This window comes from Bufo gargarizans, chromosome 1 (assembly GCF_014858855.1).
Source record: "Bufo gargarizans isolate SCDJY-AF-19 chromosome 1, ASM1485885v1, whole genome shotgun sequence".
NCBI lineage: Eukaryota > Metazoa > Chordata > Amphibia > Anura > Bufonidae > Bufo > Bufo gargarizans.
In genome coordinates this window covers 276,407,497-276,479,585 of record NC_058080.1, presented here as the reverse complement: position 1 = coordinate 276,479,585, position 72,089 = coordinate 276,407,497, and the positions used below count along the sequence as shown (strand labels likewise).

Genomic DNA, 72,089 nt, shown 5'->3' with positions numbered 1-72,089 from the left:
TACAAATCGCGGCGCAAATTTCCTGGAAGAGACTTTTAAGGACAAATGTTTTGTGGACAACCAGACCTTCTCCCCAACCTTAAATTCAACCCCTTTGGAACACTTCCTATTAGCTTTAATTTTCTGAACCTCCTGAGCATTTTCCAGGTTTGATTGAACCCGAGCCCAAACTGTGCACAGTTCTGAAGTTACACTATCAGCTTCAGGGTTGGGTGAGGAAATAGAAGAACAATAATTAAATCGAGGATGAAAACCAAAATTACAAAATAACGGGGAGACTCCAGTGAAAAAGTTCACATGGTGTGGGGGTTAGCTCTTCTCCGGGGGTCATTCACACAAGTATCTTTGCCAGACACCAAGTTTAAGGTCCAAACATCGCTTTTATTTGGCACCTTAGCAAAACAAAACATAAATCATACAAAATAAACACCTGCCTGGCTGGGCTCTAACTAAACAAAGTATATCCCTGACTCACCTAAAGCATTGTTCACACATGGTTATAACATGCGACTTTCCCAGCCCAATGTCCATCAGCCTCCTGGCTGTACAGAGCACCCTTAATACACGGTCTCAAGTCCAGTACATTATGGGGGAGTGTGTCCCAGTAGTCCTCCTGACTCTGGCCTCGTGATCCTTGCGCCCAGGCGTCACGGCGTCCCCCAATGTTCCGGCTAGCACCTAGCCCCGTGACCCCTCAGCCACTCTGTTTCACACTCAGTCTCCTTACCCTAGACTGGGAGCCACACCCAAGTCCAGCAACAGGATTAAATAGCATCCCTGGACATGGGCATATTCCAAAATCCCAGACTGGAGCATGGGGAACAGGCACCCACTCAACACATTGCCTGTTCCCAGTAAAAGCCCACCCTGGACTAGCTGGAGCCAGCTAAGCTAACTATCTTGGTGTCCAGCAACTAACTTGGTGGCCACCTATATCTAGGGCCTTTACTCCACCAAGGCCGGGCCTGTTGGTGACACGCTCCTGGTGCAAACAACACCTCTTTTTCATGTTTCCAGGGACTATTCACATTGCCACAATGGTTATTTATTGCGAACTCTGCCAAAGGAAGATATTTCACCCATAAATGCTGATTATCAGAGATGTAAGATCTTAAAAATTGTTTCACAGCCTGATTCAATTGTTCAGTCTGTCCATTGGTCTCAGGATGAAAAGGACAATGATATCTCACACCTCTGACAAAAGGCTCTCCAAAACTTGGAAACAAACTGAGCACCCCTGTCAGATACAATGTTCTCCGGAACTCCATGCAATCGTACCAATTGCTCAACAAAAACAGAAGCTAGAGTCTTGGCATTAGGGAGCTTGGCCAGAGGAACAAAATGTACCATCTTACTGAACCTATCGACCACTACCCAAACCACAGATTTCCCCTTAGAGGGTGGCAAGTCAGTAATAAAATCCCTAGAAATATATGACCAGCGTTTATTAGGAATGGGTAATGGTCGTAATTCACCAGCAGGACGTGTTCTAGGAGTCTTGGATCTGGCACATACCTCGCAAGCAAAGACAAAAGAACTGACATCCCTAAATAACATGGGCCACCAATAAGACCTGGACCCCAGTTCTCTGGTGGCCTCAATACCAGGATGACCACATAAAACAGAATCATGGCACTCACCCAGCAGCCGGAGACAGAAATGACCAGGAACAAACAACTTATCTGTGGGTGTCTGCTCTGGAGCTACAGTTGTGTTCAAAATTATTCAACCCCCAATGCTCTAAAGGGTTTTAGGGAATTTAGTGTACATTTGTAATTGTGTTCCGAATGAAATCTTACAAGGACTTTTTAAAGAACCAAATGCAACTAAAATGACATCAATTGTTTTTGTAATACAGTATTAAATGTTTTTTTTTGTGATTTCTTCATTGACACAATTATTCAACCCCTTAAAGACTACCACTCTTAAGAACAGAGGTTCATTCAAGTGTTTTCGATCAGGTATTAAAAACACCTGTGGATGTCAAGGAGCAGCAATCAAGCATAATAAGCACCAATTAGGCAGATTTAAAATGACTGTGATACTCAGCTCCTTCTAGACATTTACTGGTGTGTTTACAAACATGGTGATGTCACGGATGGTGTTACAGAAAACTAGAAGACACAAATGAAGATCCGACTGACTTGATCCAAAACTAAGGAACAGGAGGGAAAGCCCTGTAAGAGCCCTAGCTCTCTCCCTTACTGCTCAGCCTATGCAAAAATCTCAATGGTAGAAAATTGCATATCCTCGTTCTTCGACTGTATGCACCTGAACACCCTATAATAGTGAGGGGACACGACCACCGGCTCCCTACACTTAATACGGAGGGAGTCAGGGTCACCTAGGATCAAGCCCACAGGCAAGCAGAAATAAAGAAAACAGACTTATCTTGTGGATGCAGTAGTAACAGCTTCTAGCATCAGCACACTCCAGGAAGTTGTATAAACCGCAAAGTGATGCAGTATAGGAAGGGATTTAAAGGGATGCAATCAGTGCAACTACATGACAGCTGAGAGAGGCTAACGAGATGAGAAAACGAAAGCAAAACAAAAGGAACCTCAAGCAGGAGGTTCTGGAGAACATCTGTCAGAGCTTCTCAGATGTCTGGTGGTGACAGGTGAAGTCAAGAGAATGGTCCAGGAAGACAAGAGAAGAGGTGATTTCTCTTCACAGGAAGGGCAATGGCTATAAAAAGATTGCAAAGATGTTAAACATACCAAGAGACACCATAGGAAGCATCATTCGCAAATTCAAGGCAAAGGGCACTGTTGAAACGCTACCTGGTCGTGGCAGAAAGAAGATGCTGACTTCGACTGCTGTGCGCTACCTGAAGCGCAAAGTGGAGAAAAGTCCCTGTGTGACTGCTGAGGAACTGAAAAAAGATTTGTCAGATGTGGGTACTGAAGTTTCAGCTCAGACAATAAGGCGCACACTGCGTAATTAAGGCCTCCATGCCAGAACTCCCAGGCGCACCCCCTTCCTGTCTCCAAGGAATAAGAAGAGTCGACTGCAGTATGCCAAAAGTCATGTGGACAAACCACAAAAGTTTTGGGATAGTGTTCTGATGAAACAAAATTAGAACTGTTTGGGCCCATGGATCAACGCTTTGTTTGGAGGAGGAAGAACAAGGCCTATGAAGAAAAGAACACCTTGCCTACTGTGAAGCATGGCGGGGGGTCAATCATGCTTTGGGGCTGTTTTGCTTCTACAGGTACAGGGAAGCTTCAGCGTGTGCAAGGTACCATGAATTCTCTTCAGTACCAGGAGATATTGGATGAAAATGTGATGCAGTCCGTCACAAACTGAGGCTTGAATGAAACTGATAATGATGTGAGCACAGAAAAGACATTTGTGGTTATTTCATTATAAATGTAATGTTATATTTCTCTGACTTACAAGTGCCTCTTTGATTTAATTGTAAACAAGATGACTGAAATGATCAAAATCAATGTCAAACTGGCCAAAACACTCAATTTCAGTGGGGGTTGAATAATTTTGAACACAACTGTAGGTGTTGAGCTGCCTCAATGTCAGAAGCAAGATCCACGGATAAAGATGCCACAATGATGTTAGCCGGCAAGATAGGTTCAGAAGGAGTGTCAGGAGGTTGAAATGCACAATAACTTTGAGACAAAGCATCAGCTTTCACATTTTTACTTCCTGGCCTGAAAGTAATAGAGAAGTTAAAATGCGTAAAGAACAATGCCCATCTGGCCTGATGAGAATTCAGGCGTTTCGCGGATTCGAGAAATAATACATTTTTATGATCAGTAAGAACGATGATGTAATGTTTGGCCCCCTCCAAAAAATGTCTCCACTTTTCAAATGCCCATTTAATGGCTAACAATTCACGATTGCCAATATCATAATTCCTCTCAGTAGAAGAGAATTTTCATGGAAAAAAAGCACAAGGTTTTAGATTAGTGAGGTTAGAGGGACCCTGAGAAAGAATCGCCCCCACCCCATCCTCAGAAGCATCGACCTCCACCATGGCTGAATCAAGACTGGGGCATTCCCAAAAGATTTCTTAAGAGTTTCGAAGGCTTCTATGGCAGGGATGGGCAAACTGCGGCTCTCCAGCTGTTGAAAAAATACAAATCCCAGTACGCCCAGTCTGCCTACAGCTATCAGCCTACAGCAGGGCATGAAGGGATTTGCAGTTTTACAACAGCTAGAGAGCCGCAGTTTGCCCATCCCTGTTCTGTGGCCTCAACAGACCAGTTAACAAGATCCGCCCCCTTCTTGGTTAAGTCGGTTAAGGGTCTAGCAATTACTGAAACATTTTTGATAAATTTACAATCATAATTAGAGAACCCAAGGAAGCGCTGTAATGCTTTAACCCCTTAGGGACTTAGGGCGTACCAGAGTCCATAAGGACCCAGGGCATACCGGTACGTCCTGTGTAGTTTTGATCACTGCCGCACGGCCGGCAGTGATCGGAACAGGGTGCCTGTTGAAATCATTCAGCAGGCACCCTGTGACAATGCCCCCCCTTGCATTGCCGAGCGCTACAAACCGCAGGTCAATAGCGCTTATGCAAGTTTCTGATCCCTGCGGTCCGTTACCACAGGGATCAGAAACCTCAAAGTGCCCATATTTTTGAAAGTTAACCCCCCCTTCAGCCCTCTGTGTTTTTGTGCCTGCGGGTGCAGCGGGGGGGAGGATTGCGGGCGGTGAGGGAGGCGGGCGGGAGGTGTGCGGTAGTGTGGGGGGCGGGTGCGCGATCTTCCGCCCGCCCCCCGTTTATTTTCAGGATGGCCGAGCGGTTGAATCAGAGTGTCAGCTCATTGCTGACACTCCGATTCAAACGGCAAACATCTGTGCAGATGTCCGCCATTTTAACCTCTTCCATGCCGCGTAGGGACTGCTGTATGGAAGAGGTGAATAGGGAGGGAGCTCCCTCCCTCTTCCATCGGGGGGCTACTGTGCCTTTGCAGCCCCCGGACAGGATGGGGTGACAGAGGGAGGGAGCCCTCCTCCCTCCCCTTCCCCGTCTGCTCAGTTGTGGCAGACGGGGAACGTTCCCATGGCAACAGGACGCCTTCTCAGGCATACTGCTGTCCATGGTGCTGAACAGATCTGTGCTAAAGGCAGAGATCTGTTCAGACAAAGTGTGAGTGAAATACAGTGCAGTACACTATATAGTGTACTGTACTGTATTATACAGACATCAGACGCACTGGATCTTCAAAAACCAAGTGGGTCTGGGCAACAAAAAAAAGTGAAAAAAGTGAAAAAAGTAAAAGTAAAAATAAACACATTTATCCCTGATTAAAAATAAAAAAATAAAAATTCCCTACACATGTTATATATCACCGCGTCCGTAACGACCCGATCTATAAAACGGTCATGTTACATTCCCTGCACGGTGAACGCCATAAAAAATAAAAACTATGATGAAATTGAAATTTTGCTCACCTTACTTCCAAAAAAAGGTAATAAAAGGGATAAAAAAAAGTCATATGTATGCCAAAATAGTACTATTCAAACCGTCGTCTCATTCTGCAAAAAATTAGCCCCTACATGAGACAATGGCCCAAAAAATAATAAAACTATGGCTCTCAGACTATGGAGACACCAAAACAAGTTTTTTTGGTTTAAAAAATATTATTGTGTAAAACCTTAATAAATAAAAAAAAAGAAGGTACACATATTAGGTATTGCCGTGTCCGTAAGAACCTGCTCTATAAAAATATCACATGATCTAACCCCTCTAATTTTGTCACCTTACATCACAAAAATTTTTATAGCAAGCGATCAAAAAGGTATATGTCATCTCATCCTGCCAAAAATGAGACCCTGACTAGGACAATCGCCCAAAAAATAAAAATAAAACTATGGCTCTCAGACTATGGAGACACTAAAATGATTTTTTTTTGTTTCAAAAATGATATTATTGTGTAAAACTTAAATAAATGTACAAACCGGATTCCCAAAAAGTTGGGACACTATACAAATCGTGAATAAAAACTGAATGCAATGATGTGGAGGTGCCAACTTCTAATATTTTATTCAGAATAAAACATAAATCACAGAACAAAAGTTTAAACTGAGAAAATGTACCATTTTAAGGGAAAAATATGTTGAATCAGAATTTCATGGTGTCAACAAATCCCCAAAAAGTTGGGACAAGGCCATTTTCACCACTGTGTGGCATCTCCCCTTCTTCTTACAACACTCAACAGACGTCTGGGGACCGAGGAGACCAGTTTCTCAAGTTTAGAAATAGGAATCCTCTCCCATTCTTGTCTAATACAGGCCTCTAACTGTTCAATCGTCTTGGGCCTTCTTTGTTGCACCTTCCTCTTTATGATGCGCCAAATGTTCTCTACAGGTGAAAGATCTGGACTGCAGACTGGCCATTTCAGTACCCGGATCCTTCTCCTACGCAGCCATGATGTTGTGATTGATGCAGAATGTGGTCTGGCATTATCTTGTTGAAAAATGCAGGGTCTTCCCTGAAAGAGATGACGTCTGGATGGGAGCATATGTTGTTCTAGAACCTGAATATATTTTTCTGCATTGATGGTGCCTTTCCAGACATGCAAGCTGCCCATGCCACACGCACTCATGCAACCCCATACCATCAGAGATGCAGGCTTCTGAACTGAGCGTTGATAACAACTTGGGTTGTCCTTGTCCTCTTTGGTCTGGATGACATGGCGTCCCAGATTTCCAAAAAGAACTTCGAATCGTGACTCATCTGACCACAGAACAGTCTTCCATTTTGCCACACTCCATTTTAAATGATCCCTGGCCCAGTGAAAACGCCTGAGCTTGTGGATCTTGCTTAGAAATGGCTTCTTCTTTGCACTGTGGAGTTTCAGCTGGCAACGGCGGATGGCACGGTGGATTGTGTTCACTGACAATGGTTTCTGGAAGTATTCCTGAACCCATTCTGTGATTTCCTTTACAGTAGCATTCCTGTTTGTGGTGCAGTGTCGTTTAAGGGCCCAGAGATCACGGGCATCCAGTATGGATTTACAGCCTTGACCCTTACGCACAGAGATTGTTCCAGATTCTCTGAATCTTCGGATGATGTTATGCACAGTTGATGATGATAGATGCAAAGTCTTTTCAATTTTTCGCTGGGCAACACCTTTCTGATATTGCTCCACTATCTTTCTGCGCAACATTGTGGGAATTGGTGATCCTCTACCCATCTCGGCTTCTGAGAGACACTGCCACTCTGAGAAGCTCTTTTTATACCCAATCATGTTGCCAATTGACCTAATTAGTGTTAATTGGTCTTCCAGCTCTTCGTTATGCTCAAATTTACTTTTTCCAGCCTCTTATTGCTACTTGTCCCAACTTTTTGGGGATTTGTTGACACCGTGAAAATTTGAATCAACGTATTTTTCCTTTAAAATTATACATTTACTCGGATTAAACGTTTGATCTGTCATCTACGTTCTATTACAAATAAAATATTGACATTTGCCATCTCCACATAATTGCATTCAGTTTTTATTCACAATTTGTTTAGTGTCCCAACTTTTTTGGAATCCGGTTTGTAAAAAAGTAAACATATTAGGTATCCCTGCATCCGTAACAACCTGCTCTATAAAAATAGTACATGATCTAATCTGTCAGATGAACGTTGTAAATAAAAAATAAAAACGGTGCCAAAACAGGTATTTTTTGGCAAATTTTCGATTTTAATCAATTTTTTCCCGTAATAAAGCAAGGGTTAACAGCCAAAGAAAACTCAATATTTATTGCCCTGATTTTTTAGTTTACAGAAACACCCCATATGTGGTCGTAACAGCAGGGCGCAGAAGGAAAGGAATGCCATATTGATTTTGGAAGGCAGTTTTTACTGGACTTGTTTTTTGACACCATGTCCCATTTGAAGCCCTCCTAATGCACCCCTAGAGTAGAAACTCTAAAAAGTGACCCCATTTAAGAAACTACACCCCTCGAGGTATTCAAAACTGATTTTTACAAACTTTGTTAACCCTTTAAGTGTTCCACAAGAGTCAATGGCAAATGGAGATGAAATTTCAGAATTTCTATTTTTTGCTACTTTGCTTCACAAAAAGTGTAATATAGAGCAACCAAAAATCATATGTACCCTAAAATAGTACCAAAAAAACTGCCACCTTATCCCGTAGTTTCCAAAATGGGGTCACGTTTTTGGAGTTTCTACTCTAGGGGGGCATCAGGGGGCTTCAAATGGGACATGGTGTAAATAAACCAGTCCAGCAAAATCTGCCTTCCAAAAACCACACAGCGTTCCTTTCCCTCTACGCCCTGACATGGGGCTGTAGAGTGGTGTTTGACCACATATCGGGTGTTTCTGTAAACCGCAGTCCGAGTCAGGGCAATAAATATAGAGTTTTGTTTGGCTGTTAACCCTTGCTTTGTTAGTGGAAAAAATTGATTAAAATGGAAAATTTGGCAAAAAAATGTGAAATTCTAAAATGTAATCTCCATTTGCCATTAACTCTTGGGGAACACCTAAAGGGTTAATAATGTTTATAAAATCAGTTTTGAATACCTTGAGGGGTGTAGTTTCTAGAATGGGGTCACTTTTGGGTGGTTTCTATTATGTAAGCCTCACAAAGTGACTTCAGACCTGAACTGGTCCCTAAAATGTGGGTTTTTGAAAATTTTCAAGATTTGCATCTAAACTTCTAAGCCTTGTAACGTCCCAAAAAAATAAAATGGCATTCCCAAAATGATCCAAACATGAAGTAGACATATGGGGAATGTAAACTAATAGCTATTTTTGGAGGTATTACTATGTATTATAGAAGTAGAGAAATTGAAACTTGGAAATTTGCTAATTTTATAAAAAAAATTGGTAAATTTGGTATTTTTTTATAAATAAAAATGATTTTTTTAAACTCCATTTTACCAGTGTTATGAAGTACAATATGTGCCGAAAAGACAATCTCAGAATGGCCTGGATAAGTAAAAGCGTGGTCAGATTTGCAAAAAATGGCCTTAAGGTGAAATAGGGCTGAGTCCTTAAGGGCTTAAGAAAAGAAGGCCTCACCAAGTCTTGAATAGCCTGTACGTTACCAGGATCCATTTTAAACGAGTGTGAAGTAAGGATATAACCAAGATATAAGATTTCTTGTACCCCAAAAACCCATTTTTCTAATTTTACAGATAATTTATTTTTTCTTAGAATTTCAAGCACTTGTTTGATGTGAATAACATGAAAATGCCAAGTCAAGGAAAACAAAATCTTTATATTATCAAGATATACAATAATACATTTTACCGATAAATTCTCTAAATACCGTATTTTTCGCCCTATAAGACGCACCGGCCCATAAGACGCACCTAGGTTTTTGGGGAGGAAAGTAAGAAAAAAAATTTTTTTAACCAAAAGGTGTGCTGTTGTCACGAGGGTATCGAGAACCACGCCTGACTCCGTTATACCCGGGGTCAGGAAGTCGCAGCGGTTGGCTGCACGCTCTATTTAAGATAGGGCTGTTTTCCTTATGGTAGCTTTCTGGGTTTGCTTTGCAAACCCTTTTGGCTCACTCAGGGATCCGTAGCTCCTTCTCCTCAGCTGTTCCTTGTCCAGCACTCCCAAACCTCCTTATATTCCTCTCTCACACTTCTCTGGTTGCCAGAGATAGAGCTTCCTGCCTGGACATCTATCCTGACCCACTGGAGCTGTGTTGCTGCGTTCTCTGACTGTTGATTCAGAACGCTACCCTCCGGATCCCTGTTGGACCTTTGTGGACAGTTGTTGTCGTCCACCTGGGTGTTTGTGTTTGTCTGTGTTTGTCTGTCCTCTCCCTGGTGTTTCCCTCTTAGTGCAGTGGTGAGGACTAGCGATCCCACCGGCCCGTTCACTATCTAGGGCTCATTTCAGGGAAAGCCAGGGTTTAGGCACGTGATCGCCGCACGGGTGAGGAACCCGTCTAGGGACGTCAGGGCAGTCAGGTGCCAGCCGCAAGGTGAGTTAGGGGTCACCACCTTTCCCTCTCCCTTAGGCAGGGCTTTCCCTGTTTTCCTCCCTGTGCGTGACACCGGTCATTACATTATCTCTGGCCCTTATTTTGTGTAGGTAAAAAAAAAAAAAAAAAATATATATATTTATATTTTTTTTTTTTTACCTACTTAGAATCCAGTATGGATCAAATTGCTGCTCTGTCCAAACAATTTCATGGCCTGTCTTTGGAGGTGGTAGGATTGAAGGCGTCGGTCCTCCAGCAACAGCAGTTAGTCTGTACGGACTTAGACGAGCCTATGCAGCTAGGAGGAACTACTCGTCAGGTCCGTCCTCCTGAGGCTCGCCGTAGGCGTGGGGTTTGTTTTTTTTTGTGGGGAGAGGGGTCATTTCATTAATGTCTGTCCTTCTTTCCTCAGAAACAAAAGACCGTCGGAAAAACTACTAACCCCAGGCTGTGTGGAGGATGTCAGCCGGGGGGTATACGTCTCCTCCATACGTACATCGCAATTTGTGTTGCCAGCGGTTATTGTTTTTGGTGATAAGACGGAGACTATTTCTTTCTTTTTAGACAGTGGAGCAGGGGTAAATTTGATAGATGCCCATTTTGCCCGCACTTTGGGTTTGTCTCTCTGTACGTTACAGAGACCCATTCCCATATTTGCTATTGATTCTGCTCCCCTGTCTCAGAGAAACCTCACCCACATTGTTCATAATATACACCTTCGGGTAGGGGACCACCATAACGAGATTCTTTCAGGTTATGTTCTGGAGGGGCTTCCCACTCCGGTGGTGCTGGGTCTTCCCTGGTTGGTAGCGCACAATCCAGTAGTGGATTGGCAGGCCAGGGAGATATTGGAGTGGAGTGAGCAGTGCAGAGAAAATTGCTTAAATAGCAATTGCTTAGTTGCCTCCATAACTACCCTACCTACATTTATTTTGGATTTTGAGGATGTTTTTTCTGAAAAGGGTTGTCAGAAGTTACCACCTCATCGTCCTTATGATTGCCCGGTTAACCTTATTCCCGGCGCAAAATTACCCAAGACCAGGTTATATAATCTTTCGGGTCCAGAGAGACAAGCCATGAAAGATTATATCTCCGAGAGCTTGGCTAAGGGACACATCAGGCCCTCTTCTTCACCCGTGGCTGCAGGGTTTTTCTTCATTAAAAAGAAAGATGGGGGCCTGCGTCCTTGCTTAGATTTTCGCGAATTAAATCGGATAACCATCCGAGACCCATACCCTCTTCCTCTCATTCCTGACCTGTTTAATCAGATTGCGGGTGCTAGGTGGTTCTCCAAACTTGATCTTAGGGGGGCCTACAATCTGATTCGTATTAAGGAGGGGGATGAGTGGAAGACAGCGTTTAACACCCCTGAGGGGCATTATGAAAATCTAGTTATGCCTTTCGGTCTGACCAATGCTCCTGCCGTCTTTCAACATTTCGTTAATGACATTTTTAGTCATCTAATCGGCAGGTTTGTGGTAATATACCTAGATGATATTTTAATTTATTCGTCTGATCTGAGAACACATGAGGAGCATGTCAGACAAGTACTGCAGGTCCTACGGACAAATGAATTATATGCTAAGATTGAAAAATGTGTCTTCGCCGTTCAGGAAATACAATTCCTGGGTTATTTTTTATCTGCTTCAGGTTTCCGTATGGATCCTAGGAAGGTCCAGGCAATTTTAGATTGGGATCTTCCTGAGAACCTCAAAGCACTACAACGGTTCTTGGGCTTCGCGAATTTCTATAGGAAATTCATTAAAAATTATTCACTTATTGTAAAACCGCTTACTGACATGACTAGGAAGGGGACTGATTTTTCTAAATGGTCTGACGCCGCTAAAGTTGCTTTTTCCTCTCTAAAAGAGAGGTTTACCTCAGCACCTGTACTAGTCCAACCTGATGTCTCTCAGCCTTTTATTGTTGAAGTCGATGCGTCAGAGGTGGGAGTGGGGGCGGTGCTGTCTCAGGGTCCGTCTCCTGGCAAATGGCGTCCTTGTGCTTTCTTTTCGAAAAAACTATCTGCAGCAGAAAAGAACTACGATATTGGCAATAGGGAACTATTAGCTATTAAACTTGCGTTTGAGGAGTGGCGCCACTTCTTAGAGGGGGCAGTCCACCCCGTCACTGTGATTACGGACCACAAAAATCTCCTGTACCTCGAATCAGCTAAGCGTCTCACCCCTAGACAGGCTAGGTGGTCGCTATTTTTTACCAGGTTTAACTTTGTTATTACCTATCGTCCTGGGGCAAAGAACACCAAGGCTGATGCACTATCTCGTTGTTTCCCTGGAGGGGGTAATGTGAGTGATCCGGTGCCCATTCTACAAAGAGGAGTGGTTGTCTCTGCGGTACACTCTGTTTTGGAGGGGAAGGTGTTAGAGGCCCAGGGGGACGCCCCGGTCTCTTGCCCCTCAGAGAAATTGTTTGTACCGTTGAACCTACGTTTCGAATTATTAAAGGAACATCATAATTCGGCACTTGCTGGGCACCCGGGTAGTAAAGCAACCTTGGAGCTATTGTCTCGTCGTTTTTGGTGACCAAGGTTGCGTCAGGATGTATTGGATTTTGTGTCTTCTTGTTCTACCTGTGCGCACGCAAAAGTTTCACATACACGTCCTGCAGGGTCTCTACTCGTCATTCCCAATAGACCGTGGACACATCTGTCAATGGATTTTATCACTGACTTACCTTTGTCTGCGGGTAAAACAGTGATTTTGGTAGTAGTGGACAGGTTTAGCAAAATGGTACACTTCATTGCGTTACCCGCACTACCTAATGCTAAGACTCTTGCTCAGGTATTCGTCAGTGAAATCGTGAAGCTTCACGGGGTCCCCTCCGATGTTGTTTCGGATCAGGGTACCCAGTTTATTTCTAAATTTTGGAAAGCTTTTTGTTCCCGTTTGGGGGTACACTTGTCCTTTTCCTCAGCTTTCCATCCTCAGTCGAATGGACAGACTGAGCGAACCAACCAAAACCCTGAGACATATCTAAGATGTTTTGTGTCTGAAAACCAAGAGTTGTGGTCATCATATTTACCGTTAGCTGAGTTTGCCATAAATAATCGTCGTCAGGAATCCACTGGCAAGTCACCATTTCTTGGTGCATATGATTTTCATCCCCAATTCTGTACTTTCAAAGAGGGGGGGTCTTCTGGGGTTCCCGAAGAGGAACGTTTTTCGTCATCTCTTTCATCGGTATGGCAGAAGGTGCAAGCTAACTTGAAAAATATGGGAGGTAAATACAAATGCATGGCTGATAAGAGACGGTCGCCAGGTCCGGACCTAGGAGTGAATGACTATGTGTGGTTGTCTACTAGGAATATTAAATTGAAGGTTCCCTCTTGGAAACTGGGTCCTAGGTTTATTGGCCCTTACAAAATTGTAGCCATCATCAACCCCGTGGCTTTTCGCCTGGAGTTACCTCAGACTTTTAAAATTCATAATGTTTTTCATAAGTCGTTACTCAAAAAATATGTTCCACCTCTAGAACCATCACCGCTGCCACCCCCTCCTGTTGTCGTGGATGGTAATCTAGAATTTCAGATATCCAAAATTGTTAATTCTCGTCGGGTCTGCCGCTCTCTTCAATATCTGGTGCATTGGAGAGGTTACGGTCCCGAGGAAAGAATGTGGGTTCCTGCGTCTGAGGTAAACGCCGACAGGTTAGTTCGGGTTTTTCATGCCTCTCATCCTGAGAGACCTGGTCCTGAGTGTCCGGAGGCCCCTCGTAGAGAGGGGGGTACTGTCACGAGGGTATCGAGAACCACGCCTGACTCCGTTATACCCGGGGTCAGGAAGTCGCAGCGGTTGGCTGCACGCTCTATTTAAGATAGGGCTGTTTTCCTTATGGTAGCTTTCTGGGTTTGCTTTGCAAACCCTTTTGGCTCACTCAGGGATCCGTAGCTCCTTCTCCTCAGCTGTTCCTTGTCCAGCACTCCCAAACCTCCTTATATTCCTCTCTCACACTTCTCTGGTTGCCAGAGATAGAGCTTCCTGCCTGGACATCTATCCTGACCCACTGGAGCTGTGTTGCTGCGTTCTCTGACTGTTGATTCAGAACGCTACCCTCCGGATCCCTGTTGGACCTTTGTGGACAGTTGTTGTCGTCCACCTGGGTGTTTGTGTTTGTCTGTGTTTGTCTGTCCTCTCCCTGGTGTTTCCCTCTTAGTCAGTGGTGAGGACTAGCGATCCCACCGGCCCGTTCACTATCTAGGGCTCATTTCAGGGAAAGCCAGGGTTTAGGCACGTGATCGCCGCACGGGTGAGGAACCCGTCTAGGGACGTCAGGGCAGTCAGGTGCCAGCCGCAAGGTGAGTTAGGGGTCACCACCTTTCCCTCTCCCTTAGGCAGGGCTTTCCCTGTTTTCCTCCCTGTGCGTGACACCGGTCATTACAGCTGTGTGTTTGGTGTGTTTGGAACTAATGGTGGTCTGTGGATGGCACTATTACTGGGGATCTGTGGATGACTGACACTGTTATGGGGTGATCTGTGGATGACAGACACTGTTATGGGGGGATCTGTGGATGACGGACACTGTTATGGGGGGGATCTGTGGATGACAGACACTGTTATGGGGAGATCTGTGGATGACGGACACTGTTATGGGGGGATCTGTGGATGACGGACACTGTTATGGGGGGGATCTGTGGATGACGGACACTGTTATGGGGGAGATCTGTGGATGACGGACACTGATATGGGGGAGATCTGTGGATGACGGACACTGTTATGGGGGCGATCTGTGGATGACGGACACTGCTATGGGGGGGATCTGTGGATGACGGACACTGTTATGGGGGGCATCTGTGGCTTGCACTGTTACAGGGGGATCTGTGGCTGGCACTGTTACAGGGGGGGATCTGTGGCTGGCACTGTTACAGGGGGGGATCTGTGGCTGGCACTGTTACAGGGGGGGATCTGTGGATGGCACTGTTACAGGGGGGATCTGTGGATGGCACTGTTACAGGGGGGGATCTGTGGATGGCACTGTTACAGGGGGGGATCTATGGATGGCACTGTTACAGGGGGGGATCTGTGGATGGCACTGTTACAGGGGGGGATCTGTGGATGGCACTGTTACAGGGGGGGGGGGGATCTGTGGATGGCACTGTTATGGGCTGGGGGGATCTGTGGGTGGCACTGTTATATATGTGCCATCCACAGACCCCCCAGCCCATAACAGTGCCATCCACAGACCCCCCCAGCCCATAACAGTGCCATCCACAGACCCCCCAGCCCATAACAGTGCCATCCACAGACCTCCCAGCCCATAACTGTACCATCCACAGATCGCCCCCCCCCCCCCCGCCGCCACCGCCGAGAGTATACAAATATAAGATGTTATATTCAATTAATAGTTATTAAACATGCCCCCTCAGTCCTATTACTACCTTACATCCTAATCGCTTCGGTAGAATGCAGGCAGGCCGGCCGGGCGGCCGGCGCGTCTCTCACTGACGTCACTTGCCTGTGCCGCCTGCTTCATTCATAAAGTAGGCGGCGCAGGCACGTGACAAGAGTTACGCTGCCGCCCGCCTGGCCTGCCTGAATTCTACAGACGCGATTAGGATGTAATGTAGTAATAGGACTGAGGGGGCATGTTTAATAACCATTAATTGAATATGACATCTTATTTTAGTATACCGGAGCGGCGGGGCGGGGATACTACACTGACTGCACCGCCCCGCCGCTATTGCCAGCCCCCAGATCCTCCTCCCATTCCCTCCCCGAGTCCCCGCTCGCTCCTACATCGCAGCTTGCAATGTAAAACTGCAAGCATTCGCCCATAAGACGCAGGGGCATTTCTCCCCCATTTTGGGGGAAGAAAAAGTGCGTCTTATGGGGCGAAAAATACGGTATGTCATTCATAAAATTTTTAAAAACTGCAGGAGCATTAATGTGCCCAAAAGGCATGACAGTACATTCAAAGTGCCCCTCCGGAGTATTAAAAGCAGTCTTCCATTCGTCCCCTTCTTTGATACGGATCAAGTTATATGCCCATTTCAAATCAAGTTTGGAGAACCATGATGCCCCCAGAACCTGATTGGGGATCAATGGGAGAGATTTTTAATGGTGAGTTTGTTCAATTCACGATAATCAATACACGGTCTGAGATCTCCATCCTTTTTTTTAACAAAAAAGAACCCCGCCCCCATAGGAGACACATAGGGCCTGATGTGTCCTTTATTAAGACTCTCCTTAATATACTCCCTCATAGCATTGCACTCTGGCCCATATAAATTATATATCCTACCCTTAGGGAACTTGGAACCCAACACTAAATCAATAGCACAGTCATAAGATCTATGGGGGGGGGGGGGGGCAGAATCCCAGGGTCAGATGAGGAGAACACATTGGCAAATTCCTTACTATATGAAGGTAAAGTCTTAGATTCAGCAGAGATATCCGCCTGTATAATGGGTAAACAAGAATTGCATTTGGGACCCCATTTCTCAAGCTCACCTTTGGTCCAATTAAAGACAGGGTTGTATAATTGGAGCCAGGGCATGCCTAAAACCATTCCAGCGGGCAAATTTTCTAAGATCAACAAGGAGCAATTCTCAGCGTTGGTGACCCCTACAGTCAGGGTTATTTCGGGTGTACAATACTTAACCATGCCCCCCAGCAAGGGGGTAGAGTCAATGGCTACAATGTAAATAGGATTGGGAAGGGCTAACATAGGTATCCCCACCTGAAGAGCAAACTTAGGTATCCCCACCTGAAGGGCCGGCCTCTAACAATAAAGTTAGAGGCCGGCCCAGAATCAACAAAAGCACTACCTGACCCCTTGTTTAAACCAAATGAAATAGTAAAAAGTACCAATAACTTCTGCTTTACCACCCCAGGGAGTACCTTATTTTTAGATCCCTTAGGTTTAGGTGATCTTCCGGAGGGAGGGACCTTGGGACATTGCCGGATCCAATGATCGGAGTCACCACAGTAAAAACTTGTACCATGGCGACGACATTGATCTTTTCTGGTCAAACCGAGCTGCATCAGTTCATCTGTACAAGGCTCAGACTTGATCCCCATAGGACTGGTCTCTGGTTTGGACATAACCTGTGGAAAAAGCAAATGCTCCCGTTTTCTCTCCCTAATGCGTCTGTCCAGTCTCACAGCAAGAGTCATGGTTTGCTCTATGGTATCAGCAGAGGGATAACATACAAGCATGTCTTTGAGAGTCTCAGATAGGCCAGACCTAAACTAACTTTTAAGAGCTGGCTCATTCCAGCCAGAGGGAACGAACCATTTGTGAAATTGAGTACAGTAGTCCTCTACCAGTCGGTCACCCTGCACAAGAGATTTTAACTGACTTTCTGCTACAGATGCCCTGTCAGATTTATCATACAAAACCCAGAGGGCTTGAAAAAAACACATCGACTGAGACACTGAGAGTCGGGGGCGTAACGAAAATGTCCAGTGCTGGGGGTCGCCTTGTAATAAGGACATAATTATTCCCACTCTTTGCTGGGCAGAACCTGAAGAGTGAGGGCGCAACCAGAAATACAGTTTGCAACTCTCCCTAAAAGCCAAAAAACAATTGCGATCCCCGAGAATCGATCAGGAAGCTTAACATAAGGTTCCGCCTGTAGTGCGGATGACGAGGAAACAGAGGTTTCCTGAGCTTGAAACCTCTCCCCTTGCTCCTGGACAATCTGAGCCAGGTTTTGGACATGATCCGTGAGAGTTTGCAACGGATCCATGATATGGTAGTGGGGATAGGGAAGGTGCAAACTGACTCCACCCACTCTGTCCCTGCCTACTTGCACTTAACCATCCTAAGCAATGGAACGCAACTGGGCGGCGATCCCTAACCTGCGTAAGTGCGGAGAGAAACAGACAGACAGACAAACAAAGTGAGGTCGAACTAGCAAGGTTAAAACCAGGAGGTCAAGGTGGTACTAGGGAGCATGCAAGGACAAGTCAAAAGGTCAAGCTGAAGTCAAATACCAGGAGAAGCAAAAGTGCAAAGGATCAAGCAAGGGGCGTAGTCAAGTAAGCCGAGATACAAATACACAGAAAATCGCAAACTAAATATTCACAAGGAATAGGACCTTAATCACAGGCAACATGTGGCCAGCAGGCTGCCTGTTAAATAGGGGCGCGAAGGAGTCATGTGACGTGGACAGTGTCACATGAATCATCCCCCTGCACACTGCTGAGCGGCGAGTGACCAGTTCGGTGCTCAGACCTTTCGTAGAACTTACGGGAGTGGAGGAAGCTGGCCACGCTAAAGAGACATGCGCGGCCGGGTCCTCTCCGCCTGCCGTTGCCTTGGAGATGAGGACGCAGCGCATGTCCTCGCTCCAAAGTTATGTGACACATTCCTTCTGAAATAACTCACTCTCAGCGATTTTGTAGGTCTGGTTTTATCTGCACAGTCGTTTTGACAGCATGCAGCAGCCAGAGCATGAAAATTCCAGCCTAATGGTCCAGGGCTCTCGTTTTAATGGCAAACTGAATTCAACTAAATATTAGTTTTCCCAATTTTTGGGACTGACTGACCTTAATTTCTTAAAGTAATGATGGCCACTCGTTTTTCTTTACTTAGCTGCTTTTTTCTTGCCATAATACAAATTCTAACAGTCTATACAGTAGGACTATCAGCTGTGTATCCACCTGACTTCTCCACAACGCAACTGATGGTCCCAACCCCATTTATAAGGCAAGGAATCCCACTTATAAAACCTGACAGGGCACACCTGTGAAGTGAAAACCATTTCAGGTGACTACCTCTTGAAGCTCATCAAGAGAATGCCAAGAGTGTGCAAAGCAGTAATCAAAGCAAAAGGTGGCTACTTTGAAGAACCTAGAATATGACATATTTTTAGTTGTTTCACACTTTTTTGTTATGTATATAATTCCACATGTGTTAATTCATAGTTTTGATGCCTTCAGTGTGAATCTACAATTTTCATAGTCATGAAAATAAAGAAAACTCTTTGAATGAGAAGGTGCGTCCAAACTTTTGGTCTGTACTGTATAAAAAAAATAACCTACCCATAAGGCTTGCTCTAGTAGGTACAAAATACAACTATACGTAAATGTATAATAAAACAAAACAAAACAACAAAAAAAACACAATAGCAGGGAATAACAAGGGGATGTGGACAGTATCTTAAATATGGGGTACCGGTTTACCAGGGGGGAGACTGTTCCTAAGGAAACCCTGGTCAACCCTCAGCCCGGGGACGACCCCTAAAGGTGGAGTCTCCCCATCCCCGTACCAGTCCTGATTTGCCCTAAGAAGCCTTGCATGGTCGGACCTTTTACCGATTCATCCCGACGCGTTCCCCTTAAAGTGGGTTTATCAGGGGGTATGTAAGGGTAAAATGCGGTCCAGAAGCACAAGATAATAAAAGATATATACACAAAGATACACAAAAGACTCTACTAGGTGTGGTAAAACAAGGGAAAAAGATACATCCTACCACATGTAGTTCACCGTAAACAGAAGGCAGGAGATACCACATGGAGGGTTCCCTTGTTAATCCTGACACCCAGGGGGTGCAGAACCCAAACAAAATATAAAAGGAAAGAAAAAGACTTCAAAGGGGCTATGGAAGCACCAGGATCTCCGCCGAGATCCACACACCAGCTATCCACAACTGAAACTATTGTTAAAGATGTGTGAATTTTATTCTATATTTTTGTATATCTAGAATTGTAATGAGTTAACTTTTTCTACTTCCAAGTGCCCACCCACCCCCTCTTTGTTTCAAGACTGGAGAAGAGAGTGGGGGGGGGGGGGGGGGGCAAATAGCTGTGCTGTGAGAAGTGTCTGATTTCTCATCCTTGTACAGGTGTCCCAACAAGGGAGGTATATATAGAGAGTGAAGGAGTGCATAAGCCAATGATATGGCTCGATGAAATGTACTGTATATATTATTCACTGCCTATAGAGAAGCACCTCTTTGAAGTGTCACATATGACGTATGCAGTATTATTGTTAGAATAGAAGCCATTACAAAATGGCGATGGTAACCAGATGTTTACATTAGTTCACATTCCAAAGTAGGGCCCAGTGCGCAGATGCTGGTGTATTATCGCCTCTCTCTTATCTCTTCTTCCTTTTTGACCAATGAAACAATGTTTAAGCCTCAGTGAGGACTGCCCTCTTCTGAAGATGTATATACGCTTACCCCATGTAATAAAAGTTTGAGATTGCATTGACCATCTATGTGTCAACGTCTAGTCTCTCAGCCACGCGTGGATATTAACCCCTGGGGGGGGTACATTGATTTGGAACACCAGAGTGTATCTTAAATGCCCTAATTTAGGGCGTCTTTATCACTATAAACCGCTCAGCATTGTGGGACAATAAATAAGGAAGGTTAAATAACCACATTAGCAACACCTGAGGCAAGGGGTGTGGCCATTACCATTGATCCACAGGGAAAACCTGTCAGATCAAACCACGCGTTGCCAGTCTCACCGATCTCCTGCCACCTGTTGCGGGAACGTCCGTGACAGTGTGTCAGCGTGATTCCCCGTTATGGACATTGTTCGTTTCACAGGAGCGCACAGCATTATACTGGTTTAGACCCCTTTCACACAAGCGAGTTTTCCTTGCGGGTGCGATGTGTGATGTGAACGGATAGCACTCGCACTGAATCCTGACCCATTCATTTCAATGTGTCTGTGTACATGAGCGTTTTTTTCACGCATCATTTTTGCGTGAAAATCTCAGCATGTTCTATACTGTGTTTTTCACGCAGCCCTGGCCCCATAGAAGTGAATGGGGCTTCAGTGAAAAAAACGCATTATATCTGGATGCAGTCCGGATGCAATGCATTTGTCACTGATGGTTGCTAGGAGTTGTTGTTTGTAAATCTTTAGTTTTTTTCATGCGCTTAAAAAAATGCATCAAAACGATACACTGAACGCAAATGCAGACAAAACTGACTGAACTTGCTTGCAAAATGGTGCGAGTTTCAATGAACGCCTCATGACACAATCCGTATCGTTCGTGTGAAGGAGGCCTTATAATACTGGGTGTCTCTGAATGACTTGTATCTAGTGAATTGTACTGGTATAATGTTGTCAGTATAATTCAGTACAGGTAAAGCAAAGACACAGCATTAAAAATCAGTATAAGGCCTTATACAGACGGCCGTTGTTTTGGTCCGCATCCGAGCCGCAGTTTTGGCGGCTCGGATGCGGACCCATTCACTTGAATGGGGCTGCAAAAGATGCGGACAACACTCCGTGTGCTGTCAGCATCCGTTGCTCCGTTCCGTGGTCCGCAAAAAAATATATAACATGTCCTATTCTTGTCCACGCTTTGCGGACAAGAATAGGCAGTTATATTAAAGGCTGTCCGTGCCGTTCTGCAAATTGCGGAACGCACACGGGCGCCATCCGCGGTTTGCGGACCGCAAAACACACAACAGTCGTGTGCATGAGGCCTAATGCTGTGCGCTCCTGTAAAACGAGCAGGGTTGCCACCTGGCCAGTATCTCACCAGCCAAGCCGGTAATGCAGTGCCCCTGCTGGTGGCAGTAATTATTTTCTACCAGCTATAATAATTGCCGGTATTTTCCTATATGGACTGTTATTAATGAGCGCTTTCATTGTGGAGCGCTCATTAGTGCAGCCTTTAACTCCCCCCTCCCCCACTTGTGTTAAGAAAAAAAAAAGAACTCACCTCCTTCATTTGATCGCGCCGTGGTGAACACTCGCTGCTGACTGGATGTGCAGACGTCATCACGCTAGAGCGCAGGTCAACAGCGAGTGTTTACAGCGGTGTGAGCTAATGGATGAGGTGAATTTTTTTTCTTTTTTTTGCAGAGAAGAGAAGGGGGCATTGTTAATTCTGGGGCGCACTAATGGGGGCACTACTCTTACTGGGGTGCACTAATGGGGGCATTACTTTTAGAGATGAGTGAATTTCAGGTTATGAAATTCGTTCACACTTCATTTACTGGTAAAAGGTGAATTGCATTATGGATTCCGTTACCACGGGCCATAACTCAATTCTATTACGGAATGCATAATGGAATTGCTTTAGAGGCATTCCGTTATTCATTCCGTCATAATAGAAGTCTATGGGCTGCAAAATGGATCCGTCCCGTTATCGTTATGCAGGAGAGGACTCCCCTGAAATTCACCTTTTACCAGTAAACGAAGCATGAACGAATTTCAAAGTATGACATTTGCTAATCTCTAATTACTGGGGGAAACTAATGGGGAGCATTATTAATTCTGGGGAGCACTAATGGGGGCATTATTATTACTATTACTGGGCAAAACTAATGGAGGCATTATTAATTCTGGATGGCATCAACGGAGGCATTAATATTACTGGGAGCCATAGTATAACAGTGACTTAACAGCACCACAACAACCTCTCCCCCCCTTTGGGGTGTGGCTTAACTTGGCCCGTATTTTTTGTTGGGAAAGGTGGAAACTCTATCCATAACGGGAAATCAAGCTTACACACAGAGCGCGATTCACGTGTAGGACACGCTCGTTTGAAAGATTCCTTATTGAAACATTTGTCAGGAAAGGGTCATCCGAACTGAACTGAGCCATTGAACTCAATGTGTGATGCCAGAAAATCCAACATTTCTAGGTTACTTGAGATACTGGGGTAGCTCTGGGACCCCAGTCAGTATGATGAATGTACTGCCCCCCTACACAGGGTGTTTGGTAGTGCCATGGGTATAAACATCACTGTGCAGACCCAGTGCTGGTTTATAAAAAAAAAAAATCACGTCAACCAAACTTTATTCAATGTAAAAAGAACACTTTGTATTATTTGGGCAAACTTCCTCAGGGAAAGCAATAGCAGCTTAGAGTGTATGAGCCACAGGGAGGTATCGGTCACGTGAGGAGGTCATATGACCACGAGACAGGCCTAACCTACGCTACAGTATTTTGGACACGCTAGAAGGCGGGCCGTGGTGACGTCACGCAGGATGGAGGGTTCGCTGTGCATGCCGGGAGGTGGGTGTTGTTGTCGCAGGAGGCTGTGGTTTTGAGGCGCCATTTTGGGTGTAGAACGGGGTGAGGAGAAGAAAGAACACGGCGCTGTATTGCGCGCTGAAGGCTAGCGTAGCCCCCTGCACGGTCCGCAGGACTCCCTGCTAGACGGCTGCTTTCCCCCGTTGGTGCTTGGGACGGGTTGCTCCCCGACGGGAATTGCTTCGCCACGGCAGGAGAGCGGGGCGCCCGGCGGGGCGGGGGGGACACTGTGACATCCGCCGGCGGCCAACACTCCAAAGAGGCCCACCACCGGGGCAGGCGGCGGAGAAGGAGGAGGTCTGGGAGAAGAATGGAGGCTGAGAGAGGAGAGCAAGGCAAAGGTGAGGATGTAATTCTATGAGAGATGGCGCCCTGTGCGCTCCTCGTCTATACAGTATTGCGTTGTGTTTTCTGCCCAAACAATACATTATCTGACAACCAAAATCCGCCATGTCCCCGGCCGCATGTGGATTTCTCTGCTTTTCTAGCAAAACCTCTATTTGCTGCATCGTCTGTGTAAATCCGTTTTCATCCAGTGTCCGCCATAATGACCCATCACATTGAAATGATTGTCTGTGTCTGACTGCTTCCTGATACACAAGTGATGTGTGCTGTTGTCAGCTGAACCGTGCCCCTGATCTGCCAGACAGAGTCTTATCGATGGTCCGATTGTATGGTTAAGGGCCCATTAACACGGGTGTATGAACGGGTCCACACTAGGGCTGCACGATATGGGAATTTTGTGCGATTGCGATTAGGGCCCTAGAAATTGCGATAACAGTATGCAATATTTTAAGGGAATTGTGCCAGAGGTCTATTTGCTTGGATTTTCAAGGCAAAAGCACACACAAATTAGTAGTTATGCTTAACTCAAGAACTGAAATGCACAGTGTTTTTAAAAATAAAACATCTTTTACTAAATTAAATAATATATTTGCATTACTGCAAAAGTACAAAATACAAAACTTGCCATTTTCTTAATAGCACAGAACAGATAAATAGAAGAACATTTGTTCATTAAAATAACGACTTGCCTCCAGCCCCTCCTCCCTCCCCGCACAGTAACTGATGTATCGCCGGCCGCGCTGTGCAGCATAGCGGCCAGCGATACATCCGTGTCAACCACGTAAAAAGTCAACCATCGCTTTATAAGACTCACTGCCAAGTTTGTCTTATAAAGTGAAAAATATGGTAATACAATTGCAGCATTTTTGGCTCGGCCAATTGGCGATTGCGATTGCTTTGGCGATATATTGTGCCGGCCTAGTCCACACCCATTCTGCAATTTTGCAGAAAGGGTGTGGTCCCATTCAATGCATCCGTCGTTTTGCTACCCCATTGCAAAATTGACACTGGCAACTATCCATGTTTTGTGGTCTGCAAAACACATCCAGCCGTCTGAATGAGCCCTAATTGGCATCATAGTGGCCGTGCCTAATCTTTAAAGGGGTATTCTGGTAATTGGATAGCTTAGATAAGGGGGAGGGGTCCTTGCGGAATGAACAGGGCAGCAGGTGGAGTATGCGCACGGTCGCTACGTTTATCTCTGGGACCTGCCCGGAAATATGAGAGTTGTACGAGTGTCAGTGCGCATGCCTCACCTGCTGCTCTGTTCATTCCGGGTGGGCCCCCGTTCTTGCAGGGGGTGGCGCCCCTCTGATCTGATAGTTATCTCCTATGCTATGCATGGGGGGGGGGGAGAGAGTAACTTCAAATTCAAAGGCTGTGTGAACTGCTGCAATCCTCGACCACTGCATCGGTAGGGCGTAAGATGGCGGGAGTGATCCACCCCCACATCACCCCTTTCTGTGCCTACCCTGGATGGATACTCGTCTGCATGAACATGTGCGGCCCATGTGTAGAAGATTGTCCAATGAAAGCGTTAATAAGGGCCAATCACGCCGCTGCCGCTATCTTACGCCCTGTGACACCTAAATTACAAATAGAAAATAAAAATCATACCAAGCCCCAGTGCCCATGCATTCTGAAGGATGCATCAGGATGTCTTCTGTTCCGGCAGCATTCAGTTTTGTGTTCGGTCGAAAAAAAATGGATCCGTCACTAATTGACTTTCAGTGTATTTAGTGACCGATCCATTTTGTTCGGGTTTCGATTTCACAGAACCGCATCCTGATGTGTACAATCAAAACGGATCCAGATCCTCTGCTGGATCTCGATACCGGAATTAACAACGCAAGTGTGAAACAGGCCTTAAAGGGCATTTCAGCTGCAGAGTGAAAGTTACAACAATCCACATCTCCTGTCTATCCAGGGCAATGTGCCGCCAGCAGACTATTACAACGCCCAGCAAATCACACAGGATAGAGGATAACGTAAAGAGGACCTTTCATGGGTCCAGACATTATAAACTAAGTATCAGGATATGTAGGGCACAGTGCAGGGATCTCGCGGCACTTACTATTTTTTTTCTGGGCACCGCTCTGTTCGCCCGCTGTGACCCCCGTTGTATTCTCCCTCCTGGTATGCTACTTTTAGCTATAATGGATTGCCAGGTGATTGGTGACATCTTTACCAGGACAGAACTGGATTGAGCCCTTGGCCCATAAGTGTTTTCCAGGAATGAATCCTCAGGGTAGGTCTTCAGTATCAGATTGACTCCCACAAGCGCTGCAGCTCCTTCAGTATGCCGAGCACAGTGCTGTACTTCATATTGCAGCTCAGTCCCTTGTATGGAGCTTGATTTTCATCAAATCCGTGTAAGTGGCTTTAAAGGGGTTGTACAGCTTTCTAATCCTTTTTACGTTAGGTCAGTGCTGTGCTATACCTATATTATATTTGCCGGTTCCCTGAAAATCCATTTCAGCCCCAAGGGCCTGATCCATGCTCCTTCTGCTCCCTGGCTTGTAGACTTCCGGGCCGGGCACTTCCGCCACCGCAGCCAATCATTAGACTCAGTGGTGATGTGCTGGAGCTTCTGCTTCAGCGGGGGTCCGTGGTGTCAGAGGATAGCGCATCACCTGTAGAATCATGGTCAACCCCTTTTAAATTTCCCTCTGAATGCCCTGCTGTTATTTTTGACTCTGGTTCCCCCCACACCCCCTTGGTTTTTTGATGCCCTCTAAGTAAGTAGGACTGTGGTTGTCCAAGGGACACTTACAATGACTGCTCAGTCTAGTTCATCGCTCTGATGCTGTCAGAGGCGCATCTTTCTGGAGAATAGAGGAGCCTGTTGCTAAGGGGATTTGGAGTACTTACCTGGCAACATTCTCAGCCGTCAGTGCCAGATCCTCTTCTACTGGCCTCCGCTCCGTACTTCTGAGAAGTGTTGCTCCTTAAGACTAATGCAGGGTATTGTGTTTATGTGACATGGACTCGCAGGATTACAATTACTTATAATGTTGTGGGTTCCTGCCTGACCTCCACTGTAATGCAGAGTCGTAATCCTGTGAGTCCGTGTCACATAAACAGCATTCAGGCCGGGAAGTAACAATCACACACGGTTAGGGATCGACAGATTATCGGTTTTACCGATATAATCGGCCGATATTCAGGATTTTGAATGTTATCGGCATCTATTTTGCCGATATACCGATAACGTATTGGGAACAAGGATCGCACTGCTGTCAGCGCTCTGTGTTCCCTTAGCACAGGCATCCTCAAACTGCGGCCCTCCAGCTGTTGTAAAACTACAACTCCCACAATGCCCTGCTGTAGGCTGATACCTGCAGGTTGTTCGGGCATGCTGGGAGTTGTAGTTTTGCAACAGCTGGAGGGCCGCAGTTTGAGGATGCCTGCCTTAGCAGCACAGGGGAGAAGGAAGCAGTGTCCCCCTCCCCCCTGTGCTACTGCTGCTGCCACCAATGAGAGGAGGGAGGACAAGAGGAGGGGTGGGGCTGTGGCCACTGCACCACCAATGAAGATAACTCATTAATTATTATACAGGAGGCGGGAGCTGGCTGCAGAATCAGATAGCCGACTCCTGACCTCTATTACAGTAGCTGCAATCTGCGGTAGTTAACACCTCGGGTGCCGCACCTGAAGTGTTAACTGCTGCGGATTGCAGCTACCGCTCATAGAAGTCGGGAGTCGGCTATGTGATTCTGCAGCCAGCTCCTGCCTCCTGTATATTAATTAATGAGTTATCTTCATTGGTGGCGTAGTGCGCCCCACACCCAAGCACCGGCCCCCAGTATTTATTAATCATTGGTGGCAGTGGCCACAGGGCCCCCTCTCCCCTCCTCCTCACTGGCAGTTCTGATCGGAGCCCCAGCAGTGTACTGCTGGGGCTCCAATCTGTTACCATGGCAGCCAGGACGCTATTGAAGCCCTGGCTGCCATGGTAACATCCCTGATGCTGTGTGCACAGAGCAGCAGGGACAGTGTGAGGTCCTATTCACTCTGATAGAGCTCTATCAGAGTGAATAGGACAAGGGTTCGTTCTAGTACCTAAGGGGGCTAATAGTTAGTAAAAAATAAACACCAAAATATTAATTATAAATGAAAAATAAAGACTTGCAAAAAAACTACACGTTAAGAATAAACATTAATCTTCAGCAGATTTGTGTAGGAATTATTTTATTTTTTTCAAAAATGAAAATTCACAGATTATCGGTATCGGCCCTAAAAAAAAATTCAATATCGTTCGATCTCTACACACGGTATGCGTTTCCCAGAATGAATGCGCCTGTGCTCGGGGGACCAGAGTCCTAAAAATAACAGTGCATTCAGGGGAGCAGCAGCAAATAAAGTGATATTCTGGTTAGATCACGTTATCACCTATCAACATGGAATAACTATTAGATCTGTGGGGGTCCTGCCACAGGGACCCCCACCAATCATGAGAACGGGGGCCCTGCAGCCCCTGAATAGAGTGGCTGGTCAGGCATGCGTGTGGCCGCTCCATTCATTTTTATGGTAATTCTGGAGGTTATCTAGTGCTGTACTCGGCTATCTCTGGAACCCCTATGGAAAGGATATATATTATTATTATTTTTACCCCTCCATCCCTAATTTACTTTGCATTCTGTATTCAGAATGCTATTATTTTCCCTTATAACATGAAAATAATAAAATCTACCCAACACCTATCCCAAACCTGAACTTCAGTGATGAAGTTTGGGTCTGGGTACCAAACATGCCGATTTTACTCATGCGCTTGCAAAACGCATTAAAACGCTTTGTACTCGCGCAGAAAAATCGCATTTTACTGCAACGCGCCTACATCTTTTCGGCCCTAACACGCCATGCTCGTGTGAAAGAGGCCTTACTGTTTAAAGCAGGTGACTATTTAAAGCTCACATATCAGAGGTCCTGATATGTCTGGTTTACTAAAATATTTTATTCCTCGTGAAATAATGATTCTGGAGCATCTTTTCCCATCACTGCGGTTTAGTTCCTCAGTTATTGCTACTTGATGTTTATTACGAAGCTGTGGGTGTTACCAGTGGGGGGCGGGGCCTGCAGAGTCTGACACTGTCCAATCAGCACTGCAGGGACACACCCAACTTGTAACATCCGGTTTTCAATTTATTCCTAAACTTCTAGTAGCATTAACTGGAATGGAACAGATGCCCCACAATCGTTACTACATGAGGAATACAAGTTGTTACTTTATATGTCCGGAGAGGTGACGGGACCTCTAAATCGGTTTTCTGTTCTTTTTAGTGTTTGGAGAATAGGTGTGTGTTTCACTGGCTGATGTGGGCACATTCCGCTTGAGCAGCAGATTGCTGTTTGCTGCATTGTCATTGGACAACATTTGAGGGGGTCCTCATGTGAATTTTGTATTTCGCTTTTATTTGTAATATTTTCTTTTTCTGTCCTTCCCTTTTTAGATGGTGAAGTTAATGTTTTAGATGACATTTTAACTGAAGCTCCCGATCAAGATGATGAACTGTATAACCCTGAAAGTGAGCAAGATATGAATGAGAAAAAAGGTAAACATTTTTTGTGTGGCCTACAGAAATAATATAACCTTATAATCTGATGCAAAATGCCACTGATGTTAAAATCTGGCATTTATTTAACTCAATATATTTTGTATTTTTATTTTGTTTACATGTCAAGGGTCAAAACGAAAAAGTGATAGAGTTGAAATGTCTGAACCAAAGAGACAAAAACAGTCTTCTCATTTGGCAAGGCCTCCACCGCAAAGGGTTTCTGGAAGTGCGAAAAGGGTTGTCAGCTCCAGAGGAAAGCAGGGGTCTGACTACAAGAATGATGATTACCAGAGACACGACAGGAGCAGGCGGCCAGATCGGCCAGATGGTGAAAGAAGAATTCATTCCTCTAGCAGTGCCCCCAGAGATGGTTTTAAGGGACCACAAGATAAAGTGAGCTCCAGGAAAAGAGAATCCGAGAGAAGACCCAAATCCAGTACTCCTGATGTGGCTTCTGAGGTATTGCTTGAGTGACAGATGTGGCCATTCTCCTCATATTGATAGGTTGACTTTTTTTTTTTTTTACTGTCCTACTATAAGCTTTAAAGTGAACAGTGTTTTTTTTCTGCTGTCTGAGAGCATGATATGATGGGGAAGGAAGCAGAGCTCTATGATGTATCTGTTTTGTATGATTTAGAGTAAAAAGCAGAGTAAATCTTGACAGGACTCCTAGGAGACAGTAAGTCTAGATAATCCCACTCACAGACAGTGATTGACAGCTTCTTTGTACACGCATTGATACAGGGAGAGCTGTCAGTCACTGTGCCTTCTAGAAATTGTCAGAATTTACTGTGCTTTTTACTCAATCATATAAAACTGATATATCACAGCGCTCACCTTCTCTGCCGCATCCTGCTCTCGCATAAGGAGGCAAAAATTACCTGACGGTACGCTTTTAGAAATTACCCAACAAATTTGGCATTAGTTGTTTTGGCCATCTGACTACAGTGACTTGTTCAGCCCTGAAAGTATCATACAGATTAGTGTAAGAGCAGACACGCAGGTACTCTGTAAACTAGATACTTTATGAAGGAGCCCTGACATTTGTGATATGTGCTTGCAGTCCACGAGAAAAGACTTGCATAGTTAGCAGACTAAAAGTAAGTATTAGCTTCCATAGTTCTATGCAATAGTTCATTAGTTTTCTATCCACTTTTTGCTAGAAACTGCGGAATGACTCCAGCCAAAGACCAAGCCGGTCAAGTCGCTCCTCCGATGGCAACTCTGAAGATTATGGGTCAGAAAGGGATAGTGGCAGTGTTAGCGAATCATCTGATGAAGAACAGGCAAACAATAGTGAGAATGAAGAAGGCATGGAGGAAGATGAGGGAGAAGAAGCAGAAGATGAAGAGGGTGAGGAGGAAGAAGAGGAAGAGTATGACCACGAGGAGCGTGAGCGAGACCAGCGAGAGGGAAATGATTATGATACCCGTAGTGAAGCGAGTGACTCAGAATCTGATTCTGCTTCATTTTCTGACGGTGACTCCATTCGTTCTGGATCTGGCTCAGATATTTCAGGTTAGTTTACATTTGGTGTGGCATTCTTTTCCATGTTTTAATTTTGAGATTACATTTGACCAGATCTACTCTAAGATATATTCCCATACTTAAAGGGGTTTCTGAGATTTTCATACTGTCGTTTTGAGAAGACACTGGTGCTCCTGGGAGCTCCGCAGCCTTCTTGCAGCTTACCTCTAGCGCAGGGCCATACACTGTAATGGCTGTGCTTGGTATTGGTCTACAGCCCCTATAGAAGTGAATGGGGCTGAGCTGTGATACCAAGTACAGCTGCTATACAGTGTATTGTGCTGTGCTTGGTAAGCTGCGAGAAGGCTGCGGCACGCACAGGAGTGCTGCTGCCTTCTCAAAACAGCTCATCAGCAGAGGTCACATGTGTCAGATCCTCACCGATCTGATACTGATTACCTATCCTGAGGATATCAAAATGGGCTGATCTGGCAGGTGCAAGAGTTGCGCCAGCCCGATCAGCGACAGGGGTCCGGCAGTCACTGATGGCCAGGCCCCTGCTGTATGCCATTTTAGTCACCTCATTGAGCAAAAATGAGACCCTACCTAAGACAATCGCTCAAAAAAATAAAAAAAAACTATGGCTCTCAGAATATGGAGACACTAAAACGTTGTTTTTTTTTTGTTTTGTTTCAAAATGCTGTTAATGTGTAAAACTTAAAAAATATATATACATATTAGATATTGCTGCGTCCGTAAGAACCTGCTGTATGAAAACATCACATGAACTAACCCCTCATGAAAACAATAAAAACATAAGCCATTTTTGTCACCTTACATCACAAAGTCATGCGCACCCCAAAACCGTACCAATCAAACTGTCATCTCATCCCACAAGAAGAGACTCTTTTACATATTAAAGCTTTTTTTTTTTTTTTTTTTTAAACTGAAACAAACAACCCAAAAAAGTTGTATATTTGGTATTGTCGCATCTGTAACAACCTCCTGATCTATATAAATACCACATGATCTAACCTGTCAGATGAACGCTTGCCTCACTAAGTGTAATATAGGGCAACCAATCATATTTAACACTATCATGAAGTACAATATGTGATGAGAAAACAATCTCAGAAGGGCTTGGATAAGTAAGTGTTTTAAAGTTATTACCACATAAAGTGACACTTGTCAGATTTGCAAAAAATGGCAGGGTCCTGAAGGGGTTAATAGGAAATAAGATGCATACAAAATAGAATATTTTCATTAAACGGTCACTGTGCTTTCAACCTACTTTGCATGAATGTATACTACGGGTGATATGCTTATTGGAGAAAATTCATTTTTTTTTTTCCCCATCTGAAGTTTATCCTCCTCCTTCCTATCTACATAGACTTATATGGGTAGCTTGTGTCTGTGTCTCTGCACTTCCTCCTGTAATCTTGTCGTTTTCACTTTGGTCACTTCACATTATAATATGCTAACTCGCCTTATTCACCAGTCATATAACTATCAGTGTAGCCTCCTGTATATGCATCAGTGTCCTGCATTCACAGTAGGTGATGCCACAGCTTATCTACTAGTCAGTCTACCTTTCGTTTTTCACAGCTCATTTCAAAATGAAAGGTGGAATCGGGTTGGTTGCTATGGGCAACAAAGCCTGTTTTCCTTTACACTCGTTCTGATAAATTTCTTCCAAAGTAGTCTTCTATATCTATGTGTATATATTTTTTTTTTTCCCTGTGCTGCAGATGGCACACCGCAGATTATGATCAGTGCAGGTAGGAGTAGTTTTGTATAACAATCAGGGATGGATGGAGATTACAGGGCATAGCATGCAATCATTTAAAATTTTACCGTTCATTAAGAGCTCCTTTGGAAATTGAAAGGTGGGATCTGATTGGTTGCTATGGGTAACTAAGCCATTTTTTTGCGGACTATATGCGGAACAGGTTATTTCAATGGGTCCGCCAAAAATGGAAGTTGATCTGTGTGCATTCTGTTTCTGCATGTCTGTTCTGCAAAAAATAAAAAATAGAACATGTCCTACGATTGTCTGCATAGGACAAGGGTAGTACAGTTCTATTAGGGGCCGCACACTGACATCATCCGTATTTGCGGATCAGTTTTTTACACAGCACAAAATGCATACGGTCATGTGCATGAACCCTAAAAAAAACACACCAGGATCTGCCATGGCACTGTACCATATGCACTCTTCTTGTGCTATGTCGTCTTTGTTGTGGTATCTTCATTAAGAAAATGCTTGCAGCTACAGCGGACCAGACGGGAAAAGTTTTATTAAAGAGGACCTTTCATGGGTCCAGACATTATAAACTAACTTTTAGGACATAATGCAGAGAGAGATCTAACTGCACTTACTGTTTTTCCTGGGCACCGCTCCGTTCGCCCGCTGTGGCCCCGTTGTATTCTCCTGCCCGGTATGCTAATTAATGGCATCGGAGCAATGAGAAGGAGACTGAGTCTTTCTCAGTGGGCGTCTCCTTCTCCCCTGGCTGTGAGCTGTCCAATCGCAGCAGAGAATGTCACAGCCAGGGGAGAAGGAGACGCCCACTGAGAGACTCGGTCTCCTCATTGCTCCGATGCTATTAATTAGCATACAGGGCGGGAGAATACAACGGGGACCACAGCAGGCGAACGGAGCGGCGCCCAGAAATAATAAGTACGGTTAGATCCCTGCACTGTGCCCCACGTATCCTGATAGTTGGGTCTGTATGGTTGTATAAAAATACAACTGGATTATCTAAAACCTTTGTTTCCTTGAGATGGGACTTGAGGACTGTTATCCGATGTCAAAGTATAAAATACTGCATCTGGTCCTGGGGTCAGCAACCTCCAGCACATCGGCTGTTCTGAAACTACAACTCCCAGAATGCTCCCTTCAGTTCTATGGAAGTTACGAGAACATCCAAGCAAGTGTACATGCTGGGAGTTGTAGTTTCACAGCAGCTGGAGTGGCGGAGGTTGATCCCTGATCTAGTTTGTTACTTACATGACTCCAGGCCTGCTATTTGGTAACTTTTTTACCTGAGCAGGCTTGGTTTTTGTGTTTTTTGTTTTATTTGTGCAAGCTCAACAAAAAGTCCGTTGAGAGGGGAAGATTTTGCCTTTTGCAGACAAAATACATTGTTCTTTCAGCTGTTCCATAACCAAAGACTACTTATAAAAATTTTTTTGCTTCAGAATGATTTTTTTTTTTTTGCAAAGATATTTGCACTTCAAGATTTATTTTATTTATTTTTTGTCAATTATTTTAAGGTGGTTCTATGCCCTGAACGTTCATTTGGACACTAATGGGGTCATTTTTCAAACTGATGTAAGGTAGAACTGGCTTAGTTGCCCATAGCAACCAATCAGATTCCTCATTTCATTTTCCAAAGGAGCTGTCCAAAATGAAAGGTGGAATCTGGCTGCTATTGGCAACGAATCCAGTTCTGCTTTATGCCAGTTTGATAAATGACCCCCTAAATGGTTTTGCTATAAACAGTTGTATTGCAGGCGAGGACGAGCCTCCCTAGCATCCCCCGGAGAGCGTCACAAGCCAGGGAGGAGGTGAGCTTTTTTTTTTTTTTTCTTCCCCTCCCTGGCTTGTGACGCTCTCCGCTGTGATTGTATCGCGGCCCAGCCAGGGAGAAGGAGATGCCCATTGTACCAATGCTCAGTATTAACATACTGAGCAGGAAAACTGCAGGGGGCACAGGAGCGATATATGAAAAAAAAAAAAAAGGGGGTGGCAGCATCAGCGGTGGGACCCCGCAAGTAAAAGGTATTATCTAAACTAAAAAAAAAACATGAAAGGTCCTCTTTAAACAACTGATCAGCAGGGGTGTTGGGAGTCTGACCCCTGCCGAACTGATACTGATGACCTATCCTGAGGATAGATCCATCAGTATAGGAAACCGGACAACCCCTTCAAAGGGGTTTTCTCATTATGGACAATGGGGACATATCACTAGGATATACCCCCATTGTCTTATAGGTGGGACCTGCACCTACAGTGGATATAAAAAGTCTACCCTGTTAAAATGTCAGGTTTCTGTGCTGTAAAAAAAAAGAGACAAATAATTTCATAACTTTTTCCACCTTTTTAATGTGACCTATAAACTGTGCAACTCAATTGAAAAACAAACTAAAATCTTTTAGGTGGAGGGAAGAAAAAAATATAAAAATTTAAATATGGTTGCATAAGTGTGCAACTAATACTTTGTTGAAGCACCTTTTTGATTTTATTACAGCATTGTTTACCCACTCTTTGCAAAAACACTCCAAATCTGTCAGATTGCGAGGGCATCTCCTGTGCACAGCAGTCTTCAGATCACCCCACAGATTTTTAATCTGATTCAGGTTTTTCTTCGTAAGAAAAGGCTTTCGTCTTGCCACTCTACCCCATAGCCCAGACAGATGAAGAATACGGGAGATTGTTGTCAATGTACCACATAGCCAGTACTTGCCAGATATTCCTGCAGCTCTTGGCAGCCTCCTAGACGAGTTTTCTTCTCGTCTTTTCATCAATTTTGGAGGGACGTCCAGTTCTCGGTAATGTCACTGTTGTGCCATATTTTCTCCACTTGATGATGACTGTGTTCCATGGTATATCTAATGCCTTGTACATTCTTTTGTACCCTTCTCCTGACTGATACCTTTTAACAATAAGATCCCTCTGATGCTTTGGAAGCTCTCTGTGGACCATGGCTTTTGCTGTGGGATGCGACTAAGAAAATTTCTGTAAAGACCAACTAGAGCAGCTGAACTTTATTTGGGGTTAATCAGAGGCACTTTAAATGATGGCAGGTGTATGTTGACTCCTATCTAAGGCTAGGTCTACACTGCAACATTTGTCGCGCGACAATTTTTATAATGGCAGTCTATGGTGTCGCACTGCGACGAGACAGTCACAGAAAAATCCATCTCGAATGGATTTTCTGCGACTGTTGCGTCGCAGTGCAACACCATAGACTGCCATTATAAAAATTGTCGCGCAACATTTGTGCGACAAATGTCGTCGTGTAAACCTAGCCTAACATGATTTTTAATGTGATTGCTTAATTCTGCACACTTATGTTTCCCTCCACCTAAAAGAGGTGGGAAAAGTTCTGAAATGATTTATCTTTGTCTCAGTGTTTTACATCACAGAAACTTGACATTTTAACAGGGATGTGTAGACTTTTCATATCCACTGTATATCCGGAACGGAGCCCCGCAAGTGAAGGAGGGTGCCCTGTGCATGCGCAACCGCCTTACATTTATTTTCTATGGGGCCAGCGAAAATAGCCGAGCCAGTGCAGTCGGGCCCCATAGAAATGAATGGGAAAGGGGGGCCGCGCATGTGCGGTACGCTCCCACTTCTATGGGGAGCCGGCTTGGTGGTACCCGGAACGGTGTCCTCCAGGCCACTACCTTGCGGGGCTCCGTTCTCTATATAGGTGCAGGTCCCAGCGGTGGGACCCGCACCTATAAGACAATGGGGGTATATCCTAACGATATGCCCCCATTGTCTATGATGAGACAACCCCTTTCACCCAGGTTTAACATTTGTACCCCGTGTACCCCATAATTTTCTGACTCGTTTCATGCATTTTGTATCAAGTTTTGTAAAAGTGCATGAAAAAAATTTTCATTTTCAATTTTGTGGCTGAAAGTTTAACCAAATCACAGCCTGTGACACAAGGCATGTCCATAAACAGTTCAAGACGTGTAGGGCTAATGCATACATCTTCTGTCTTCACATATGCATCTCTGAATAACACTGAGCACTGCACATGCAGTAGTCTCTCATGCTGTGTCCCAGGCAGCTAATGGATGGGTCTGGTAACTTGTCCATCTATCCAGGAACATGTTTTAGCACCAACGTGCAGCGTTACCATGGCCAGCCCCTTGGTGATGCCCAGAGTGGTTCTTTACATTGCAGTTAGCCAAATCTGATGAGCAATTGGCAGTTAAATGATGTTTTGTGGATCCAACCTTCTAGGAAATTTACTATGAGACTTGTACATTTAAGGTCATGTGAATGACTGTTCAGAGGTCAGTAAATTATTCGAGCCACCATTAAAGGGCATCTGTCAGTAGGTTACCGCACCCTCTTTCCTGCCGCTTCGCTGTGACTGACAGCGCTTATGCAGAGAGTTTGGCTTGCTTTGCCGAACAGCCATCTGTCAGTCACAGCGAAGGGGCAGGGAAGGGGGCACGGTTACTGTGACTTGAAGCATTACTAGAAAATAGCGCGGGTAGGGGATAAAAGAGCGTTTTCAGAGCTTTTGCCGTATCTGCCTTCAGGAAGAAAATGATCTTCACAAACACACTGCTGGATACTCTCGGGTACTGCTGGCGGCTTGGGATGGTTGTTGGAGATTACAAGTTCCCTTTAATATATGCAAATGAGTCTCTAGAGGCTCAGCTCTCTCTACAACTGTTACATGTCTCCACTTTGACTTACAGGTCCAGGCAGGCGTGAGCACGTTTACACTGCCTGGTACTGTCAAGGTGCAGAGAACACAGCAGTTGCAGAGAAAGCGGAACATCTAGGTGTAATAGCAATGCTCCCGTTGCCCCTTGAGGCTCATTCGTATATATATTAAAACTTCACGTCTCAGCAATGCGGCCACGTATGTACATGGGACCAACACAGATGCCTTCACTTGCCAAGCACACATGTAACAGGTCAGCTAGTTTCATAGCTACAAACCCTGCTGACAGATGTCCTTTAAGAATTCCAGGTCATCCATGTTTTATGGAGAAAGTAATCTAGAGCAGAACATGATATACCATTGTAAAATGGTTTGTCTGGGCTCATATAGCGCTTTTTGGTGACAGTTACTCTATACAAGGTCGCTCATTGCAATATTGTGGAAGAAATAATGTTGAGTTTATTGATCTGTATGAAGGGTAGGTAAGGGACCAACATAAAAAATTACTGTCCTTTAGGAATAGGCCTATAACATTAGCCTTCAGTTTTGTTCCCATGTGAACGCGTTCTTGAGAGCTGGTGAACTGTAATTGTGGACGATCTGTGTGCCGTCTTATACTGGCGTACTGTTTAGTCTCTTGTGATGTAGACTACGTTCAGAAGGGAATCTGGGTTTTACGTAGCAGATCGTTAGTCTTCTGTGTTGTAGCGCGCCATACTATTTGACCAATAGAAAACCTGTAAGTTTGGAGCTTGGCTGTTGGAGCACGTAGACCCCTGCCATGCTTACATTATCTTTTCACATATTTTCTAGATCAGAAAAAGAAGGAAAGGAAAAGGGCTAGAGGTATTTCTCCAATTGTGTTTGATAGAAGTGGAAGTTCTGCATCAGACTCTTATGCAGGTATTCTCTCTTTCTCGGCTCATTTTCTGCTTTCTTCCACAATAATGCATTGCTCCAAGGGAAACCAGTGAAGCCCACTGTTGGCATGGGAATCTTTAGTGGGAGGTCAGTGGGTTTGTCGATGGCTCGTATTCGTTTTGTGAAGGATGGGGTGTTGCTTCCCTCCGATTTAGTTGTCTATGGTCTTTAGTTGAAATAAACCCACAGGACCACAAAACCTTTGAACTCGCTGTGTACAGGGTTTTGCGTCAAAAGCTTGTAGACAGTCGAAGCCTGCTGTTTTCTGCACCAGAGCTGCTCACACAGCTTAATTTCTTGAATTTGCAAGGAAAGAAAATTCTGTAAGTTTTTAAATAAAAAAACAAACAAAACGGCTGTTTTGAAAATGTATTTTTTTTGTCTGAAGGCGCATTCTGAATCTATGTACTTTGACTAAACACAGGTTCAGAAAAGAAGCATGAAAAATTGTCCTCCTCTGTTCGTGATGTTCGAAAAGGTATCCTTTAACTTTTCCCTCTTTTTCTAATTCTCTTCTCCACCCCCCTTCAAAGGCTTGTCAATGTTATACTAGGTGGAGGATTTGCAAAGAATGTTGTATTTTAAGCAATATCCCATTTTCCCTGTGCTGTTCATCAGAATACGCAGACATCTCGTATCCCTTGAGATCCATGGTCCACTTGTAATCTTCTGAGCTTTGTTCATGTTCTGAATTTTGTGAGAGGCCAGCAGAAAACATGTACTCGCTTACGTCAAATTCTGCAGCGCCACTCCTGTGTAGCATTGACAGGAGAGGGGTTTTCCGTGACAATGTGATTTCTGAATTCTTCCTATGTTTGCTGGTAAGGCGTCCTACATTGTGGAGGAGTGCAGTTACAAGAATTATCATATTGTCCACAAATCCCCTACTTAAGTTGTGTACTCTGGAAGAGAACCATTTGCCCTCTACAAGTTCTTCTGTCCCATCCCAGAAAAGAGAGCGGTGCAGCAATTGTTGCTGAATAGTTGCAGAAAGTAAATTCTGCACAGGCGGAAATACAGATTAGTCTAAAGTTGATCAAAACTGGCATTTTTTAGTTTCAGTGAAATTTAACAATGAATGATTGACATGCCACCATCGTCTCAAAAAAAAGTCTGCCATGTTTAAACTTTTCGGCAGTTGATCCAGTGTCTTTGAAAATGTATGTCTGAAAAGGACTAAAATGTCTATGGCCATGTTGACACAATTGTTCACCAGACGATCGTTTTGTTAAAGGTTGTTCATCCAGCAGCCTACTTCTGTCCGATGTGCATATTGCCTTTTTAAAGGGAATCTTTCACCAGTTTTATGGGGTCCTGAGGGCGACATCAATTTGTGGCAGTTCGCCCTTCGCAATATGCTGTGTCACATTCTTTAACCGACTTGTTTTTGCTAAAATCTTGTATTGAACAACTCCAGCGCATGCCGATGAGACCTGATAGTCATGCGTTCCTGGATTTCTCCGCCCCCTGCTGCTGACTCATATGATAGAAACAGATGCAGGTGGGCAAGGAGAGATGTGAGCTTATGAATGTGGGCACTTGTTGGCATGTGCTGGAGCTGTTAGAACCTAGCAGAATAAAACTGCTGACAGATTCCATTTTAAAGGGGATTAAAGAGGACCTTTCACTCGTATACAAACTAAAAACTAACTATCTGTGGGCAGAGCGGCGCCCAGGGGTCCCCCTGCACTTACTAGTATGCCTGGGCGCCGCTCCATTCGCCCGGTATAGGCTCCGGTGTCTCAGCTCCGTCTGTTGTATTGGACTGATTTTTTTTTTTTGTCGGAGGCGTGTCCCTTGCTGCAGTGCTGGCCAATCGCAGCACACAGCTCATAGACTGGCTATGAGCTGTGCGCTGCGATTGGCCAGTGCTGCAGCAAGGGACACGTTTGTATACGAGTGAAAGGTCCTCTTTAAATACATACTTTTTTTCCCCCTTTTGTTTATTTCGTATGTATATCATTTCATAAACGTAAAGATGTTTTCCAGCGATATGAAAATAATTTGCAGAGGAGTCCAAAGAGGCTTAGAAGCAAAAGATGTGAAAATCCACTCCACCGATCCCACGCCGCTGATATTTACTTCCAGCTTTTGTCTTGACATGTAGGAAATGCCTTGAAATACACTCTGTCACTGGTATTTCCCACTCGTTGAGACAGGAAATAGAAAGCAAAGGTGTAGGATTTGTGCAGTTATTTTTTATGCTTTAAAGAGGCTCTGTCAGCAGGATCCACCTTATTAAACCAGGCCTAGTGTCTGCTTGGGTTAAACTTGCTGATTAGGCTACATTCACACGACCGTATGTCGGCAAAACATGGACATCGGCCATGTGAATGTAGCCGGCCCTATGATAGAAATGCCTATTCTTGTCCCCGATTGCGGACAAGAATAGGACATGCTTTATCTTTTTTGCGGGGACGCGGAACGGATCTACGGATGCGGACAGCACGTTGTGTGCTATCCGCATCTTTTGCAGCCCCGTTAAAATAAATGGGTCTGCACCCGTTCCGCAAAATTGCGGAACAGATGCGGAGCCAAAAATACGGGTCGTGTAAATGCACCCTTAAAATGACACTGTTCTCCATTCCAGAGAATTTCAGTGCATGTGCAGTAGGCATCAGTTCACCTGAACAGTTTCTCACTGTGCAGGGCTGGAATTGTGCGCTACTACTAGAGAAAGTGTCAATCGGGGAGAAGACACGTAAGCTTTAATTAAAATATAGTAGAGAACTTATCTCTGGAATGGCAAAATGGATGTCTATCATCCAGGTATCATTTTAATCTGCAGTATCAACCCCACTCGGAAGTATGCTTGGTTTAATAGTTGATCCTGCTGACACGCCCTCTTTAAAGCCTCTGAAGGTGTTGCCCGACTCCCAAGTAAAATGACACTCATGTATTTAAAGGGGTTGTCCGGGTTCAGAGCTGAACCCGGACATGCCTCCATTTTTCCCCCTGGCAGCCCCCCTGACTTGAGCACCGGAGCAGTTTGTTCCGATGCTATCCTTTGCCCTGCGCTAAATCGCACAGGGCAAAGGCATTTTCTGGAGTTCCGGTGACATACCGGGTTCTCCTTCGGCACTGATGGGCGGGCTTTAGCACTGCCCTAGCCTGTAAAACGGCTAGGGCAGCACTAAAGCCTTCCCTTAAAGGGAGTCTGTCACCAGATTGTGACCTTATAGACCGCTTACATAGCGCTCTAGCATAGCAGTCTATGATTCTAATGGTACCTTTGATGTGTGCTTCTGAAGTTCCCCCAAGGCAAAAACGGACTTTTATTCAAGGGATCGCAAGTGCCCAGGGCGGGGTTCACCTTGTTGGAGCCCAGGCTGTTCTGCCTCTTTTCGCCATATCCCCGCCCCAGCCTCTTCCTCTGCCCGCCCCGCTCTTCCTTTGCGTCCTCCTTCTCTGCAGCCGAATCCCGCGCCTGCGCTATCCATTGCTTGGCCGGGGCATGCGCACTGCGATGCCCATTGTGGGTGTATCTGGTCCGCCTCCTCGCCGCTGTTTCTCGCCGTTGGCCGGCGCATGCGTAGTAGCTACTGCGATGCCGTGCCCACAATGGGCATCGCCGTGCGCATGCCCCGGTCAAGCAATGGATAGCGCAGGCGCGGGAACCGGCTGCAGAGAAAGAGGATGCAAAGGAAAAGCGGGGCGGGCAGAGGAAGAGGCTGGGATATGGCGAAAAGAGGCAGAACAGCCTGGGCTCCAACAAGGTGAAACCCGCCCTGGGCACTTGCGATCCCTTGAATAAAAGTCAGTTTTTGCCTTGGGGGAACTTCAGAAGCACACATCAAAGGTACCATTAGAATCATAGACTGCTATGCTAGAGCGCTATGTAAGCGGTCTATAAGGTCACAATCTGGTGACAGACTCCCTTTAAGAGTCGGTGAAGTCGCTGAAAACACTGCCTGGCAGAAGCCTCCGTCTGGCAGTGTGTTATTGGAAATAAAAGAGCCCTTGCCCTGCGAAGGGCAAGGGAGAGCATCGGCTCATGAAATGCTTCGATGCTAACATCAGGGGGGCTGCCTGGGTGAAATTATGGGTATGTCCCGGTTCAGCTCTGAACCCGGACAACCCCTTTAACTAAAACCCTGTTCACCAGTGCTCCTTTCCAATGCAGAGGGTCCTGTCCACACTACTTCCAGTGTCCTGTGGGACATTCCCTCTGTAGTCACATGCACCACTGCAGCCAGTCTTGGTAAGCACTTTAATGTCCTCCAACTGGTAAGTCCCCAGCCCCTCTATTTTGCAAATCCACCATTCCCTGGAATCGTCAAAGTGAAAAAGCCCCTCAACCTTCTATACTGGGAAATGGTGTAAATATACACAGGGCCTTACTCCCCACCCTTAAATTGATATATTAGGAATGTCCCGCTATCCAGGGGTTAAAGGATAGGTTGCTTTAAAACACTTGTGGGATGTATTTTTAATATTGTTTTAAAGGTGGTGAGTTGAGCCCTCTATATACTTACCATATTCCCCAATGTACAAGGCTGGAACGTTTTTCACTTGGATAATTCCAGGGATGTGGTGATTTTTCACTGGTTTCAGCAGTCATGTGACCGCATAGGCTCAGTGGTCATGTGCTGCTTTGGGACATGTCACCCCTGAGGCCATTGAATAGCTGCAGCAGTGCATGTGACTACACATGGGATGTCATACTTTCGGTCCACAGGGAACTGGAAGCACCAGTGGGGACAGAACCCTCAGTACTGCAACAGAGCATTGGTGGAACAGGCGAGGGACTTTCTTTTTAGATTAAATGCATTTTGGGCATTAACTGATTTTCGCTTGGAGGTGAGAACCCCTCTTTATAGTCAGTGGATGGTAGGTAGAAACAGAAGGTGTTCTTTTTGAATCAGTCATGCAGTCTGATGGATCTGTGTTTTTCCGTTCCTCTGACAGAACAGAATGGAAGTCATTGCATATATGAACTCTGCCTTAGATTGCCAAGTAAGGCTACTTTCACACTTGCGGCAGTGTGATCCGGCAAGCAGTTCCGTCGTCGGAACTGCCCGCCGGATCTGCCGATCTGGATGTGACTGAAAGCATTTGTGAGGCACATCCGGATGCGGGTCTGTCTCAGAAATGCATTGCAAGAATGCATCCTTCTCTCCGCTTGTCATGCGGACAGACAGATCTGTCTTGTATCTTTTTTCACATTTTTACCGGTCTGCGCATGCACAGACCGGATGGATGGATTCGGCATTCCGGCACTAATACATTTCTATGTGGGAAAATGCCGGATCCGGCATTCAGGCAAGTCTTCAGTTTTTTTCGCCGGAGATAAAACCGTAGCATGCTACTGGTTTCTCTTTTGCCTGATCAGTCAAAATGACTGAACTGAAGACATCCTGATGCATCCTGATTATCATGATCCGGATTACTCTCCATTCAGAATGCATGGGGATATGCCCGATCAGTTCTTTTCCGGTATAGAGCCACTGTGACGGAACTCTATGCCGGAAAATAAAAACTAGTGTGAAAGTACCCTAATGAGAGACTGAATGTACCTGGTAGGGTTTGCGATGATCACAGATGTCCCATAGTTCATTACATTGGTACTTGAGTAATATAGGAACACTCTGGGCGGAACTGAATGTATGCAGTGCAGGTCCTGGCATGTGGGCGTTTCTCTCCAGGCCCTGCATAGTGTTAGACTATATCCAATGCATGAATTGCTACCATGTCCTTTTTCACTCTCTCCTGACTTTTTTTTATTTTTCAGAACGAATAAATAAAATTAGGTATATTCTCCAGGAAGCCCGATTTTTCCTTATTAAAAGCAACAATCATGAGAATGTTTCATTGGCTAAAGCTAAGGTAAATGTTATGTCTGTAGAAAAGTACATTTTTACATAAGGGACTTGTATGTAGTGAACAGTCTGCTGTATGGTTAGTGCTGTGCCGTTCCTATATCATTGGCTACAAGACATGATTGCCCTGGATACATCAGTTCGGACTGTAGTAAAAGGAGTGGACTGGACACGTCGTCCTCTTCGATCAGAAAATCAGTACTCCCTCTTAAAGGGGTTATCCTATAACTAAAAGATTCTCTCTTCCCCCCCCCCCTCCAATGCCCAGACCCCTTGTATGGATTATACTTCCCTTCTCCCCGACACCTGCATCGTTCTGGATTCCTACGCTGCTGCCACTGCTTTTCCCCGTCGTTCGGACCAAAACATCTGGCGAGTGCGAGCAGCCAATAGTGGGCCACGGCAGTGACCTGGCTCAAGGGGGCTTGTCCCTGTCGCAGCCTGCCATTTGCTGCTCAACCCATTCCCCCCCCTACACACACATCGGATGTTTTGATCCAAGCAACGGGGAGACGCGGGCGTGCAGGGATCCGATGCGGTGCCGGTGAGCAGGTAAGTATAATCCATACCTGGGGATATTTTAGATATCGAGTAACCCCTTAAATCTATTGTTCCAGTACAGTGGGCACATGCTGTACATTCTGACATCACTGCTCAGCGATCATTGACTTCAGGAGTGTAATTGCAGACTAGTTTTGGATAATTTTAAAGAGAAGTATGGGCTTTTTTTTTCATTTTGTCATGCCATATGTAGCTAAAGGTTTTTTGTTTTTGTTTTTTTGCCTTGGGAAAACCACTTTCATCTTTAGGATTTCGGACAAAAAGAGCATCATGCTGACATTTATCTTTCTTTTGCCTTTGACGCAGGGTGTTTGGTCAACCTTACCAGTAAATGAGAAGAAGCTGAATGCAGCATTCAGATCTGCAAGAAGCGTTATTTTGGTGTTCTCTGTTAGAGAGAGTGGAAAATTTCAAGGTAAGGTTAAGGAGTGCCATCTTCTTAATATGATATGTGTGTGTATATTTTTGTGTGTATATACAGTACAGACCAAAAGTTTGGACACACCTCTCTCAAAGAGTTTTCTTATTTTCTTGACTGAAAATTGTAGATTCACACTGAAGGCATCAAAACTATGAATTAACACATGTGGCATTATATACATAACAAAAAAGTGTGAAACAACGGAAAATATGTCATATTCTAGGTTCTTCAAAGTAGCCACCTTTTGCTTTGATTACTGCTTTGCACACTCTTGGCATTCTCTTGATGAGCTTCAAGAGGTAGTCACCTGAAATGGTCTTCCAACAGTCTTGAAGGAGTTCCCAGAGATGCTTAGCACTTGTTGGCCCTTTTGCCTTCACTCTGCGGTCCAGCTCACCCCAAACCATCTCGATTGGGTTCAGGTCCGGTGACTGTGGAGGCCAGGTCATCTGGCGCAGCACCCCATCGCTCTCCTTCATGGTCAAATAGCCCTTGCACATCCTGGAGGTGTTTGGGGTCATTGTCCTGTTGAAAAATAAATGATGGTCCAACTAAACGTAAACCGGATGGAATAGCATGCCGCTGCAAGATGCTGTGGTAGCCATGCTGGTTCAGTATATGCTTTTAATTTTGAATAAATCCCCAACAGTGTCACCAGCAAAGCACCCCCACATCATCACACCTCCTCCTCCATGCTTCACGGTGGGAACCAGGCATGTAGAGTTCATCCGTTCACCTTTTCTGCGTTGCACAAAGACACGGTGGTTGGCACCAAAGATCTGGCACCACAGATTTCCACTGGTCTAATGTCCATTCCTTGTGTTCTTTAGCCCAAACAAGTCTCTTCTGCTTGTTGCCTGTCCTTAGCAGTGGTTTCCTATCAGATATTCTTCCATGAAGGCCTGATTCACACAGTCTCCTCTTAACAGTTCTAGAGATGTCTGCTGCTAGAACTGTGTGGCATTGACCTGGTCTCTAATCTGAGCTGCTGTTAACCTGCGATTTCTGAGGCTGGTGACTCGGATGAACTTATCCTCCGCAGCAGAGGTGACTCTTGGTCTTCCTTTCCTGGGGCGGTCCGCATGTGAGCCAGTTTCTTTGTAGCACTTGATGGTTTTTGTGACTGCACTTGGGGACACTTTCAAAGTTTTCCCAATTTTTCGGACTGACTGACCTTCATTTCTTAAAGTAATGATGGCCACTTGTTTTTCTTTGCTGCTTTTTTCTTGCCATAATACAAATTCTAGCAGTCTATTCAGTAGGACTATCAGCTGTGTATCCACCTGACTTCACCACAACGCAACTGACCCTGGGTTCACACCTGAGCGTTAGCGATGGAGCGCTCTGTATGCGCGATTGTACCGGCGTTTACAATCGCGCATACAGAGACAAGCGAACGCCCATTGTCACGCGTTCCCGAAAGTCTATGTACGGGAACGCGCGACAAAACGCCCCAAAGAAGCTGAAGAACTTTTTTGAGCGTCAGGCGTTTTACAGCGCGATCGTACGCGCTGTAAAACGCCCAGGTGAGAACCATTCCCATAAAGAAGCATTGGTTTCTCCTTGTTGAACGCGCTGTAAAACGCTCAGGTGTGAACCCAGGGTGATGGTCCCAACCTAATTTATAAGGCAAGAAATCCCACTTATTAAACCTGACAGGGCACACCTGTGAAGTGAAAACCATTTCAGGTGACTACCTCTTGAAGCTCATCAAGAGAATGCCAAGAGTGTGCAAAGCAGTAATCAAAGCAAAGGGTGGCTACTTTGAAGAACCTAGAATGACATATTTTCAGTTGTTTCACGCTTTTTTGTTATGTATATAATTCCACATGTGTTAATTCATAGTTTTGATGCCTTCAGTGTGAATCTACAATTTTCATAGTCATAAAAATAAAGAAAACTCTTTAAATGAAAAGGTGTGTCCAAACTTGTGGTCTGTAGTGTGTGTGTGTTTATATTTTGCAATGATTGTTTCTGTAATTGGACAAAACTCCATTTCAACTGTTGAATTCGCAGAGGGCAGTTTGATGCTGTTTTTAGAGTTTTCTATTCAGTTTTGGTCTTATAATTTCCCTCCACATAATCAGATTCTGGTGTCTCTATAAAAAGAAATGCAGTGCATCAAAAACCCCTGGCCTTGGGACTGAGAGCTAAGTGTTAAGATCTCATAATTGGTACCTTCCTGCGCTGTGAATGTACTCATGGTATTGTGATCATGTGGTGGTGTCTGTGATTGGCGACATCCATGCTGCAGCAATGGCTCGGGTCAGAGAAAAACCTGATCTAGTCCTATTTCTACCTTTGTGGCCAATTAGGTTTGTCTTTGCCACATAATTAACATCAGCCTGACCAAGGCACAGACCAAAGATGTGTGAGACTCAATTTTTCAAGTATATATTTCTCGCCCATTTTCCTTGGGGGACACAGACCTTGGGTATAGCTCAGCTCCCTAGGAGGCGTGACACTAAGTAAAACTGTTAAGCCCCTCCTCCATCAGCTATACCCTCAGCCTGGAGATAGAGGCTACCAGTTTTAGCTTAGTGTCCAAGGAGGCAAGACACTCCCTGCTACTGCAGGGCTGTTTTCTCCTTGTTATTTTTACTTTTTCTTCTAATTTTGTTATTTTATTTTTTCCTAGGGATACCAGAGACGCATTAGACCTCTCTGCTCTCCCGGGGTTGAGCTGCGCCAGTGCCAACTTATCTGCACTGCTGCCTCCCCCACAGAAGCAATAGGAGGATCTGGGCAGCAATGGCTCCCCTACATCCCGCCAGCTAGGGGGTCGCCCGCACGCCAAGCCCCTCTTCCAGCTTCCTGCCACTGCGGTGCCAGTGGCTGAAGGGGCGACCCTGCTGGAAAGGACTGAGGGTGAAGACGTCGGACGGTGAGATGGCTATTCCAGCCCATACCCCGTCCCTATCTGCAGCATCTACCCCTCTGGGTAAGGGGGGCACCCGTGGTCGCTCATTCTGAGCGCTCATCTGCAGGACAATGCAGCACAGCAGCATCCTCAGCACCCCCACGCCGTTCCCCCCCACGCTGCTATCTTTCTCCCCCCCCCTCCCCCTCATTCGGGGCTGACTCCATTTTTCTCTTCTCTCTCTCCCCCTTCCCGCCGAGAACGGGGGCGGGGCTTAGCGGTCCCGGCAGGGGGCGGGGCTTACGCGCGCGTCATTTTGGGGGCGGAGCTACGTTCTCCTTCACAGGAGACATTTCAAGCGCTGGAGGGGGCGGAGCTTGTTCCCCGCGCTTTCTGCTGAGGTTTCCCGCGCTTCCTCACTCCTGACAGGAAGCTGGGACACGGTGGGGGACTCTAACCTCCTGTGTACATCGCTCGGCTTCTGTGGGCGCTCTCTGCTGCTCTCTGCTGCTCACTGCTGTTCACTGCTTCTCTGCTGCTGCTGATCTGGGCCATCTCCTGACGTTCTTCTGAGGCACTGGTAGGACAGTTAACCCTCTCCTAACCCTCCTGGTCATAGCTGCTATAACCCTTTGTGGTCTCTATATTAGAGTACAACCACACTTCAGCATGTCAGATCCCACAGGTGCCCCCAAACCCTGTACCACCTGTAAGGAACTTTTTCCGCGGGGGCAATCTGAGCCGCATTGCCTTGCATGTCAGGCCCCGGTGCAGGGCCCGCTTCCCGCTGCGCCCCCCGGTGCCTCTGAACCCCCTGACTGGGCTAGGTCTCTGTCTCAGGCGGTGGAAAGCCTTACACACGTAGTGGGCCGTCTCGTGGATAGACCGCCTCTCCCGCAGGCTGCCACAATCCCTGTCGCACCCGCTGGGACTACCGTTTCTGCCGCCCCCACTGGTTCCCTGCCTCCCAGCGAATCTTCCAGGGCCCGGCATACTCAGAAACGTTCAAGGGTTGAGCGCACATCTTCTCCAGATGCTTCGCTCTCTCCGCCATGCGTGCGAGCTCAGTCAAGTCTATCCTCTCAAAGGGATACGCTTTCTGAGGGAGGACTGGCGGATTCGGACGTGGACATGGACTCAGAGCTTCCGTCCAAATTGGCGTCCGCGGTGGGGCATCTTGTCACTAGCATCCGTGATACCTTTCAGCTACACGATGACCCCCCCAGCTCTGAACAGGCCGGCGTGTCCTTTCTCCGCCCCAAACAGGCCTCCAAGGTTTTTCCCATACACGCTGATTTTTCTTCTGTGGTATCCAAGGCTTGGACTCGGCCTAACGTCCGCTTTATTACACCCAAAAAGCTGGACATTTGTTATCCCTTTCCAGCGGATTCTGTGACCACGTGGACATCCCCGCCTAAGGTTGATCCTCCCGTGGCTCGCCTGTCCAAAAGCACTACTATTCCTGTACAGGACGGATCTTCCCTCCAGTCTGTTGAGGACCGTCGTACGGAATCCCTCTCCAAGGCCATATTTACTGCCTCTGGTTCGGCCCTTAGACCGGTCTTTGCCTCCGCCTGGGTTGGCAAAGCGGTCTCTGAATGGGGTTTGCAACTGGAACGGGAGTTAGGGTCGGACGTCCCTGTTCAGGACCTCCGTTCCTTAGCCCAACTAATTGTTCAGGCCGGAAAATTCGTCTGTGAGGCCTCCCTTGATGCGGGTGCCCTCATTGCCCGTTCCTCTGCCCTGGCAGTTTCAGTCAGGAGGGAACTCTGGCTGAAGGTTTGGGCGGCGGACGCCGCTTCCAAACGCTCTTTGGCCGGCCTACCATTCACGGGTTCCCGCCTGTTCGGAACCCGTCTGGACGAACTTATATCAGAGGCCACGGGTGGGAAGAGTACTCACCTCCCCCAGTCTAGGCCAATGGGCGCCCCCCGTGGTCGCGCTGGTTCGTCCCATTTTCGGTCCTTTCGCAAGCCCACCGGGTCTAGACCCGCGGCCAGTTCTTCTTCCTCTGGCCCAGCCCAGGATAGACGCAAGAAGCCGTTTTTTCGGACGCAACCTACCTGGCGCAAGTCCCAGCCTGCACGGGCTCCCACAGGCCAGCAGCCCTCTGCCTGAAGGTGCGCCCCCACCTTCTCCTATTCAGGAACGTATGGCGGGCCCACATCTCAGACGCATGGGCGCTCGAGATTGTATCTTGCGGATACAAAATCGAATTTGCGTCCATTCCGCCAGACCGTTTCTTCCGATCCCGTCCTCCGCGAGATCCCGTACGAGTGGCCGCCTTCTTCGCGGCCATTCACTCTCTAATGGACAAGGGTGTCGTCGCCCCCGTGCCTCCGACGGAAAGGTTCAGGGGGTTCTACTCGAACCTCTTTGTGGTTCCCAAGAAGGAAGGCTCAGTGCGTCCGATCTTGGACCTAAAACGCCTGAACCGTTTTCTCCGACTGCAGAGATTCCGGATGGAGTCTCTCAGGTCCGCAGTGGCCTCCCTGGAAAGAGGGGATTTCATGGCCTCAATCGACATTCAGGATGCATACCTCCACGTTCCGGTTGCTCCATGTCATCACCGCTTCCTGCGCTTCGCGGTGGGGGACGATCACTTCCAATTCGTCGCCCTTCCCTTTGGTCTGGCGACGGCTCCTCGAGTGTTCACCAAGGTCCTGGCCCCTGTCTTGGCCCTTCTACGTTCAAGAAGTGTTTTTCTTCTCCCATACTTGGACGACATCCTGGTCAAGGCACCCTCCTTCTCTCAGACATCCCGCAGTGTGGAACTCACTCTGGAGACCCTGACGCGGTTCGGTTGGATTATCAACCACCCCAAATCTTCCCTTACCCCCTCCAGACGGCTGATCTTCCTGGGGATGCTCCTGGATACAGAGTTGGCGGAGGTCCGCCTTCCGTCGGACAAGCGTCTGGCCCTTCGCGGGTCGGTTCGCAGTCTCCTCCGTCATCACCGCCCTTCCCTCAGATCCAGCATGCGGTTGTTGGGAAAGATGGTTGCCTGTTTCGAAGCGGTGCCGTTCGCACAATTCCGATCCCGCACCTTTCAGAGGGCAATTCTGTCGGCCTGGGACAAATCACCGAGGAGTCTGGACAGGACCTTTCTTCTGCCTCCCCTGGCTCGGGCTTCCCTCGGCTGGTGGTTGCATATCCCTCTAAGGGGGAAGTCCTTCCGTCCACTGAACTGGCTGGTGATTACCACAGATGCCAGCTTACGGGGGTGGGGGGGGGTTTTCCCTCCCCGGTCCGTCCAGGGCGTTTGGTCTCTATCGGAGTCCAGACTTCCAATCAATATTCTGGAACTGAGGGCGATTCTTCTGTCCCTCAGACACTGGACCCATCTGCTGAGGGGCCACCCTGTTCGGATCCAATCGGACAATGCCACGGCTGTGGCATACATAAACCATCAGGGAGGCACTCGCAGCGATGCAAGAGGTGACCCTCATTCTCCTCTGGGCGGAGACGCACGTGCCGGCCTTATCTGCGATTTACATCCCGGGGGTGGACAACTGGGCGGCGGATTTCCTCAGCCGGTCCACCATCGACCCGGGAGAATGGTCCCTGCACCCAGAGGTGTTCGAAGCCCTTTGTCTTCGCTGGGGTCGCCCCGACGTGGACCTCATGGCCTCCAAATTCAACCACAAGGTCCCCCTATACCTGGCCAGGGCACGGGACCCGAAGGCATACGGCGCCGACGCGCTCGTCCTTCCGTGGCGCGAATTCTCCCTTCTGTACGTCTTTCCTCCTTTTCCCCTCCTGCCACGGGTTCTTCGGAGGATCGCGGCAGAGGGCGTCCCCGCGATTCTAATCGCCCCGGATTGGCCCCGCCGGTCTTGGTACGCCGACCTAATGATGCTGTTGGCAGACGCACCGTGGCCACTGCCCTCCAGGGAAGACCTTCTCTCTCAGGGACCGATCTTCCACGAGCATTTAGGCTCGCTACGTTTGACGGCGTGGCTATTGAGACCGCCGTCTTAACGCGACGGGGTTTCTCCGCGGACGTAGTCCGCACCATGATCCGGGCTCGTAAGCCCGTATCCTCTAGGATCTACTATCGGGTTTGGAGGTCCTATCTGGGGTTCTGTGAGTCCCGGAGCATCCTACCTCTCCGGTTTTCTCTTCCCACAATCCTGTCCTTCCTCCAGTCGGGTCTGGACCTGGGGCTGTGCCTCAGTTCTCTGAAGGGTCAGATTTCGGCGCTGTCTATTCTTCTCCAGCGTCCCCTGGCCCCTCTAGGGCCAATTAAGACCTTTTTACAAGGGGTGGCTCACTCTGTTCCGCCGTACCGCCCTCCAGTTCCTTCCTGGGACCTGAATGTGGTGCTCTCGGCGCTCCAATCAGCCCCCTTCGAGCCTTTACGGGAGGTCTCCCTTCGCCTTCTGTCCTGCAAGGTCATCTTTCTTGTGGCCGTCACGTCTCTCCGACGGGTGTCGGAGTTAGCGGCTCTTTCTTGCTCCGAACCTTTCCTGATCTTCCACCAGGATAAGGTTGTGCTTCGGCCTGTCCCGACTTTCCTGCCAAAGGTGGTCTCCGCCTTTCACATCAATGAGGACATCGTCCTTCCGTCGCTCTGTCCCTCTCCTTCCCACCCCAGAGAACGGGAACTGCACCGTCTGGATGTGGTCAGGGCGTTGAGGATTTACTTGGAGGTCACCGGGTCCTTTCGGCGCACGGACTCCCTGTTTGTGGTTCCGGAGGGTTCGCGCAAAGGGTTGGCTGTCTCCAAGGTGGCTATTGCCCGTTTCATTAAACTGACGGTGTCTGAGGCTTATCGAGCCAAGGGCAGACCTCCGCCTTTCGGCGTCACTGCTCATTCCACCAGAGCAGTCGGAGCTTCCTGGGCGCAGAGGCATCGGGCCTCGGCTGAACAGTTGTGCAAAGCAGCCACTTGGTCCTCTCTGCACACTTTCACAAAGTTCTATAGGGTGCATACGCATGCATCAGCGGATGCTGCTTTGGGCCGCCTGGTTTTGCAGGCAGCGGTTTCCTGATGCTCTGGTGGTGTTCCGCCTTGGGTTTGTGGTCCCTCCCTTCTTGGACTGCTCTTGAACGTCCCAAGGTCTGTGTCCCCCAAGGAAAATGGGCGAGAAAAGGAGATTTTTGTATAACTTACCAGTTAAATCTCTTTCTCGCTCTTCCTTGGGGGACACAGCACCCACCCTTCTGTGTTTGGTTACAGGGTTATGGTCTGGCGCCCCGTTGGGTTGCTGGCTGGTTGTTTCCGTTATTGGTTGTTATCCTTTCACTACTTGGACACGCAACTGGTAGCCTCTATCTCCAGGCTGAGGGTATAGCTGATGGAGGAGGGGCTTAACAGTTTTACTTAGTGTCACGCCTCCTAGGGAGCTGAGCTATACCCAAGGTCTGTGTCCCCCAAGGAAGAGCGAGAAAGAGATTTAACTGGTAAGTTATACAAAAATCTCCTTTTTTCTTTTCCGGTATTGAGATCTGGCAGAGGATCTCAATACCGAAGAAAAACGCTTCAGTTTTGTCCCCATTCATTGTCAATGAGGACAGAACTGAAGGGATTGGAATACACCAGAATGCATTCTGTTCCGTTTGGTTGTGTTCCCACACCAGACAGAAAACCGCTGCAAGCAGCGTTTATCTGTCCGGCATGGTATGCGGAGCAATAGAGAACGGATCCAGCCCCCATTGACTGTTTTAATGCCTGGTCCGTCATGGCTATTTTAAAGCTAATACAACTGTTCTTTTAATACTACAACAGGCTGCATCCATTATGAACGGATCCAGAAGTGTTTTTACTGATCCCAGCCGAATCGGGCAAAAAACACACATGTTAAAGTAGCCTTAGGCCCCTTTCACACAGGCGAGTTTTCCGTGCGGGTGCGGTGAACGTATTGCACCCGCACTGAATCTGGACCCATTCATTTCTATGGGGCTGTGCACATGAGCGGTGATTTTCACGCATCACTTGTGCGTTGAGTGAAAATCGCAGCATGCTCTATATTGTCCGATTTTCACGCGACGCAGGCCTCATAGAAGTGAACGGGAAGCGTGAAAATCGCATAGCATCCGCAAGCAAGTACGGATGCGGTGCGATTTTCACGCACTGTTGCTAGGAGACGATCGGGATGGAGACCCGATCATTATTATTTTCCCTTATAACATGGTTATAAGGGAAAATAATAGCATTCTGAATACAGAATGCATAGTAAAACAGCGCTAGAGGGGTTAAATTTTTTTTTTTTAACTCTTAGTCCACTTGATCGCGAAGCCGGCATCTCCTTGTGTCTCCTCTGCTGAACAGGACCTGGGGTGAGCATTAAATAGGGGTTAAGGACCTTTGATGTCACTCCGGTCATCACATGGTCTTTTACCATGGTAAAAGATCATGTGACATACCATGTGATGACCGGAGTGACGTCATCAAAGGTCCTTAATCTCTATTTAATGCTCACCCCAGGTCCTGTTCAGCAGAGGAGACACAAGGAGATGCCGGGCTTCGCGATCAAGTGGACTAAGGTGAGTTAAATTTTTATTTTTTAACCCCTCTAGCGCTGTTTTATTACGCATTCTGTATTCAGAATGCTATTATTTTCCCTTATAATCTTCAGAACATCAATCCCAAGCCTGAACTTCTGTGAAGAAGTTCGGGGTTGGGTACCAAACATGCGCGATTTTTCTCACACGAGTGCAACGCATGACAATGTTTTGCACTCGCGTGGAAAAATCGCGCATTTTCCCGCAATGCCCCCGCCTCTTATCCGGGCAAAAAAAACTGACGCCCGTGTGAAAGAGGCCTTATAGTTGCCTGTGCTTTTGGGGTGTCTGAAGTTTTTCTGTGGACAAACACACAACCTCATTTGGAATGCTTATTTATTGATCATATGCTGACAGTTTCATTTATTTTCTTAAGGGTTTGCTCGTCTGTCATCTGAATCTCTCCATGGTGGATCACCAATACACTGGGTTCTTCCTGCAGGGATGAATGCAAAGATGCTTGGTGGAGTTTTCAAGATAGACTGGATCTGCAGGTACACTCAGATTGTGTATTTTATGTATGATCTTGAATCAGTCAGTGTTATCTACGGTGACAGGTTGTTACTTATCAGAGCCTGGTATAATTTGATGGTTTAGTTTCTAAATAAAGTAAAACTCCCTTTAATCTCCAACTCACTGGTCCAGCATAATTAAAAATGCTTCAAAACTCCATTGTTATCCTGGATCATCTCAGAGGCCTAATCATTTGGGGTACAATCGAGAATTCGTTCTCAGCCCTGGGAATACGGTAAGGCTGTGGTGTTTTTTTTTTTTGTTTTTTTTTTGGGGGGACACTGAAGGCTATTTTGGCATTTAAAATGATTCTACTGAGATGTTCTACTAGGACAACACATAAGTAATGGAAATTATATATTATATATATATATTTTTTTTTTGTACCCTAGTTCATGTTACTAAATGTGAGATATAAGTATGAAAGCAGTGAATTAAAGCATAAAGATTTCTTAACATCCAAGTGTTTGTACTTAGTAATTTTCAGTTCTATAAAGTGATTGCTTATTATTTCTTGGTTGTGTCTTCGCCCTTTCACTGAATAGGAGAGAACTGCCATTTACAAAGTCTGTTCACTTGACCAACCCATGGAATGAACACAAGCCAGTAAAGATTGGACGAGATGGACAAGTGAGAGGACTTTTCCATAATATGTCACTTTTGATCTACTTGTTCACTGGGAAACAACTTCTCACCAGATAATCTATGATGTTTCCCAACCTTTTCTTGCACGTTGAAATACATACACCTGATACGTAGGGGGTAGTACCTGCATCTTGTCATGCAGATTCATCAGGATAAGGCTACATGCACAGGAACGTATTTTGGTTCCGTGTCCGTTCCGTGTTTGTTTTTAGTTTTTTTTTCCTCCAGGTAGGATGCGGACCCATTCATTTCAATGGGTCAGCAAAAAAATGCGGACAGCACACAGCGTGCTGTCCACATCACTATGTCCGTTCTGTAGCCCCGCAAAAAAATAGAATGTGTCCTATTCTTGTCCGTTTTAGGCATTGTTGCAATGGGGTTTTTTTTTTGGTTTTTTTTGGGACAGCAAAACGCATAAGGGCTGTTTCACACGAGCGGATGCCGTGCGTGGCATCCGCTCCGTGAAAGAGTGCGAACACCCGATGCGGACAGCAGAAGCACGGAGCATTAACATGACTGATAATGCTCCTTGCCTCTGTGACCTCTTTACTTCGAAATGACAGTGAGATAAAGTTGTCACTGTGATTTCGAAGTAAAGAGATCAGAGAGGCACGGAGCATTATCAGTCATGTTAATGTTCCGTGCCTCTGCAGTCTGCATCGGGTCTTGGCAGTCTTTCACGGAGCGGATGCCACGCACGGCATCCACTCGTGTGAAACAGCCCATAGGTTGTGTGCATGTAGCCTAACTCCTCACAAGTGGGAGCGTTGCTGTGATTGACAGCTTCCCTTCCGGTAGTGACTCGGGATTGCAGAAAACTGGTATGTCTCGTTCCCCTCATGTGCACAACCGTATCTGTTTTGTAGTCCACAAATGGCAGATCTGCAAAATAAGGATGTAGTATATGTGCTGTGTGCATTTTTTATTGTATCGCTTTGTGGAAAGAATATAGTATGCAGAAAACACATGGATTATCAATGTGCTTTTAACATCCGTTCTGCAAAAAGATATGACATGTCCTGTACTCTGCCGCAAAATGCCAACCACATACCCATTGAAATGGTTCCACAGAAAATGCAGATGGAATAACAGTAGTATGCATATTTTGCGGATCCGCAACATAAATATGGTTGTATGCATAAAGCTTAATTAAGGGTTTTTTGTTCCAAAAGGTTTTCAGACCAAATCCAAAAAGCATATATTCCAGGAAAAAAACGAACAAAAAACCCTTAATTAAGCTTTATGCATACAACCATATTTATGTTGCGGAGCCGCAAAATATGTATACTACTGTTATTGCATCTGCATTTTCTTGTGCCCATTTAGAGGGTAAAGTTCACTTTTTATTTTAATTTGGTAATAATTTGTCTGCAGGAAATTGAACCAGAATGTGGAAACCAGCTCTGCCTTTTGTTTCCAACGGATGAAAGCATTGACTTGTATCAAGTCATTCACAAAATGAGGCACAAGAGAAGAATGAATTCTCAGCCCCGATCACGAGGTCGTCCCTCACGCAGAGAAGCAACACGAGAAGTGGGAAGGTTAGAAACGTTCTTTGGACTGATAATAGGCACTTGTGCTGGAGTAACATGACGGACAACACAGCACACATTTCGGTGCCACTGATGAAGAGCAAAAATCCTCACATCAAGCTGCATGGAAGAGTTTGTGGCTTTATTGAGGATTTCATTTTGGTTCCATTGCTCCTGACCCACCCATTCTTCCCCAAACCTCATGTTGCATTACGATTGTCAAGATCTTGCAGGGGCGGTCATCACTAAGGCATGGAGAGCAGATATTGTAGACTAGAATAGACTAGATCTTTAAAATGCAGAGCAAACAAAGCAGCGACCTTACTGAATGCTTAGGCAGAGTCAAGAGTGAGGAATTAAGTATACTTATCAAAAGAAAGTATGTTAATTTCTTGTTAAAAGCCTTTCTTTCAGGTATAACCAAGGATTTCCCCAATCAGATATGGGACTTTTATAATGGATCAAATTTGGTGTTGCAGAAGATGCCACCTCCCTATGGGGAGATAACGCGTTAAAAAAAATAAAAAAAAAATGCTTTGTTTTCAAGAGGAGCCTTGGGACTATTTCCATATGGCTTCACCATGATGTTTTTTAGAAGCAGATTGCAAAATGTGGTCTATAAATAATCCCACAGTGAATACATCTTGCTGAGCTGAAACCGGTTTAGGTTCTGTGGAAAGGGGAGCAAGTTGCACTTGGAGACCCGGCAACAAACCAGAAAGGGTGGCTGTTGCTGTGTCCAGATGCTGGCAGTACCTGTGGACTATAAATGTTTAGTGGATCGTCACGGTTATTTCTCACTTCCTTATGAACTTAACGGCCTGTACCAGGAAAAAAAGGGGTAACGTGGTGTCAGAATTGGAGAAGGCTTTCAAAGAACTGATGCTTAAAAAGCCCTTCAGCCAAATCACTCTACCCCTATTGTAGGCTAATTGCATAAAGCTAACAGGTTTCTTCTAAAGACTGGATGTGTTGTTTTACTGTGGGTAATACGGTGGTAGGTAGAGAGCCAGCGCCACTTCCCCATTTTCTTTCACTCTAAAAGGACACCACCGATTAGGTAGAAGGAAACCTGACAGCCCCTGTTTCATTTCTTTTACTTTTTTTTCCCCCCCCGTTTTTGCTTTATATGGACTGAGTACAAAGAAGTTGTAAGCTGAGGTTACCATTACACTAAAGTGCACACATGTGATGTTTTTATTTTTTTTACTTCAGTTTTGCAATGGACTGCAAAATGTATTGTAACAGCACCACTACACCTTCTCAGGTCCGCCTTGTATATGTGCGGCTTAAAATCCTTAGTGGACTTCTGTATGAACTGTTGCTATATTTTATACCGGTCATAAATGCACTCTACAAGAATGCGGTATGTTCCCTCTTTACACCAGCTTTTATTTTTTATTTTTCTTTATGTGCAACTGCTGTGCTTCTTGCTCAGAATATAACGCTTCACCCAGCAATTTAGTAGGGAGTTGGAATTGTTCATGGTCACTTATTTCAGCTCCTTCAGGAAGTTTTCAGCTGTGAATTGTTTGTGTATTTATTATTTTTTTTCTAATCTCTTTTGAACTGAGTTTTCATTAGAATATATCAAGAGTCGAAAACTGCTAATTTGGGAGGATAGAGTAATTCTGAAACCGTTTAGTCGGCTACAAGGAAATATACCGTACACATATACTGAACAATTTAGTGTGGTTAGGATAGTGTAGTATGTGTTCGATTTTAAAGTTTCTCATTCAAAAGTTACATTCCTGCCAATCTTGGCATACATCACAGCTGGAAGCCTAAAGGACTTATTAGTTTACAATTTTGTTAGTATTCTCCCAGAATTATGTCCGTATGTGCTGCAGTGCATTGATATTAGTGAATCATAGATCATTTTCTTCATTGGAGTCTGGCAGGCTGCTTTAGTATTGTGGCAGCATTTTAAGGTAAGGTAGGCCCAAGTATTCACTACAAGATGACCCGTCGGCTCTCCTGAGCCTTAGGCATCCTGCACGTGAACGTGTGCTTCCCGTTGCCGTATTGCGGATCCGCAATGCACGAGCGCCGTTCAGTGGCCATTCCGCATCACGCATGCGGACCCATTCACTTTAATGGGTCCGCAAATCTGGAGATGCGGAACGGAAACCTACGGGAGCACTACGGTGGGGTTTCGTCCCGTATGTACCTCAAAAAGATAGTGTCCTATCTTTTTTGCGTAACGGCCAGAACGTGGACCGATTAAAGTGTATGGGTCCGCGATCCGCTGCAGCTGCCCCATGGACAGTGTTAGTGCATTGCGGTCCCCAGCACGACCACGGGGCATACACGTTCGTGTGCAGGAGGCCTTAAATTGTCTTAAAATAACAAGAATTTAATTTGCCCATTCTGATCCAAGAACTGATGTTCTGATCCTCCTGCCTTTGCGTCAATGACTTGCCCAAATGCGCTAGACACCGCTGCAGCCATTCACTGGCTTCGACAACGTATGACACTAGACTGCAGAGACCAGTAATTGGCTGCAGGGTAGGATAGGATCAGCTGAGCTGGAAGTGGTGGTTGTTGAAATGGGTGAAAATGTATTCTTTTATTTTATGAAAATTGCTGTTCCCAAGTCAGACAACTCCTTTAAGGACACACAAAGGCAATAAGTAAAACTTCCTCTATCAACCAGGGCAAGGAGCAGCTGCAGGCCCACATGTTTAGTCTAGGTATGAAGCATTATTGAGGTCATTTATCAAACTGGTGTAAATTAGAACTGGCTTAGTTGCCCATAGCGACCAGAGTCCACCTTTCATTTTCCAAAGCAGCTGTCCAAAACAAAGAAGGAATCTGGTTGCTATGGGCAACTAAGCCAGTTCTACTTTGCACCAGTTTCATAAAGGACCCCATATGTTTGTATACCCACATAAGGCTACTTTCACACTAGCGTTCGGGCGGATCCGTTCTGAACGGATCCGCTCATAATAATGCAGACGGAGGCTCCGTTCAGAACGGATCCGTCTGCATTATTTTTTAGCATAGAACAGCTTAGTGTGAAAATAGCCTAGTACGGATCCGTCCAGACTTTCAATGTAAAGTCAATGGGGGACGGATCCGCTTGAAGATTGAGCCATATTGTGGCATCTTCAAACGGATCCGTCCCCATTGACTTACATTGAAAGTCTGGACGGATCCGCACGCCTCCGCACGGCCAGGCGGACACCCGAACGCTGCAAGCAGCGTTCAGGTGTCCGCCTGCTGAGCGGAGCGGAGGCTGAACGCCGCCAGACTGATGCAGTCTGAGCGGATCCGCCTCCATTCAGACTGCATCAGGGCTGGACGGCTGCGTTCGGGTCCGCTCGTGAGCTCCTTCAAACGGAGCTCACGAGCGGACCAGCGAACGCTAGTGTGAAAGCAGCCTAAATTGTATAAGTTCCTGCTGTTCAAAGAATAGAGAGCCAGATGACATGGAAATGTTCGTATGTTCTTTTCAAATCCTATCCACATTGATGTTGGGTACTATATATTATACCTGTTATGTTTTTTATATATGTGAGCAGCTTTACAAATGAAATGTTCTGCTTCTACTGTTGGGTAAGTTTATGGATGTGATTGCAGGGTGTGAGCATGAAGCGCAGTGGTTATCTGCTATAGCCTTTGTTTTAAACCTACCATATCAGGCTTTGGTTTTGTTTTTTTGGCCTTGAGGTTACTTCAGGCTGGCTTTTCCCAGGTATGTACTATAAAATTTAATCTAGTTTTCTGTTTAATTCTTACATTTAATTTATATAGGCGTCGGCCAGAAGATTATGATATTCATAGCAACAGAAAGAAACCAAGAATTGACTACCCCCAAGAGTTTCACCAGCGACCAGGTTAATATCTCTTGCTATATAAGCAAAAAAATAAAGAAACTCTGCGGCACTTCCGTGAATGTGCGTGCGTTTATTCACCCGGTATCATGCGACGTTTCAGTCCTCTCAGTGCGACTGCTTGAGAGGACTGAAACGTTGCATGATACCGGGTGAATAAGCACACATTCACGGAAGTCCCACAGTTACTTTATTTTTTTTGTATTTTGGGCTTGAGGGATCGCCCTTCAACCGCTGGCATTCCAGCATTTGCTCGTTTTACAGCGGCGCTTCCTGATTTATATATTATTGCTATATAAGCATCAAAGGTATCATCAAAAAGGGGCTTTTCTGCCTGTAATGAGCGTCGATCTGCAGATTTACATTTGGCAGTCGTGATATTATAGGAGGATGAACGATCATTAAAGGGTTGTGCGATTTAATGATATTAATGACCTATATTCAGGATAGGTAATCGGTGTCTGATTGGAGAGGGACTAACTCCTGGCACCTAAACTGATCTGCTCTATGAAGGTGCATTCTCTTCAGTGTTTGCCTGCACGCCTTCTACTTTGTAGTAACAGTGCAGTGTAATTACAGCTTCTTCTATTCAAGTGAATAGGATGGACAGATGGAATCATATTGCACTGCTGCTACAAAGTAGAGGACATGCAATCTGACCTATCCTGAGGTCACCACTGCACTATAATGCTCTATTTTTACATGGCCAGATGTGCTGCCAAAAAGCAGTGCCTTATGCTGTTATAAAAGATATATGAGCCGCTGATAAAACTATCCCCGCAGGTGAAGACCCACCCAATGCGAAATTGACAGGACTGGACATTTACCTCGGCCCTGACAGTTTCCTGCCTCTACCATGGCTTCAATTAGCCAATCGAGGGCAGAATCTCTGCTTTGTGCATGCTCTCTGCTCTGAAGCCAATCGATTTGACTGATATGATTGTTCATTTATCTGAACATCGGCCCATGTAAAAGGCCCTTTAGACACCAACAGCAGATTTCTAGATGTTTGCTATCTGACTCCAAAGGTTTGTCTAGCTGTGTATTGGGATATATCTGGAGAAGAGCCTAATTAGTCCCACTGCACAAATAAATATACATTTTTGTATTAGTTTATGCAACCTTCTTTGGTTTTTTTGCTTCCATTATCTTATTGGGGTGCAAAATAATAAAAGATGTAATACTTTACTGCTCCCATTCTACCGCTTGCCGCGTCCCAGCACGGTCTTTACTTCCTGGTCTCTCTTGACAAGGACATGTGACTTCTGTTGTGGGTCACCCAGACCAGATGCATTGGGGTAAGAAGACTATTGCTACTTCTTATTTTACATCATTCTGAGTGTTTTATAATGTAATGTCATTTTTGTTTTACATTACTGATTGAGTTGTATTTGGCTAATAAACATTTCTGTACTAGTTATTATTTTTTTTTATTGTTTGTGCAGTTTGACTTCTACAGCTCCTATAGTATATGCTGTGTAGCAGCTGCTGAAAGCAATGCTGTGAAAAATCAATCAGATTCGCTGTGTGAAGGCTCGTTCCCTGGCAGCCCTATGTGGAACTCTTCTAAGCGGATTTATGCCCATATAATTGTTCAACCTTGTTCTGGGTATAAATCAGTCTAAAAGACAGTGGTTGCGCTTTATAATTGCAGCTCAATCCCATTCACTTGTATTAGACCGGACTGCAGAAACTCCTTGTGACTGACAGACCTGACATCGCTGACCCCAGCTCCACAGCCCCTTCATACAGCTGATGGGGAGGGTGCTGGGAGTCTGCTAAGGAGTACATTGTGCATATTCAGGAATTTTCCTGCTCCTCATGTATAGAAATATAGTGGTCAGTCAGTTTAGTACCTTGCAGTGGACTCCAATACAATTAAAGGGGTTGTCTGGGTTTAGAGCTGAATCCGGACATACCCTTATTTTCACCCAGGCAGCCCCCCAATCTCGTGCTCTGATGCGCTCCCTTGCCCTGCGCTAGATCGGGCTGTTTTGTTTATCATAACACACTGCCAGGCGGAAGCTTCCACCTAGCAGTGTGTTCGATGACGTCACCGGCTCTGATGGGCTGGCTTTAGCGCTTCCCTAGCTGTTTTACTGACTAGGGCAGCGCTAAAGCCCGTCCATCAGTTCCAGTGAAAAAACTTATAAGAATAGACTATTCAGAATTCTGTGTATAAGTCTGTGTAGTCTTGATCCTCTGTTATTCCTCCTAAACATTTAACTGGGTGTTGACCTTTTCCCCCTGTCGGAGAGGTGTGTACCTGGCGTCTAATATTGTTTGCACTGATTGGATAGTGTCAAACTGATGTAGGGACACCCCCTCAAACTGATTGTGAATTCATAGTCATCTAGAAGGACTAACAGAAGAAAGGTACAATGGTAGAGATCTAAGAAAAAGATGATCCAGAATTATTTTAACTAAAACGAACACGTCAGATGATCTGACACGTTCTCTTTAACATTAAGACTCAGTGAATTCCTTCAAACATTTCTGAATTGCTGTAAGTTTTATTATATTACTGGTCTGAATTATGGAGCGGTAACGTGTAGTGTATGTACATAGGTAACACTATACATTTCTGTGTACACAGGGTTTGTCAAGGATCCTCGCTTCCAAGAAGTGGACAGGTAATTTTTTTTTTTTCCACTTCATTTTTCACAATGAAACGCATACAGCCAGTCTGATTCTTATTTCTCTTTCTGCAGAAGATTTACAGGCGTTCGCAGAGATGTGTTTTTAAATGGAGTGAGTATAAATTTGTGTGAAAAACGAACCAAACAATGGTCAGCACACAAAAAGGCTTGGTTTTGTTAGATTGTAACACATTTGGTGGAAAGTATATATATATATATATATATATATATATATATATATATATATATATATATATATATATATATATATATAATTTTTTTTTTTTAAACTAATTTTATTCTTTATTTTTTTTTTTCCCTCCCCCAGTCGTACAACGACTATGTGAGAGAGTTCCATAACATGGGTCCACCTCCACCATGGCAGGGAATGGTTTGTATTGTATTCTGTCTTATTACATTTAAAGTCTAATCCAGAGCAGAAAGCTGTGTCCACTGTCTAGTCACAGTGCTGGATTACTGCAGCGTAGCTTCTATTCACTTGAATGGGAACTGAGCTGCAGTAACCTGGCAAACCACACATAGTAGATGAACGTTTCTGCTTCTGGCTCTGTCCTTTTTTGTATTAGTGCTGCACCTGTACAGAACAGCTGATCAGTGGTGAGGGTCCAACACCTGGCACCCACAATCTAATATTGATGAGCTATCCTAAGGATCGGTCATCAATATCCAGAACCCAGCAAGCCAGTTTTAATTTGGAGTACCACATCTGTCCCTGAAAAATTTATAATAATAAAAACACTGGGTCATTTAGGAAACAGAAATATACCTAAGGGCTCTTTCACACCTGCGTTATTGTCTTCCGGCATAGAGTTCCGTCGTCGGGGCTCTATGCCGGAAGAATCCTGATCAGTTTTATCCTAATGCATTCTGAATGGAGTGAAATCCGTTCAGGATGCATCAGGATGTCTTCAGTTCCGGAACGGAACGTTTTTTTGGCCGGAGAAAATACCGCAGCATGCTGCGCTTTTTGCTTCGGCCAAAAAAACTGAAGACTTGCCGCAAGGCCGAATCCGGAATGAATGCCTATTGAAAGGCATTGATCCGGATCCGGCCTTAAGCTAAACGTCGTTTCGGCGCATTGCCGGATACGACGTTTAGCTTTTTTAGAGTGGTTACCATGGCTGCCGGGACGCTAAAGTCCTGGCAGCCATGGTAAAGTGTAGTGGGGAGCAGCATACTTGCCGTCCGTGCGGCTCCCGGGGCGCTCCAGAGTGACGTCCGGGCGCATGGATGACGTGATCGCATGGCACGTCATCCATGCGCATGGGGCGCTCTGACATCATTCTAGAGCGCCCCGGGAGCTGCACGGATGACAAGTATACCGCTCCTACTATGGCAACCAGGACTTTAATAGCGTCCTGGGTGCAATAGTAACACTGAAAGCATTTTGAAGACTGATCCGTCTTCAAATGCTTTCAGTACACTTGCGTTTTTCCAGATCCGGCGTGTAATTCCGGCAAGTGGAGTACACGCCGGATCCGGACAACGCAAGTGTGAAAGAGGCATAAATTAGGCATATTTCTGGCTCAGATTGTGACCGAGGTCCTTTGTGCCACAATCTGCGACTTTTTCCCTCTCACACCAGGTTCAAAAAGTGGACAAGGTGCGGGCAGGAAAAGGGATGGACTGGCATGCCTTCTAATTTACCATTTTCTGCACCTGTTTTAGGTTTAGAAAGTGGTCTACATGTAAGACAGCTCGGAAGCTGTGTTACATTTAGAAACCGTGGCCGGCTTCTCTACATAACTGCGGCAGATCCACCTCCAGTGCAGAGCTTTATTAAGACCGGCATCTAAAAAGCCAGTCTTAATAAATGTGCCCCCACAGTTTATTTACCATGGCCCTATATCATGGAAAGACGTGCTTTACGTATACAAATAATGGTTATTTTACATACCTGCTAAAGCCTTAGGCTAGGTCTACACGACGACATGTGCACAACTACACTGCAACATTTGTCGCATGACAAATTTTATAATGGTAGTCTATGGTGTCGTAATGCGACATGCTGAGACTGCAACGTGACAGTCGCAGAAAAATCCATTCCATCTCGAATTGATTTTTTGCAACAGTCGCAGTGTGACACCATAGACTATCATTATGTCGCATGACAAAGGTCGTTGTGTAGACCTAGCCTTAAAAAATACCACCATTCTAAAATATAACCTTTAATATTATATAAGTCAATAAACCCTCATAAATACAAAAATGAAATGATGATAAATAAGAGAAAATCAAAATCTAGGTCTGGTAGTAATACCCTTCTGAGGCTGTTGTATGAAGGTTAGAGTAGGTTAGTGGGGCCTATAGGGATAGATGTCCCTGACTCTGGCCCTGATGTAGAAGTTCCTACCTAGATACGGAATAGCCGCCCTGATAAGGGTGATCCAGTTTCTCGTGCCTCCTAGTGACCCTGGAAGGACCCTAGCAAGGGAGGATGATCAGAGAATATACCGTGGGACGGTATTGAACATCTTTACTAATCTATTTTTCTACTATTTTGATATTCACTAGGATATTCACTGTCACTAATTCTGGGTACTTATATTGTTCTATTTATTTTTTTTACTTTAGTACAGGTCTCCTATCAGGGAATTTATATTCTCTGATCATCCTCCCTTGCTAGGGTCGTTCCAGGGTCACTAGGAGGCACGAGAAACGGGATCGCCCTTATCAAGGCGGCTATTCCGTATCTAGGTAGGAACTTCTACATCAGGGCCAGAGTCAGGGACATCTATCCCTATAGGCCCCACTAACCTACTCTAACTCTCATACAACAGCCTCAGAAGGGTATCACTACCAGACCTAGATTTTGATTTTCTTATTTATCATCATTTCATTTTTGTATTTGAGGGTGTATTGACTTTTATATAATGATATTAAAGGTTATATTTTAGAATGGTGGTATTTCTGTGAATTTGTTATACAACCACATTCTACTATAGAATCCCCTGAACAGGATTATGTTCAAACTGTGAATAGACCTAGCCTTAGTTACTTATGGAATGACATTTTATCGCAGAATTATTTTCCCCATGTTACTTAAACAAATTAAATCTTTATAGATAAACTTTTTCTGTGTATGTATCCAGGATTTGTCACATGCAATACTTTCCACTCATCTTTCTCCTCTCAGCCTCCATATCCTGCAATGGAACAGCCTCCACATCATCCATATTATCAGCATCATGCTCCCCCTCCTCAAGCGCATCCACAGTTCTCAGGTCACCATCCAGTTCAGCATGACACACGTTACCGGGATAAACGGGTTGTAAGTTACTATTTATATGTATTGCTTATCTGTCCACGTTCTGTTTTCTTTAGCCCCTTAACCAAACTTTATTTTTTTATTTTTTTTCTCCCCCCCCCCAATCGCTTGAGTTTCCAGCAGGACAAATTGTGTTTTTAAATAGCATCATATTTACCATATTTCATAGGAATTTAAAAATGTTAATCAGAAATGTATTTGATGTTTTATTAATCTAAGGCTCCTATTTATCAAAAATAATGGAGCAGGATGTTCTAGTGGTTCTCGCATCTCCTGTTTTTTCTTGTACTCGAAGGCCCTTAGTTACAATGCCTGAAAATGTGCTGCACATGCCCAGTAATACATTTTTAGAGGAGGAAGATCACCACTGAGCATGCCTGTAGTCATCTCAGAACTGCTAGACCGAACAGGAAAACCGTATTTCAAGGGGTTGGCCAATCTGAGATCTTAATTTTTATTTAAATATTTTTTTATTTTATTATTGGAGATTATTGCATGGTAAAAAGTTATTTTTCCGTGCATGTACACTGAGGAAGTCCAGGCAAGGTGACAAAAAATAAAGCGAATTGCGTGGTTTTTATTTTTCTCTTACGGCGTTCACAGCATAGGAGATATTTTTAACACTCGCCCTGGGCTTCATGCACACAACAGCAGGGAGCTTACCATGGCAGCCAAGTCTTCAGTAGCGTCCTGGCTGCCATGGTAACTGATCAGGTGCCCGCAATTTCACTGCTGGTGCTCCTATCAGAAGCTGCCACCACCTATGACTATAATACAGCCCCTTCTCTTTCCCTCTCTGTCATTGGCGGTCACGGCACAGCGAGTAGGGAAAGACTCTCTCTTTCTCCACTGTGCTGCTGAGGAGAACATGGAGCGCGTGGAGAGCAGCATGCGCCGTGTTCTCTGATGCTAGGCTGCGCAGTATCCCGCTATCGAATCAATCTGGGTACAAAAGTATCAATAATTTGATACCTGTTGCAATCCTATTCCAGGCAGTGGAAAAGTTTCTTATGAATTCATGTACCTGACTGAATTGGTTAATATATTTTTAGATTAATTACATTATGCTATGACTTTTCACTCGGTGTAGGTTTTGTTTGTTTTTCTGTGTGGTTTCTTTGAAAATGTAATACACAACATACATTATTCCTGAACTTTTTTTCCTCTAGCATGACTACGATATGAGAGTGGATGACTTCCTTAGACGTACACAAGCTGTCGTCAGCGGGAGAAGAAGCCGCCCTAGAGAGAGGGAGAGAGAGCGTGAAAGAGAGCGACCAAGAGACAACAGGCGTGATAGAGGTCGTGACCGTGACAGGGATCGGGACCGGGAAAGATTACGTGACCGAGACAGAGGAGATCGAGGGAGATACAGAAGATAAATCATGGGCCAGCATTGGTTTATGTGCACATGGATGTTTGCTTTAGATTCTACTTGTTCTTCATGTGTTTACAAAAAAGCAACCTTTCTGTTCATGCAGTCTATTTAAGAGTTAAAATTACATGCTTATGTTCTGATCCTCTTGTGCACATACTGTAATAACTGGAGAACTGTTAAAATGGCTGAAATTGGGCACTTTTGATACGTTGTAAATGAGCCTATGACATGTAATTGTTCTAACCATATGAAAGATTACATTACTTTCTAATCTATTTGATCCCAGGGTTGCTCAATGGGCAGTAAAATATGCACGAAAGTGGGCGCCTATTCAGTCCCCAGTCTGAAGAGCTGCCATCAGTGGTTGTTGTTGTTTTTTTTTTTTTTTTTTTTTCCCTTCTCTTTCCCTTCTCTCCTCTACATGTAGCTACAGTTTATTCTGTGAAAAAAGAGTGCTGCTATTGAGTATGCAATTTTTTTGAAGGTTAGAATTTCTGTATGACCATGTTGTAAATGACTTCCTAGTTTCCCACTCCATCCAACTTGGCAATGATGAAAGCAATATTTTTGAACATTTGTGTTTAAAGTATGTAAATTCTTCACTTTTTGCTTAGCGCTCCACCTCAGAAGTCTGACTGAGTTTCAGACTCTTAACAGGGAGAGAACATAACCTTGTGTGCTAGCTAGTATGACTGTTAGCTTACGTTATTTTGTATTAAATTGATTATATGTAACTTAATTTGTTTCTGCAGTGGTTTCTTAAGCCATTTTGATAGCAACTATTCAGCTAATGTTTTCTGCTGCAATGTATCTTTTGTGTAGTCTTATACCATAATTTTTTTTAAATTTTTTTTTTTTTTTTTTTTTTTTTTTTTTATAATAAAACCACTGTGGAAATACTATGTGAATGTGTTCATGTCAGGAATTGCAATCAAAGCAGATTTCCAAAATTTGGTTACTCCAAACATTCAGACTTATGTGCCAGCAACACAGCATAAACTTACTTGTAGCGCTACTGTTTGTAATGGTTTATCATACTTTGCAAAGGGGTTTTCCGAGTGTTTTATACTGAAGACCTAAGGATAGGTTGTCAGTATCTGGTGGAGGTCTGACTCCCAGTGCCTCAGCTAATCAGCTTTTTAAAGCGGTCTTGGTGCTCCAGTGAGCACTGTGGCCTCCTTGCAGCTTACCAAGCACAGGGCCGTCCATTGAAGAGCGGCTTGGTATCGCAACTCAGCCCCATTCAATTGAATGTGACTTATCTGCGCCTAAGCCATGTGACTGATGAATGTGAAGTCACTGGCCTACAGTAAGCTGCGAGGAGGCCGCGGCTGACCAGCAGGAATTGGACACCCACTAAGTCTTGATTTGGTTATAGGACACTGGGGAGAAAAAGTCTGGGACATATAATTCGCATATTTGTATTCACACATACAGCTACTCTTGGTAAAATCCAAAAGATATCAGGGTTACCCTGTAAGTGTGAATGGGGCTTTAATAATTGTGGCACCGCAGTGCAGGTCCATGCACCAAAGCAAAAATCTATGCTAGCAAACGTTCTTTCTGGTATAATTTACGCAAATCTCTTGGCGTAGATTATAATGTGCTGGGTTGGCTATGGCTGCCCCCACACCATCCCACTGCTTGCTCCATCCACTTTTTGGAAAAGTGTTGCTCTAAAGTCACAATTTTGTGCAAGCATGCACACCACCAAACCGTGACTTTTTTATGCCAGTTTTATGGGGTTGATAAATGTCTCCTTTAGGCTAGATTCACACGACCATATGTGTTTTGCGGATCCGAAAAAAAAAATCACGTTTGTATGGCATTATTTATTTATTTTTTTTATTTTTTTTCCGGGTCCATTGTAACAATGCCATTACTTGTCTGCAAAGTGGGCAAGTATAGGACATGTATCTTTTTTGCAGGGCTACGAAACGTACATACAGATGCAGATGGTACATGGTGTGCTGTCCACATTTTTTGCGGACCCATTGAAATGAATGGGTCCGCATCCTATCCGCAAAGAAAAAAAGGAACGGACACTAACAAAATATGTTCATGTGAATGTAGCCTAAGTCATATGTGTCAAACAGTTGTCGTTATATAGGGAAAGATAACATATTCAAAGTATTAGAGGACCTTTCACCACTCCTGACATGCCGGTGTTAATAGCTACATGCATTCCCCATGTAATAACAATTCTGAAGCATCTATTCTTATGTCTATGTTCCATTCCTTTATTATTTCTACTAGAAGTTATGAATAAATTGCTAGTCGTCTGCAGTAAGGGTACAGAGGGGAGGTAACCAGTTGGTGTGTCCCTACACAGACTCACTCTATCCAATCAGTGCTGCCATTTTTAGACTGTGCAACTGGTTACCACCCCTCTGTACCCTTACTGCAGACTGCTAGAAATTCATTCATAACTTCTAGTAGAAATAATAAAGGAATGGTACAACATAGAGACATAAGAATAGATGCTCCAGAATTATTACATGGGGAATGCATGGAGCTATTGAAATAGGCTTGGCGTGGTGAAAGGTCCTCTTTGATGCACAAAGGACTGATTGTACTTTGTTACAGATGATGTAACGTTTTCACCGCAAGAATAATTGTAAGTGCAGTGAGATCCCCGGGCGCCGCTCTCCATGTCTGTATACTTCGTTCACAATGTCAGGATCGGTGAAAGGTCCTCTTTAACCACTTCAGCCCCGCTAGCTGAAACCCCCTTCATGACCAGAGCACTTTTTACACTTCGGCACTACACTCCTTTCACCGTTTATCGCTCGGTCATGCAACTTACCACCCAAATGAATTTTACCTCCTTTTCTTCTCACTAATAGAGCTTTCATTTGGTGGTATTTTATTGCTGCTGACATTTTTACTTTTTTTGTTATTAATCGAAATGGAACGATTTTTTGCAAAAAAATGACATTTTTCACTTTCAGCTGTAAAATTTTGCAAAAAAAAAAACGACATCCATATATAAATTTTTCGCTAAATTTATAGTTCTACATGTCTTTGATAAAAAAAAAAATGTTTGGGCAAAAAAAAAAATGGTTTGGGTAAAAGTTATAGCGTTTACAAACTATGGTACAAAAATGTGAATTTCCGCTTTTTGAAGCAGCTCTGACTTTCTGAGCACCTGTCATGATTCCTGAGGTTCTACAATGCCCAGACAGTAGAAAAACCCCACAAATGACCCCATTTCGGAAAGTAGACACCCTAAGGTATTCGCTGATGGGCATAGTGAGTTCATAGAACTTTTTATTTTTTGTCACAAGTTAGCGGAAAATGATGATTTTTATTTTATTTTTCTCGTACTTTTTTCCATTGGGGGACACAGACCATGGGTATAGCTTAGAGGTATTAGTAGGAGGGACACTATGCAAATGAAAGAGCTCCTCCTCCTCGGGCTATACCCCCCGACTCCACCAGGAGGAACTCAGTCTTTGCTTAGTGTCTGGTGAAGGAGGTTGACACTCTCTGATTCTACTCCTTTTTGTTATTTTTATTCTAGATGGGGACACAGGTCGGCATGGCGCCTTCCTGGTCCCCCGTGGAGTGCCCGCCGCCGTCTTTGGGACGTTGCCTGGCTGCCTCCATTTCCCCCCAAGAAGATAAGTGGATCCGGGCTCGACCTGTTAGCTCCGGCATCCCACCAGCTGCTGGGACGCCTGCTGCCTACCCTCCTCCAGAGCACTGTTCTCCTGGATTGGAGTCAGAAGTCTGAAGAGGCGCATCCCTGCTGGTCTGGACATCGAGGGAGCATGCTGAGCAGATAAGTATTGCCCAGTCCCTCCCCCTCCCTCTGTGTCTGTTTGTCTGTGGCTACCTGGGTGAGCTTGACCCTTAAACTGTGGGCTTCAGCGCTTCTATTGTCAGGCCTTGGCTGCTGCGCCCTCTCGGCGCCCGCCGGCAGGCCGCTCCTCCACGTGGTGTTTGTTTAAATCGCGCGCGCGCTTATTTTCGCGCGTGCGCTCATTTCCGCGCATATTTTCGCGCGCGCTTATTTTCGCGCATATTTTCGCGCGCACGCTTATTTTCGCGCATATTTTCGCGCGCGCGCTTATTTTCGCGTACTTTTTTCGCGCGCGCGCTTATTTTCGCGTACTTTTTTCGCGCGCGCGCTTATTTTTCGTGTGCGCTTGTTTTGCGCGCTTATTTCGCGCGCTTTTTTCGCGCCATAATGACGCGTTCGGGGGGGCGGAGCCTCGGCATGCCGCTCTGACTCTCCTTACACCGGAGACTCTGTTTGCTCACGGCCGTGCAGCTCCTCATCACTCTACTCCGTTTTGTGCCAGGCAAGCTGGTAGCTCAGTGGTAATGCTGCTTCTGCCCCATGTCCAGGCTTTCTGAGTTCAAAGCCCCTTTCAGCCTTCAAAAATTGTTTACATTATTCTAGATTGGGACACAGGTCGGCATGGCGCCTTCCTGGTCCCCCGTGGAATGCCCGCCGCCGTCCTTGGACGCTGCCCTGCT

General features: G+C 45.4%; 1 protein-coding gene across 3 annotated transcripts; it reads left to right on the top strand.

Annotated features, from left to right (window-relative positions):
• Nucleotides 1-22,871: 22,871 nt before the first annotated feature.
• YTHDC1 (YTH domain containing 1) lies at nt 22,872-68,477 on the top strand. 3 transcript variants are annotated; one of them, XM_044303691.1, is made up of 17 exons: nt 22,872-23,235; nt 28,690-28,791; nt 28,922-29,253; nt 29,958-30,312; nt 37,497-37,586; nt 38,029-38,082; nt 43,336-43,430; nt 44,291-44,399; nt 54,149-54,266; nt 54,831-54,915; nt 56,305-56,471; nt 60,219-60,301; nt 62,895-62,931; nt 63,010-63,049; nt 63,266-63,328; nt 66,095-66,229; nt 67,396-68,477. In XM_044303691.1, the coding sequence occupies exons 1-17, from the start codon at nt 23,205-23,207 to the stop codon at nt 67,606-67,608; spliced, it is 2,109 nt and encodes a 702-aa protein (XP_044159626.1). In that variant the 5' UTR covers nt 22,872-23,204; the 3' UTR covers nt 67,609-68,477. The 3 variants fall into 3 exon arrangements, with proteins under 3 accessions (XP_044159626.1, XP_044159635.1, XP_044159643.1); XM_044303700.1 differs by lacking the exon at nt 37,497-37,586 and having other exon boundaries at nt 22,873-23,235; XM_044303708.1 differs by lacking the exons at nt 37,497-37,586; nt 38,029-38,082 and having other exon boundaries at nt 22,873-23,235.
• Nucleotides 68,478-72,089: the final 3,612 nt, after the last annotated feature.

Coding starts and splice junctions, on each gene's coding strand:
- YTHDC1 (XM_044303691.1), top strand. CDS start 23,205: ATGGAGGCTGAGAGAGGAGAGCAAGGCAAAG. Junction 23,236..28,689: donor GAGAGGAGAGCAAGGCAAAG/GTGAGGATGTAA, acceptor TTCCCTTTTTAG/ATGGTGAAGTTAATGTTTTA. Junction 29,254..29,957: donor CTCCTGATGTGGCTTCTGAG/GTATTGCTTGAG, acceptor ACTTTTTGCTAG/AAACTGCGGAATGACTCCAG.